This window comes from Cannabis sativa, chromosome 9, assembly GCF_029168945.1.
Source record: "Cannabis sativa cultivar Pink pepper isolate KNU-18-1 chromosome 9, ASM2916894v1, whole genome shotgun sequence".
Taxonomy (NCBI): Eukaryota; Viridiplantae; Streptophyta; class Magnoliopsida; order Rosales; family Cannabaceae; genus Cannabis; species Cannabis sativa.
This window is the reverse complement of record NC_083609.1, coordinates 40,184,266-40,256,354: the sequence shown is the minus strand read 5'-3', so window position 1 is coordinate 40,256,354 and position 72,089 is coordinate 40,184,266. Positions and strand designations below refer to the sequence as shown.

The 72,089-nt window shown below is 35.0% G+C and overlaps 2 protein-coding genes, 1 long non-coding RNA gene and 1 pseudogene across 5 annotated transcripts; 3 read left to right on the top strand and 1 right to left on the bottom strand.

Moving 5' to 3' along the window:
• Positions 1-11,469: 11,469 nt before the first annotated feature.
• Positions 11,470-12,004, bottom strand: LOC133031576 (uncharacterized). The gene is made up of 2 exons (XR_009684682.1): positions 11,887-12,004; positions 11,470-11,779 (listed from the first exon to the last, which is right to left on the bottom strand). It is a non-coding gene; the product is annotated as an uncharacterized LOC133031576 (long non-coding RNA).
• Positions 12,005-19,353: 7,349 nt separating this feature from the next.
• Positions 19,354-20,561, top strand: LOC133031575 (uncharacterized). Its single transcript, XM_061105110.1, has 4 exons — positions 19,354-19,451; positions 19,531-19,603; positions 19,701-19,802; positions 19,914-20,561. The coding sequence occupies exons 1-4, from the start codon at positions 19,357-19,359 to the stop codon at positions 20,013-20,015; spliced, it is 372 nt and encodes a 123-aa protein (XP_060961093.1). The 5' UTR covers positions 19,354-19,356; the 3' UTR covers positions 20,016-20,561.
• A 22,825-nt stretch (positions 20,562-43,386) lies between these two features.
• Positions 43,387-46,686, top strand: LOC115704136 (serine/threonine/tyrosine-protein kinase HT1-like; annotated as a pseudogene).
• A 2,958-nt stretch (positions 46,687-49,644) lies between these two features.
• LOC115704902 (1-acyl-sn-glycerol-3-phosphate acyltransferase 3) lies at positions 49,645-52,715 on the top strand. 3 transcript variants are annotated; one of them, XM_030632114.2, is made up of 11 exons: positions 49,647-49,983; positions 50,183-50,305; positions 50,509-50,548; positions 50,685-50,758; positions 50,889-50,948; positions 51,057-51,134; positions 51,225-51,383; positions 51,487-51,612; positions 51,778-51,870; positions 52,043-52,129; positions 52,203-52,715. In XM_030632114.2, the coding sequence occupies exons 1-11, from the start codon at positions 49,741-49,743 to the stop codon at positions 52,455-52,457; spliced, it is 1,338 nt and encodes a 445-aa protein (XP_030487974.2). In that variant the 5' UTR covers positions 49,647-49,740; the 3' UTR covers positions 52,458-52,715. The 3 variants fall into 3 exon arrangements, with proteins under 3 accessions (XP_030487975.2, XP_030487974.2, XP_030487976.2); XM_030632115.2 differs by lacking the exon at positions 50,889-50,948 and having other exon boundaries at positions 49,645-49,983; XM_030632116.2 differs by lacking the exons at positions 50,509-50,548; positions 50,685-50,758; positions 50,889-50,948 and having other exon boundaries at positions 49,665-49,983.
• The last annotated feature ends 19,374 nt before the right edge of the window (positions 52,716-72,089 follow it).

Genomic DNA, 72,089 nt, shown 5'->3' with positions numbered 1-72,089 from the left:
CTGATACCAAATTGTAACACCCTAACTATCTTAGGCGTATTACGTGATTTTTAAACGTACAGTGCAGCTCGTTGCTAGTCAACGAGGTTTATGGAAAAACGTGATTAATTAAAATTTTGCTTTTTTTCATTAAACTTATAAACCATTTTGCAAAAAGTCTCGGGATCCCGATTTATAAAATATTTACAAATGTTTTTACTGTTCAACTTTTACATCAAAATAAAGTCGTCTAACGGCAGTTACAAAATCTCAGCCCTGCTGTCCCGAGGATCGTACGCTCCAGGCCTAACCGCCCCGACATGTACAATCTCATATGCTCTGGCACATACCCACCAACATGTACTTTGCCTTTACCTACACGTGAACATAAACTGTGAGTCGACTGACTCAGTAAGAAAAGCATAATAATACTCATACATAATACTAACTGCCGTGTCCAACACGATACTGAGTCCCGCTACTGCCATGTCCCACATGGTACTGAGCCACTACTGCCATGTCCAACATGGTACTGAGTCCCGCTACTGCCATGTCCAACATGGTACTGAGCCACTACTGCCATGTCCAACATGGTACTGAGTTCTGAACGTTCATAGGGACGGTACTATTGACACGTAACAACCCTCGATCGGCCGAACCGGCCATACTCCGGCTGCCGGTCATACTCCACTCGTACCGACGTGTTACCGTATCCTCCCCGATCGGCCGAACCGGTCATACTCCGCTGCTGGTCATACTCCAGCCTCGTACCGACGGGATACGTCAATAGCACGGGACCACCAACCCAAAGTGTCACTGACGGTCAAACCGGTCATACTCCGGCTGCTGGTCATACTCCAGCCTGTACCGACGTGACAGGGTTGGATAGCTCGAAGCCAACATACAACTAATGTAATCTAGCAGGCTTCCTACATGCACGCTAAACATGTAATCTACATATGCATACTGTTATACTAATCTTACCTGGATTCCGATTTCAGGTGTGCCGGTCAACCTGACTGGAACTGAAGCTGAACGGCGGATTACTGGCTCCTAAACCATAAAAATCACAACGCTATAAGTGACACGCTAAATCACTTCCCGGGGACTAAAACTTGAAACTAAAAGTTTCCCTATCGATAAAAAGCATGGCAATACCCCTAAAAACCCAAAAACGAGGAAAACTAGGGTGCTGACAAATCCCCAACCGGCAGACCGGTTGCCCAACCGGAATTCCGGTTCTGGGAAATTCTGAACCCCCATCCGGAATTCCGGATGCTCAACCGGAATTCCGGTTCCTCGCAGGCAGCCAACTAAAAATCACATATCTTGACCAATTTAAACCCAATTGGTCCCAAACTTTCCAGACCTGTTCTATATGCCCCAAATAACAATTCCAAGGCATCAAACCTACCCAGAAACCACATACACAAATTTTGCCATTGGAGCTCAAGCTTTGAGTTCCAAACTCAAGCTTGAGCAAACCACCTAAACAAGCAATCAAACTAGCTTAATTCAACATAACTAAGCATAAAATAACCTCTGCAAACTAACAAGAACAACAGCAACAACACAGAACATAATCACAACATTTTCCTTCCAAAATTCATACTTTTTCACATAAAAACTACAAGCTTAACAATCTAACCTACATGCTTTCAACATAGCTTAATTCCTATCAATTTAACATGCTTTGAACCACATAAAATAATCACAAAACACAGCAGCCAACAACATCCAAAATCACATGCATTTACTCATCTTTTATCAAAAACTCCAAGAAAACATAGAAGGATAAGTTCAAGGATCTTACCTACAATTGAATTACACTTAGATGAGAAGAAAATCACAAGAATTGAAGAGAAAAATCTCTGCCCTAGCAGCCAACACAAAGCCGAAATGGAGAGAAGGAAAAGAGAGCTTGAGTTTTTTCTATTTTTCTTAAATTTGACTAAGTGTAAAAATGTTTGAGAAAAAGGAATTTAAATCACATTATTCATTTATTTCAGCCAACAATTAACTCCAAATAAACATTAAATTTTCAAATAAAAACTCACATAAGACAAAACACTAATGGGGCAAAAAGACCATTTTGCCCCTCCACCATAAAATCACTAAAATCATACTAAAGGGGTATTTTTGGGACATTCTAAATTCCCGGCCATTCCCGACATTCCCAATGTCTAAAACCCGTCCCCACAATACTAACATACTAAGTTGTGATTTCTACTGAGCCAAACGCCGCGTTCCAAAATACCGGACACCGGAAATGCGAAACATACAAAAGCTACTGATAACATACTCATGCATATCTGAATTCCATAAATATCAATACTAAATTATTTAAATAGCTATAAATAATTTCATGATTAACATAAATAACTGCTAATTTCCAAATTAACTAAGCGGGCTTTACAGCTTGTAATACTCATATAATTGGTTTTGATTAATCAATTATAATTCTCAAATTAGACTATGTCTATTTGTGAATTTTTCACTAAGTAAGGGAAAAATTGTAAAGAAAGAGTTTTCGAGGCATATTTGTTAATTATGATACATTGTATGGTTCAATTAATAAATATGATAAATGACAATATTATTTAATAATTATTTATAGTTATTAAATAGTTAGAATTGGCATTTAAATGGTTGAATTAGAAAATTGGCGTTTTTGAGAAAATCAGATGCAGAAAAGATAAAACTGCAAAATTGCAAAAAGTGAGGCCCAAATCCACTATGTAGGGCCGGCCACTTTTGTAGGGTTTTTCCGTCTGATATTTTCATTATTTTAATGCCAAATAATTCAAACCTAACCCTAGTGGAACGCTATAAATAGATAGTGAAGGCTTCAGGAAAATTACACACTTTTCTTCTGACACTTCTGATTCAGAAAAAACTGAGCCTTCTCTCTCCCTGTCTTTGGCTGACCCTTCTCTTTCTCCTTCCCTCTTCAATTTCGAAAATCTTAGTGTGAGAGTAGTGCCCACACACAGCAAGTGATACCTCAATCATAGTGAGGAAGATCGTGAAGAAAGACTTTCAGTAAGAAGGAGTTTCAGCATCAAAGATTCAGAGAAAGAGATCCAGGTTCAGATATTGATAATGCTGTGCTACAGAAAGGAATCAAGGGCTAGATATCTGAACGGAAGGAGTCATTATATTCCGCTGCACCCAATGTAAGGTTTTCTAAACTTTATATGTGTTTATTTCATCGTTTTAGAAAGTTCATATTTAGGGTGTTAATAAATATACTTGTGAGTAGATCTAAGATTCTGGTAAAATAAATTTCCAACAACTGGCGTCAGAGCCATGGTAATTGATTTACTTGCAAGAAATTTGGACTTTAAAACGATTGTTTGTTTGTTTTTGGATGGTATCATGTTGTATTGAGTGTTATTTGATGATTGATTGATGTTTGTGAATTTCCGTGAAAAATAATTGCGATTCTGTTTCTGGAATTATTTTTATTGGATATTATGGAAAAAATTAAGCAGTTACTTTTTTACAGAACTCAATTTCGATTTAATTTGAATTAGTTATGATTTTTTGAAGATTCGGAAAAATCGGAGTTGTGGTGAAATTTTCCTGCGATCGCGAAAACTGTCCGTACAGCTCACAATTTTTTCGTTTTTCTTCGTGTTTTCATTCTTTTTCATGGAATTAACTTCCGATTTTTTTGTGTAGTTCTGTATTTATACTATTACTATTCCTAATTCAATTCTAATTATCATTTTGAATTAATTTAATATTTTTTAAATTTAATTCAAGATATTAGTGTAATTTGAATTTAAAATAGTTAGTATCTATCTTTTTTGCTTAATTATCTATCTTATTTTTGAATTTGATTATATCTTATCTTATTTTTAAATTTAAGGTCAGATTTTAAATTTTTAAAATAAATCTTTTTTTAAATAATTTGATCTTATTTAAATTTAAAATAAGATAACTATAATCATGTAATTTTAAATAGATATAAGATATTTTGCTAACTTTTAAATTTTGTTATTTTATTTATTTAAATTACATTTAAAATCTGAAAAAGATATTCATTTATCTTTTATTAATTTTATATTTAATTTTTATTTATAAAATAACATTTAAATTTTAAAAGTAGTTAGCAAATTTTCAAATGATATTTAGGTTGGTTGAAACCTAATTTTTCAAAATTGTAGGTTTAATTTTAATTGTTTTTTTAAATTTCGAAAAATTTTAAAATTTTTTTTACGAAAATAAATTTTTATTTATTTAATTAATTATTTTTCGAAATTATTTAATTTAAAATTAAATAAATCCTACATCTAACTATCCAGCTAACCTTGTTGCAAGAGTATGTGTTTTAGCTTGTGTGTAAGTTTTCAAAACCTATTATTACTTGATTGCAAATAGCCATGGTTACTTTTTGCCAGATCTAATGATCTGATGGCTCCCTTGGTCAAGTTAATAATTTGTAACAGGTATATTTACAATCTTCTTTCATCTGTGTATGACCTAGCAACATGATAGGACCCATCCAAAGTGTGCCTGTGTGAGCCTATGTGTTTAATTTCATTATAGATGCATATAGGTTGTTGTTGCTAATAAAATATCATAGTTCTTGATAGATTTTATTTAGGGCCATTTAGTTTTTGGGCCTATTCAATTAATAACAGTTGTTCATTTTAAGGTTAAATTCCTCTCTTTTGGGCCTTGTGTGAGAGTTGGGAGCCATAGTAGTGGGTACGACATACTGAACCCAGCACCCCCTCACATAAACCACCCCAATTGTGAAGGCCCATTTGCCTGATTTGAATGACTGTACTAGGTTAATTAAACTAGTTTAACTGAATAAAATTCATTAGCAACATAATTAATTTCATTTACTTTAAAATTAATTTAAGAAAATTATAGTTTAAAGAATTCTTTATTCTAAGCTAAACTATATGTATTTTCTTGTATTTAATTAAATATAGAATTATAACCATCTAGATTCTTTCTGGAGCTTAATTTAAATTTTTCATTAAATATTCCTATTTAAGTTGATATTTCGTTATCTACAACTAACCAACTTAAATCTGAATATCTTTTGGATTTGAAATTTTAAAATTAAGTTGAGGAATTTTAGGCATTGGTTATTAAGATTCTTTAGATATTTTTTAAGTTAATATCTTTTCGAATATTAACTTGAAATGGAATATTTTAGATATTTTTTTTAAGTTAATATCTTTTCGAATATTAACTCAAAATGGAATATTTTCAAATTAAGTGGTTACAACTTAATTTTTGATATTTAATTAAATTTAAATTTGAAAATATTTAAGTTCTAGATTTTTTATAATACAACTTAAATTAGATATTTTTTCAAATTTTGTGGAAAAGATACTTAGAGTCAAATAAGATATTTTCTAGATAGTTATTTCTAGACTACTTATTATTTCTAATATTAAATAGGAAAATATTATACATTGTGAAATTAATTATTTAAATAATTAATTTTGGTACAATTTATTTTAAGTATATTTTTCCTAGTATTAAACTAGAGATTAATAATTAAGCCTTCTCTACACTTAATTATTTATTTCTTGAATTTAATACATTTCATTAATTTAAAAATTAAATATCTAAGTTGATTTTCATCATGATACTTAAATATTTCTTTTTCATGACACTTAATTAAATAGAAAATTATTTTTAGTTGAAATTTATTTTTTCAACTCAATTTAAATAATTTTCAAAATATATTTTTTATTTATTTTATTAATCAAATTTCGAAATTACATTTCTTAAATGCGGGAATTTCAAATTTTATTTGAAAAATAGATTAAAGTTGTAAATTATTTATTTTAATTTTGGACCAACTTAAATCAATGATTTTTTCATTTAATGATTAATTTAAAATAAATTGAATTAATGTATATTATTAGAAATTGAATTAATTAGTCAAAGGAAAATCTAGATAGATGATATTTTTGCTTGAAGTATTTTTCTAGTGTATTTAATTAAATAGAAAATTAATATTTAAGTTGATTTTCATCATCATACTTAAATATTTGAAATTTTTCTTATATATTTAATTAAATAGGAAAATTATATTTTTTTGTTGTAAATTAATTTTATAAATTAACTTTGGGCCAACATTAAATTAGAATAATTTTTCCAGGATTAATTTTTTATTAATTAACTGTGTCCTTGAATACTTTAATTTTTCGAAATGCAATATATATTTATAGAAAACTAAATTTGAGTTGTAAATTAATTTAAATTAATTTTGTAACAGCTTAAATTGAATATTTTTCTAAATATTTATTGGAAATTATTACTAAGATGGAAATAATTCATGTTATTTTCATATCCATCTAAGTAAAATTTATAAATATTAAATTAAAATTTATATTTAGAATTTTTCATTCTAAATTGGAAATTTTAATTAAATAAATATATATTTAAAATAAATAGATTAAATAAAGAGAATCAAAGAAAATACAACTCTCTTTAAATAATGAGCTTTATAATTAAGATATTCGATCTCCATTGTGGGTTTTACACTGCGTTTGTTTTAGTGAGTAATCCTCCCTAATGGAGGAACGTTCATTAGCAATTTCGCACCGTTTAGCCTCGCATGATAAGTAGTTTGTAAGTGTTTTGTATGGTATGGATCACCCTAATGGTGGCGACCATACTTGACTTGCAAATTATGAAACAATGGTGGAAGCTCATAAGATAGAATTGCCTTGACTCTCGCCTAAACGGGACAACGCTGAATTCCAATCTTGATCGAATAAAAGGTTGCTAGAATGGTTATTGTTGCCCCTGATTTTGCCCAATATACGTGGATTAACCAGATAAGGACACGTGGATCAAGCAATTCACAATATTTGCTAAGTCTTTATGCCATAAGGTAACGTCCGAGACGTAGCCCCCGGAGAGGGCACATGGAACTCTATATGCTCCTGGAAGCTCATATAACGCTAAGGCATCTCCGCGAGGTGTCAGGCTTCTCCTGAGTAATCAAGTCGCATTAAATGCCGCATGGGAGGAAGCGTGTTGGGACTACTACACGCAATAAAGTCTGACGACACAACCTCCAACCAGCAGCGGCACAGTAATGATCATTTAAGTCTAGCGACGGCTACACTGTGAAGAGTCACGTCAATCAAAAGGCAAAAAGGACATTCCACATAAAAACCCTACAGCACCTAGGGATTTGACCATGCATTACCCATGGTATATTCATTGAAAATACCCAACTTTATGGATACTTACAGATACACTTGTAAGGACAATTCTAGGGATTACCCCACCAAAAACACTATAAATACCCCCTCAAAGCTCATTAAATGGGATCGAGAATCTTGGGCTGCATATGAGCAAGTAGAGTAAATACTCACCAAGAACATTCTCTGTATTTATAAGGGTGAAATTCTCCCAAATACATTCTTTGTATTAAAGACATCCATAAATAACAAAGACTCGTGGACTAAGGCTCATTAACGCCCCAACCACGTAAAAATCCTCCTCTCACTTTCTTACAGCTCAGTAATTTTATAATATTTTATTAGTTGCCGAAAATCTCGGTCAACATTTTGGTGCTTTCATTGAGAGCTGAAGAAAGCCACTGTAAACGAACACTTGACTTCACAAACATGGTGGAGACTAGAAGTACTCGTCAGCCTCGCCCTCTTGAAGACGCTCAAGACCCGAATGAGGAAGATGTAGCCTCAAGAGCAGCAGAGGGGTCCGAGGAAGAGGAAATAATCCCCGATGATGACTACGAGGGAAACCTCGATGAGTATGCCTACGACGAAGGTAGTTACTCGGAACCGGTGCTTCTCAGACAAAAAGCTATCGATCACGAAGCCGAGATCGAAGCTCAGAAAGCCCAAAATCAAAAAATGCAAGAAGTGATGCTGGCCATGCAAAAAGCCATGGAGGCAGCTGGCATTCACGTGCACCCCAAGGCAATGACCGCTGGTCTTGGCAAGGAGCCAGCGACGTCTTCGCCTAGTTCCGAACAGCAGAAATCTAGGGAGCCTAGCCCTATAAGGTACCCTGCTTAAGGGAACCAAACAAAGAACCCTACCTCTATCCCAGGGCGAAAGAAAAAGGCGCAGGATCCGCGAAAGGTCCGCTCAGATTTCCCTAAAGGGAAAGGTCCGCAGAGGGGCAAGCCCCAAAAAGGGAGCTTTGGCCCTCAGGATCGAGAGGACCGAAAAAGCATTTCCGTGCACCAAGAACCCGGGGGTAGAGGGAGAAGAGGACAGAGGTGTCCTCCCGTTGATCTGAGAAATCAAATCAATTGGAACCAAGGTGATCTCCGAGATCACCTTGACCAAAAAAGATACGGACCCGCGGTCTCCACGGGTACGTTAAATGAAGGAATTATGGCGGAACTCGCCATACTTCGAAAAGACATTGCCCGAGTCTCCCAAAGACAGAAAGGAGATGACTCCGACTCCGACAGCGAGGATCGGGAGCCATGTGCTAAGCACATCTTAGAGGCGGAGCTCCCTAAGAACTTCAAGATGCCCGAAATGGCAGCTTATACCGGGAACTCCAATCCTAGCGACCACTTGTCACGGTTCAACCATGTCATGACAGTCATGAGGGTCAGCAATGACGCCAAATGTCTGTGCTTCCCACTTACCCAAAGTGGGTTCGCGGAGGAATGGTTCAAAAAACTAGAACCGGGATCCGTGGGCTGTTGGAACAAACTACAGACCAACTTCCGGAGACAGTTTGTCGCCGCAAGAAAGCTCAATCTGGAGGTCAGTGCCTTGACTAATATCAAGCAACTGCCCACCGAGACCTTGAAGAATTATATAAAGAGGTTCCGAGAGGAAGCCTCGAAAACCAAGAAAGTTGACGACGGACAACAGCTTGCACTTCTCCAAGCAGGCATCCGCACTGGGACTCCTTTCTTGAATGAACTGCAGCAAGAAGGAGCTGCCAGCCTTCAGGACTTCCAGAAGAGAGTCCAAAAATATATCAACCTCGAAGAAGCCCAAATCGTGGCTTACGGAGGATACTATCCCACCGGGATAGCAGGGTATATGCCCGGAGTATCGCCCTCGGGTACTGCCCCGACCGCGACTCCACAAACAAGTGGCATACAATTCTCTGCTACCCCCAGATATAGCCAGGGCCAGGCCTTGGCACCAGCATCATCCCATTTCGGCAACCCGTCCGGAGTGAACGGACAGGCTCCGTCGCATTCTGCCCCGGCTGCTAGCCTGGCAGGCCCTTCCCAGGGCTCGAGGAGTAAAGATCCTCCAAGGGTAGTACCCGGACGGGGGAGAAGCGCCAGAAAAGGGGGGGGTACACCCCCCAGTATACTCAATACACGAAGTTGTCGGACTCCCAAGAGCGTGTGTACTTTGATACTAGGCAAAATACACACTACCGGAGACCACAACCGTTGTACAAAGATAGCTCCCGGAGAGATCCGAGCAAAAGATGCGAGTACCACAACGACATTGGTCATAGCACCAATGAATGTAAGAATCTCAAGGACGAGATTGAAAATCTAATCCGGTTAGGCCACCTCTACGAGTGGATCAAAAATCAGTTGCCCCACCTCAATCCGGGCCAGGAAACTGTGGGAATGCCTCAGGGAACACCGGGGGGTACAGCAGGGGCATTGGCTTCAGCTGCTCCCACGGGCGACGCCCAGCACATCCCCGGTCTGCCGCCCCGGCCTAATGGGAGGCTAGCCATGATCTCCGGAGGTCCCCATATCGGAGGAACTACTCGCAAAGAGCTTAAGCGATACGCAGGGGCCGCGAAACACAGTGAGGTTTGGGAAGTTACTCAACTCCCAGCTCAAAGGCCCCGGTTGATGGACCAACCCATCACGTTCACGGAAGAAGACGCCAAGACAGTGCGCTTCCCTCATCATGACCCATTGGTCATAGAGACCCCCATCGCGAATAAAGTGGTCGCCAGAGTCTTAATTGACAATGGAAGTTCCGTGAACCTACTCTTCAAGGAAGCCTTCACCGCGATAGGTTTCACGGACCGGGACCTCTCACCTAGTGGGTCCCAACTCACAGGGTTTAACGGGACGACACTTATCCCAATGGGAAAAGTAAGGCTCCCAGTCACCTTGTGCCCGGACACCCCCCAGAGCACATTTAAATACTGCACTTTCGTAGTGGTGGACTGTCCGACAGCCTACAACGCGATCCTCGGCCGACCGGCCTTGGTAGACTTTGGCGCAGTCACATCGATTCGGCACCTGTGCCTGAAGTTCCCTACCCGGGAGGCCGGGATCGGAACGGTGAGGGGAAACCAGGGGGAAGCAAGACAATGTTACAATGTCGCAACCCACCTGCCCGTGCTAATGGTCCGGGAGTCAGTTGGGCCAGAAGTGGCTGAAGAGGATGAGTTAGACCCCCGTGTGGGGGCCGAAAGAATTGTGGAACCAATGGAGGACGTCGAGGAAGTATCAGTGTGCAACCTCGACTCCACCAAAGTACTCCGGTTGGGGAAGAACCTAGATCCGGAGGAAAAAGAAAAATTAATAAAAACACTGAAGGGCGCCATCGACATCTTTGCATGGCGCCAAGAAGACATGACAGGCATAAGCCCTCATGTCATCACCCAAGTACTCAACGTCAATCCGGACATGCCCCCCGTCCAGCAAAAGCGACGCCCGCTCGACTCGGTGAAAGCCGAAGCTCTGGAGAAAGAGGTGGACAAACTTTTGACTAACGGCATGATCCGCGACGTATACTATCCGGAGTGGCTGGCCAATCCGGTCCTGGTGCCCAAGCCGAACGGAACTTGGCGAGTTTGTATAGATTTCACCGATCTAAACAAAGCTTGTCCGAAGGACTGCTTCCCGCTGCCCAGGATCGACCAGATGGTAGATGCCACTTCTGGATTCAAACTGCTATCCTTCATGGACGCCTATGCTGGGTACAATTAAATAAAAATGCATACGGCAGACCAGGAGTGCACTAGCTTTAGGACCGATAAGGGGGTATACTGTTACTTAGTCATGCCCTTCGGACTGAAAAACGCCAGAGCAACCTACACTACAAAAAAATGGATATTCAGCTACAAAAAAATGGTAGCAAATAATGCCTATTTAGTAGCTAATATACTTTTTGCAACTAACTTTTTTTGGTGGCTACTTCGTAGCTAATACTCCGTTGCTGAAAGTTTTTTGCTACCAAGGCAATTTGTAGCAAATTTGCTACTAATATTTTTGTAGCAAAAAATATCAAATCTAGTAGCAAAATAATTACTTTGAAAGACTACTAAAACTTTTTTAGTACTACATTTTAGTAGCAAATCACCTTAAAATTGGTAACAAATACAACTTTAGTACTTAAAAATATAATAATTCTGCTACTGAAATTTTGTTGCAAAATAAATTTAAATTGAATTGTATGTGATTTTTCAACCAAATTTATATTTAATATTTAATTTTAATTATTCTAGTAATGCAAATTTCTAATTATATATTTGTAGAATTATTAAAAAAATTATTATTAAAATATCTAAACTCACTTTAATAGAATTAATAACTTATATATACATACAATTAGTAAATTGTTGATAATACAAAATCTCTAACATAATCTAACATAATTTAAAATATATAACATAGACAAATCTAAAAAAATCAAATAAATCTTGGATGTTGGCTTATATCCGACCAATTCTGTTAGTACTTCACCAAACATTTTATTTGCTATACAATAGATTGAGCCCTCTTGTGATGCCATTAGTGTAGACTCCCACAACACTCTTCGTGTGTAATTGACCAGATCAAGGTATTCGGCTGCAATAAGGGCTGTTGGGTTCTGAAGGTGAACACCTAAACCAACAACAACATGAAAAGAAATTACTCAATTAACAGTCTACATAAAGGGACTTGGTTTAACTAGAGGACATGAAAAACATGCTGATATTTGATTGATTTACCACAAGTCAATAAAAGAACCATGCTGAAGCCTTTGCAGTTGAAAGGTGCATCTTCAGATAAGAACCATGCTGATATTTGATTGATTTACCACAAGTCAATAAAAGAACTAAAATCCAAATTTTTGAAAGTGAAACATTATTAATGAAAAGAGAAAAAAGATTAAAAAATCTCCAAGTCAGTGGACTCATAGCGAGTGGCGATAGCAAGCTCGCTATGGATTGTACACCAGCAACAAATCCCTGTGCTTTCCCCTGAAAGAGAAGAATAGAGTAAATTTAGAGAATGGAAGTAAAAGACTTGCATCTCTTCTATAATGAGTGTCAGTTCATGATTTTTCATGCAATTTGGGAACAAACCTGATTGCTTGAGCTCGATGCTTTTGAAATAATTGCGTAAGTCTGCATATTGAGAATTTGACAGCAAAATTATTGAACAATCATATTCATAGTTCACCAACATAAATATAAGAAAAAACAAAAAATCACTTACAGCAGGTTTCACAAGAACATAGATAACTCCAAATGAGGCACTTAAGTAAGGCACCTGCAATATGATAATTACTTTCATTATTCCCAGAACAATTATTTTATCAACGGAAATTTTTTATCAAGTATGTTATAAGGCTGCAAATTTCTAAGGATCTTTTCATGGAAGAATTTAAGTCAAGCATGATTTGTTGAAGAAAATAAACAGTTCCTTTTGACTAGGCCTCTTTATTGATTGGTCTTTTAAATCTCTACTTTTCAAAATAGATCTTGTTTAATATTTTTATCAAGTTGTTCACAGTGCTTACCCAAGTTGCCCAAGCCAAACCATAGAGTAATGCCTGCATGTAAGAAAGCATCATTAGATTATTTCTTTTTTCCTTTTAGTGGAGAAATGAGAATAATTTAATAGGGTGGCTTACATAAGCTATAGAAGAAAGTAAGGCCATGCACAATATTACTTTCTCTCCAACCAATGGATTCATTAGTGGAAGCAGCACCATCTGGGAGGCACATCAAAAACCCAAATCTTTCATTCAAAAAATGCATAATAATTGGACTAAGCATGATCTTGAAAGGTTATATAGATGAGTTTAAATGCTTATGACACATTAATAATTCACCTAAGAGATTAGAAGACCGTTAAAAAAATGATATTGTGAACTTCATACTACTTTCTTAGTCAAGGGTAAGACTATGAGAACTGGTTTTTCAACTTTTGCATAAATTTTTATATGACCATCTTGTGAGAAAAAATATTAAATGCAGTGAGGTGAGAGAAATATCAATCCAAACCATGACATATGTATGAACTTTTGTAGAATAAACAATTTGAGATAATAAGCTCCATAAGGAAACATACCTGAGAAGCAATAGAACCTATACCAACCATCATCAAAATTTCCGAGAACTGATTTTTGTCGAAGCCAAAAGCTGCCTTTAGATAGTACTGTGCAAGTTGAAGTAGTAATAGGATTTTCAATTCATTGAAATAAACAGGGCACAAAATATGTTTCAAAATCATTAGTTATAATAGCATTTGCAAAGGACAAATTACTCTAATCTAATTACTGCAAAGACTAAACTAATGCAAATGCAATTTTAAAAAGGGCAAAGTAAAAATAGTACAAAGTTGGTACAATCCCATGTTTGGCAGGTATCATAAACCCTCATTCAACTCTCATTTTACTTGTTGAACCCATATTCCAATAATGTTGAAGTTCTATCCTTTAAAAATGGAGTAAAGCTCTTTTTAGCTACAAGGGTGGATCAAATTAATGAACTTGTCCTCCAAAAGTGGATCAATTCCTTTCGTTTGGAATAATTAATGTAGATAATGTTTGGTTATCCTTAGTCTTTTATTGTAATTGAAAAAACATACCAGCAGAACACTGCTGATTCCTGACATTCCCAACTCATAGAAGAAAGAAACCAGAGAAATGCTCCTAAGTGTTGGACTGCAATGGAAATATAGCTTGGAATAGTCACAAGTGGCAACTTTCATATGATTTTCATAACCAATTTGTTTCAATATACTATCTGCATATGAAAAGGAGAATGTCACCAAACCATTCACATAGCCATAAACTTAAGCCTTATGCCAACAATACCACTATATCGATAAACGGCGGTAGGTGACAAAAATTAAATCAAAAATTCAGTTTAATTTTTGATCAAAAATTAATTTTTCAGTTTAATTAATGTATTTTTAAATTAAAAATTATACCTATAAATAATTAAACCACAAATGTAGAACATTTTAGTTATAAAATTAACAAACAACTTAAGAATATTAAATTTAATTTATCCAAAAATAAAGGAAAAAAAGACGTATATCCTAGCAAACATTTATTATAAGATTTAAAATAAGATAAAATATTAATTATAAACAAACAATCTGGACAGAGTAATTTAAATTTAAATTTCAAAAAAAGATAAGTATCCCACAAAACAAGGTTAAAAAATAACAAAAATTTCAAAAATTAAAATTTGAATTTGGTTTTTAAATAAATACCTGTATGTATATATATACCATACATTAATTTTTATCGTCATTTTTTTTTCTTTACTCTATTCACATTCACTGTTAACGATTTTTTTTTTCTCTCAAAAACCTTAATTTGCCTCAACAGCCTCAACAAATCTAAAGAGCAATTAAGTGCCATAGTTGTATAAAGGTATGAGCTAAATGATATTTGATATATATCATGATTGACATTATAATCTTGCATTGATTAGATTGTTAATTAAAAAATCCCTTCAGGTGTTTCAATTGGTGAGGTGTTTCAAAGAATTTCAAAAAGGATACAAGGAGTGGGTACACACAAACAGGTTTGAATAAATTTCTATACTATTTCACTAAAACAATATGCATTGAAATCAACTAGGAAATATAGAATTGACATGGATTAATTATCTTCGTTTTCGAATCTGTATAGTTGTTCTTTGTTGGGCTAATGAATTTACAATCTTCTAAATTAGAAATAACATGAACAGAGATAAAAATAAATATTAAAATCTGAATCATATTAAAATCTGAATCATATATTTAAATAAAACATGCCTCAATAAACAATTAACAATCATCATGAACCTTGGAAATTTTTCATCAATCAAGATACTAAAAATATATCTCAATAAAACTCAAAAGGATGATGGAAATATAATATTCTTACAGAGGAGAAGTATTCAGCTTCGTGATTAAGCCTATTAAACCCTCCAAATAATGAGTCGTCTGAATCCAATACAATCTGGATGAAAAAAATAAAAAAGAAGTCAGAGCTACAGATCAACAAGGTTATATAGTTTATATAATTAAAGAGAAAGATCAAAAGATCATGTTAGAGTAAAAGAAAAAGGGAAAAAAATGTATGGTCATATTTGAATAAAAAGGTGATGGATGCAATTGCTGAGTTATCATTGTTCTTTAGAAAACTATGTGCGAGGACATTAAATGTGAAAGACTTAGATGAATTGGAAGAGGGCATTGTACTTACCTTATGTAAATTGGAAAGTATTTTTCCTCCTGCTTTCTTCGATGTGATGATTCATCTTGCGGTGCATTTGCCATTAGAAGCTAAGTTGGGAGGTCCAGTACAAATGCGATGGATGTATTCAATCGAAAGGTATCATAAAGTGTATTTTAGTTAAATTTGTATTATTCGATAATTGTTGAGTACAATATTTTAAAATTATACATTGAAAACATAATAAATTTCAGGGAATTAGGTCATTTAAAGAAATATGTAAAGAACAAAGCTCGACCTGAAGGTTGTATTGCTCAAGGATACATTATTACCGAGGCATTAAATTTTTGTTCCATGTATCTTCGTGGAATAGAGACACGATTTAATCGCCCTGATCGTAATTCTGAAAACCTTGGCGTCAGAAAAGAATCTACCTTGTCTATATTCAACATGCCTACAAGACCATTTGGCAAACAATCATCTTTCACACTAACTCAAGAGGAACGAAACCAAGTTCAATGGTACATTTTGAATAATTGTCCTGAGTTAGACACATACTTAACGTAAGTTAATTTGTTTTTCCTTCCCAAATATTATAATATTTATGTTTTAGCATAAAATTAATATTTCATAGTACTTGTTATGAAAACAGAGAACATAGATTATTCTTACAATCTCAAGGATTTTCCGACATTGACCAAGTACAAAAAAATGAATTTTCAAGATGGTTTGAAAATAAAGTAAGTATAAAATATAAATTAAAATATCTTATAACATAAATTTGTGTTTGCATCATAAAATGACAATATGAAATTTGAAATATTCACAGATAAAAAAAATGAACGAAACAACTTCTGGTCAAGCAGTAGAAGATTTGTATGCAATTGCAGTGCAACCTGATTTGTTGGTTTGTTCATATGATGGTTGTATGGTTAATGGAGTTCGATATCATACAAAAAGTCGAGATGAAAAACGTACAACTCAAAATCATGGTGTTTTGGTTGAAGCAGAATATGAAGGAAAAATGTGTAATTTTTACGGCGTCATTGATGAAATTTGGGAAGTACACTACCTCTATTGGAATACAGTTGTATTGTTCAAATGTTCTTGGTACAATACCAATGGGAATAAAATGTATACTGAGTATCATTTTACTAGTATAAACATTAGCTCAAAATGGTTTGAAGATGAACCATTTGTTCTTGCTAATCAAGTATGTTCAGTCTTTTATTTAGATGATATTAAAAAAAATAAAGATTGGAAAGTAGTGCAGAAAGTGAATCATCGCCACATTTGGGATATACCACCAAAGCCAGATCATGGTGAAGATGATGATGAAGATCCCACTATCATCGGTTCTGAAGCATATCAAGAAGAATTTTCGAATAATATTGATTTAAATTTTGATTCAACAATAAGTAATATCAATCTTATTCGGGATGATATCGAAGATATAGAATGTGATGATGGAGTATTTAGTGATATTCCAATAAATCACAATGATGATACAGAAGAAGAACCGTAACTTGATGATTCTGAAGATATAATATTGAGTGATAAAACTAATTAGGTATAAAGTGCGTCAATTTTTTGTTTTTTTAATTTTTCAATATAAAAATTTGTTACATGCAATACTAATTAATTTGGTATTTTTCAGCTTTACAGTCATGTCAAATAAGAAGTCACGTGATCTACCATTAAGTCGTACAAGGTCATTTGGTCCAAAGAAGACACATAATAATGATTCAACATCTACAAAATCTCCACCTCCTGTGCCTTGTTCTCCAAATGAAGATTCAACAACACCATCTGATGATGAAATTCAAGAATTGTTAGGTACAACCGTTCATACATGCATGACTTAATTAAGATAATATATACATAAATATAGTTATATCACAAATTATATTGTAATTATGGACAGAATCAAAGAAGAACACCCGTGGCCCTACTCGTGGGGATGGAGTTAGACGTTCATCAAAAAATGATACAAGTAAGAAAATAATTTCTTATAGGAAAGGTGAACTTAGAGTGTATGGGCCAAATGCAACTATATTTGGAAACAACTTTGGTGTAAAAGTACGTCATCATGCTCCACTTCAGTATAGTGGTTGGGCCAAAATTCCTCCAGAAGATAAGAAAGCAGTATATGCTCGCATCATGGTATACATATTTATAGTACAATTTTTATGTACATAAAGCTATAATTTTATAATTCATTTAATAATTATCTTTTTTTTAGGACATCTTTGACATAGATTTTAAAAAAGATCCATACCTCGAAACTATTTGCAATCACTATTGTCAAGAGAGATATAGGGGCTACCGTAACAAATGCCACAGTAAATACAAATCTCTTATCGAGGAAGGTAAAAATCCATTAGAAAATCGACCTAAAAAGTTGGTGCTAACAGACGAAGACTGGGAATGGATGTGTAAAAACTGTTTTTCTAATGAAGAATGGAAGGTATCATAATATTTCTTCAATTTGTACACATTTAATACTTTTAAATTCTTAATACTGACATGAAATATGTTATGTAGAAAAAGTCACCGCAGTTCTAAAAATAGAGCAAAAGTTTCTTTTATGCATTCTGGTGGAACAAAATCCTTTATTCAATACTTACATGAAGAGGTAGTATTTTTTTTTCGTATAATAGCATTAAAATATTATTATATTTTAATTTTATTTATTATTTAAATGTATTACAGAAATCAAAACAAAGCATAGGTGATGAAGTACAACAACAAACTATGAAGTGTGGAGAGATCGAAATGTTTCGAAAAACTCATTATACGATTGAGAATGGATGGATCAACGAAATAGCCAAGGAAAAATATGTATGTTAACTTTAAAAGTTAGTAATTTTATTTAATAGTTTTTGTAAAAGTAATAATTCATTATTTTATTGTTATTGTAGAATGAAATGGTTGAGTTGCGACGAGATAAACTTATTCAATTTGAAGATGGCTTGCTACTAGTAGTTGATGAGGCTGCTATATATAGGCAGGTGTTAGGTGAAGGAAAATACGGTTGGTTACGAGGTTTAGGTCCTACACCTGGAAAAAGATCTCGGTGGAATTATCATCCAAACATAAAGAGATTGAAGAAGAACGTTTGGACAAATTAGAGAAAATCATTGAAGATCTAAGGAAGGACCAAGATAATAATGTTGCAAGAATCGTTCAAGAGAATATGAAAATATTCTATGAATCACAACAAGGCAGATTATTAGAGGAACGATCATCAGAGTCACCAATCAGAATTCCATCAATGGTTTTATTAGAACATAAATTTACTCTCACATATTTTTTTTTTCATGTATTTAAAATAAATTATAACAATTTTTTTTTGATTCAGGATAAACAAAATAGTTTTTTCACGCAACTGGAGCCAAGTAAAGAAAAAGATCAACCCTCATCTTCACAAAAACCCACTAAATCGTCCTCAAATTTAGAAGAAGTGCGAGATTCTCCAATTAAATTTGAGATTCCTAAGGACACTCCAAAGGGTGTAAAAGCTGCATTACTAGTTGTTCGATTTATAAAAGCTTCACACACTTTTTCCATGGTCATGGACCCAGAAATTTTGGATAATGATGAATATTTACATATTTCACCTATCGATGTAATTCATCTAGGCACTATGAAACGGATTGGAGCTGCTTGCATAGTATTTTACATTAGGTAAAAAATTTATCTTTAAATTACACTTAATGCACTAAATAATATTTTTTCCTTATTAATCTAATTGTAATATTTAGGATCTTACATGAAAAGTTGGTGAAGGCAAATCGAGCACAATATTTTCGTTTCTTTCATCCAATTTTAGCTTTGGATTCATGTCAAGCACAAAATGCAATGACAATGGCAGATCGCATGGAAGGAACAGAAGCGGGACAATTTTGGTTGCTTTACGTTAATACCGGGTAAGAATTATTTAGTTAACTATTTATGTTATCAATATATTTGACTTACATATAATATCTTACTTTGGTGGTCAACGAGAGACCATTGGATGCTAGCAATTATTGATGTATTGCGTGAAACATGTTATTGGCTTGACTCAATTGGATTACCCCCGCCTAATAAAATTAAATCTCTAATGGCAATGTAAGTTAAATAATATTATGGTTTAGTCTAATTTAATTTTTATTTTTTAAATTATTTTAATATTTCTTTTGTTTATTAGGACTTTTGATTACTACAATGCTTCCACTAATAGGCAGCCAAAAAAGTCTGGCATTACATGGAAATCTATAAAAGTAAGTTGTAAAATAAAATTACATTAATATAACAATATAGTAATTATTCTATAAATTTTAAAATATTTATGTGTTTTTATTTCATAAATATGTGCAGTGTCCTCAACAAATATCGGATTTTGAGTGTGGATATTATGTAATGAGATACATGCGTGAATTTTGCATGAATTCTAGACCTATCAATTGGCTAACCACTCAAGTAAGTTATATATATATATATATATTTGGGGTATATACACTATGATAAAATATTTTTCTATTTTATTATAAATACTACTATATGAACTAATACTTACCTTACTCATTGCAGTGGAATGGGAAAAAAACTTATACAAAACAAGAAATTGATGAAATTCGTTTGGAATGGGCTGACCAATTTTTAGAAGAAATTACAGAAGATGGAGTGCTTTAATTGAGTGATCACAATAAAAGAAACATTGTTATTGTGTTATGCAAACCTTTCAGTTTATTAATTTGTTTTAAGGTAGTAAGTGTTTTTTTTTCCCTAAGATGCTTTTATCTATGTTGGTTTCTTTGAAATTTTTACTGAAGCTTATTAGAGGGTCCATCTAGTATCTTTGTTTCAACAAAATTATATATATCCTATATGACTTATGTAGTTGTTTATTACATTATTTTTCTTTCAATTTTTTGTGGCGTTTATAATTTTTTAAATTTAGTTTATCTTATTCATTTATTATAAATTTAATTATTTCTTTTTACCTTTCTTTAATATTACAACAAAATATAATTTATATACATATTGTTTTTTAAGAAAATATAGATTATTTTTTTTAATTTGGAGCACAAGTACAGATTTAATTATGTTTTTATGTTTACTATTCTTACATATATATTATATTATATTCTACATTTATTAATTAGTAATACATAAAACACTTTAACTAGAAATATTTATTTGCTAGTGTAAAAATATGATATAATTTAGTAGCAATAAATTTATAATTGCAATAAATTCTAATATACACAAAATGCATCAACTTTATATTTTACGCCAATATAAAATTTTAGCTACAAAAAATACTAGTAGCTAAAAGTATTCATATGCCACCAAAATTTTTAGTAACAAGCATATTTAGTGTCATTTTGATTAAAACTCATTTTGCTACTAAAATTTAGTAGCAAATTTTTATTTAGTGCTCAAAATGTTAGCTACCAAAGATAATTGTAGCTAAAAATATAAATTTGCTACTAAAATATTTGGTAGGAAACTCATATAGTATTTTTTTATTAGAACTTGCTACAAAATTATTTTGCTACGAAAATTTAGTAACTAATATTAATTAACTGCTACCAACTACATTTGGTAGCTAAACTTTCGTTGCTAAAAAGTTGGTTTCTTGTAGTGCTATCAAAGAATGGTTAACCGGATGTTTAAAGGCCTCTTGGGGCGAAATATGGAGGTTTATGTAGACGACATGCTCGTGAAATCCAAAGCATGCAACAGCCATGCAAGCGACTTAGAAGAATGCTTTGAAGTGGTCCAGAGATACGGCATGAAGCTCAACCCAAAGAAATGCACCTTTGGGTCAAATCAGGAAAGTTTTTGGGCTTCATCGTCAGTTAAAGAGGGATTGAGGCAAATCCGGAAAAAATCCAGGCTCTCCTGAGCATGCCATCCCCCAAAAAGCATAAAGATGTGCAGAGCCTAGCTGGAAAGGTAGCTGCTTTAAGCCGCTTCATCTCGCGGTCCACGGACAAGTGCATACCCTTCTTCAACGTGTTAAAGAAGTGCCAAAAGTTCGAATGGTCGGACGAGTGCGAGGAGGCATTCAAAAAGCTAAAAGAGCACATGGCCAAGCCTCCTATCTTATCAAAACCTGTTCTCGGAGAAGACCTATTTCTTTATTTGGCTGTCTCTGAACACGCGGTCAGCGCTGCCCTAGTCCGGGAGGAAGAGAAAACTCAACATCCCGTGTATTATGTCAGTAAGCGCATGATAGGACCCGAAACCAGATACCCAGTCATTGAAAAGTTGGTTTTTTGCCTCCTGATGGCGTCAAGGAAATTGAGGCCATACTTCCAAGCACATCCGATCAAGATACTGACCAATCACCTGCTCCGGCAAGTCCTCCAAAAACCTGAAGCATCCGGAAGGCTCCTCAAGTGGGCAATGGAGCTAAGTCAATTCGACTTGCACTACATGCCCCGAATTTCTATAAAAGGACAAGCCTTGGCGGACTTCATTACTGAAGGCAACGAAGCCGAGGCAACCGCGAATATGCTGGTACTGCCAATCCCCACATGGAGAGTATTTGTAGACGGAGCCTCCAATGAAAACGGTTCCGGAGCTGGAGTGGCGATGATATCACCAAATGGACTGGGGCTCCAGGCGGCCCTACGGTTCGACTTCGCAGCTTCAAACAATGAGGCTGAATATGAAGCCCTAATAGCAGGACTGAAATTAGCGAAAGCTGTAGGAGCCAAAAGAGTGGAAGTCTATAGTGATTCCCAATTGGTCGTAAACCAGGTATCCGGAGAATACCAAACACGCGGCGAGCGAATGGCCGCGTACGTAACAATAGTCAGGGAACTACTCCACGAGTTCACGGACTACAAAATAGAAAGAATCCCCCGGGAAAAGAACGCTCACGCGGACTGTCTGGCTAAGTTAGCCTCAGATAGCGAAATCGAAGAGTTGGGGGTAGTACCAGTGGAACGCTTGGCAGAGCCAAGCATCAAAATAAAAGAGACCACTATAACGGTTGGGCAAGAACCCACCTGGATGGTCCCAATCATAAAATACATAACAAAAGGTGAGTTGCCCCAAGAAAGGGCACTGTCTCAAAAGATTCAGTATCAGGCTCATCGTTACGTAATGATGGATCAAATTCTCTACCGAAGAGGACTCAGCATGCCTTATTTAAGGTGTGTATCGGACCCTGAAGCTAGACAAATCATGCTAGAGGTCCACGAAGGGTTCTGTGGAGATCATACGGGAGGACCCAGTCTCTCAAAGAAAATACTGAGACAAGGGTACTTCTGGCCAACAATGAAAAAAGATTGCATGGACTACGTCCAAAAGTGTGATTCGTGTCAAAGGTTCGCGAACATACCGAGAGCTCCTCCAAATGAAATCACCCTGATGACTAGCCCCTGGCCCTTCGCGGTATGGGGAATAGATCTTATTGGGTCCCTGCCAACAGGAAAAGGAGGAGTAAAGTATGCAATAGTAGCAGTAGACTACTTCACCAAATGGACGGAGGCTAAGCCCATGAAGACAATAACTGCTAAAAAAGCACTGGACTTTGTTATCAAAAACATAGTGTGTCGATATGGCTTGCCTCACAAAATAGTCTCTGACAATGGAAAGCAATTCGATTGTGAAGAATTTACTGACTTCTGCAACCAACACGGAGTAGTGAAAAGCTTCTCCGCGGTGGCCAGACCTCAAACAAACAGTCAAGCGGAAGCAGTCAATAAAATCCTGAAGGTCACCTTGAAGAAAAAGTTGCTGGCCTGTAAAAACAACTGGCCTGAAGAGTTGCCTAGAGTGTTATGGGCCTACCGAACGACCCCCAGAACCACGACCGGTGACTCGCCTTTTTCAATGGCATACGGTTGTGAAGCGATGGTCCCGGTAGAAACGTTATTCCCATCCCACAGGAGAACGACTTACGATCCAGCCACGAATCAAGCTTCGCTTCAAGAGGCTTTGTGTAATATCCCGGAAAAAATAAATAATATTTAAATAGTCATATTTTATTAAATATGTAATTATTTTGGTAACGAAGTAAGATTATGATCTTGCTTAGGGTAATTATTGAGAATTTACTCAATGAAATAAATAGCGTAATTTATTAATTACGGAGATTATATTGGGATATGTGAGTACTGAGGATATCAATTTCGAAATAAAATATTTTTTTTGGGCCCGGTAATTGTGGAAATTTAGCGATGTGGTCAGAAATGTCATGACGTTAATGGAAGAATTATTTTGGGAATATTCCGGAATAGGTTAGAAATTTTAGAATGTCGGTTTAATGGAATTAGCAAAATTACAAAAATGCCCTAGGTTATTTTAAAGTTTATTTTTTTTTTCATTGGGGGTAAATTAGTCTTTTTCTTTTAGGTTTTAGTGTTCCTTTTACTTTTGGGCTGGTAAGAAAAAAAAATGAAATGAAATGAAATTGAAATGAAATGAAATGCATGAAACCTTATTTAAAGGGAATAGCTTCCAAGGCAAGAAACTAAGTTTCTTCTTCTTCTCCCTTTCGTGTGAACCAAGACCAGCCAGCAAGAGGATTGAAAGCTCACCATTTCCTTGAATTGAAGCAGCTTGTAGAACCTAAGTCCAACCTAGAAACAATCAAGGTAAGTTCTCAACAATTTTTGGATTGAAAATCCTAGTTTTGAGTTAGTTTTGAAGTAGGGTTTTACTTCTTTGTTACTGTAGGACTTAAACTAGGTTTGGGGTGTGTTTAGGGTAGGTTTTTGAGCATGTTGGGAATGGTTTTAAGTGGTCTCCATGGCTGCTTGAATTGGTTTTGGTTTGTTGAAACCAAAGTTGAGTTTTCTTCACTTTGAAGTGTGATTTTGAGCAAATTGATATATTTCAATGAATTAATTGTTGGGTTATGTCATGTTTACTATATTATACTGTTTTGGAAGGTTTGAGCAGGTTTGGTGGAGGTTTGATTGGTTTTTGGGGTGAAAAACCGTAAATCACCATGGGCTGCCGGGGAAAAAAAGGCAGGCCGTTTTTCTGGGTGTCTGAAAAACGGCCGACCTTTTTTCCCAGGAAAGGGGGATTTTGGATTTTTTCTCCTCAAGTCCGATCTGTTTCGGGTTGTCTTTCAGAGTGGAATTCAGGGTGTTTTAGAGATGGTTAAGCTAGTTTGATCTGGGGGAAAGAAGGGTGTGTTCGGTTGTGAGAATAGTTGATTATCAGAAATTTGATTAAGGTTTTCATTTGAGTTTTAATTGTCATGACATAGGACCGGAATTGCTTAGCTTGTTTCCCACTCAGGTCGGCCCGTACTCTTGATTTCTGAACCAAGGTAAGAAAAGCGGTAAGCACCGTATGTGGTTAAAGATTTATGGTTGAATGGAAGTGGCCTTGATTATTATCAAGACTTTGATTAAATATTTAGTAAGCCTAGGTTATGACCTAGGGTTGAAAACGGTTATTACCGTTACGAGTAATTACTCTTGAAACCGCGGTTAGGTTTCTTACTTATCGTCTGCTTTATCGGGCAACGATAGTGACATATTCAGCTCGTGGTTAACGAGTGGTAAAAGGGGTACTTAATAAAGTACCAAGATTGTGTAATGTGAATGTGTAATATGTAAAGGAATAGTTTATGATATTGTATAATGAGTAAACATATTGGTATGAGATTAAATTGATAATCATTTTCAGTTAACGTTTTGGTTACTTTTCTTGCTGAGTCTCTGTGACTCACGGGTGCTTTATGGTGCAGGTAAAGGAAAGGCAAAAGTTGAGCAACCATGAGTTTGTGGTCGCAGCAGCAATGTACATACCAGCCGCAGTGACACGGCCCAGTAAACAGGATGCTCTATTTTGATTGTATTTTGGAAGTATAAAGTTTATGTTGTAAAATACTTTGAAACCAGTTTGTGAATATTTTGAAAACAGGGGAACCCCGTAGTCCATATTACTTATCTTTTGTTAAACAGTTTAAAAGTTGAATTTTAATTATCAAAAATTTAATTACCCACACTTTTAGTATAATTACATATTATATAAATATCAGTATTTTATTAAATTGCACACACGTGGCGTTCCTGTTGGACAGGGCGTTACAACATGGTATCAGAGCGCCAAGGTTTTTAGATCCTGAAGACATGCTTGATATGTACATTGGCTGCAAGGACCTGATCGACTCATGGTTTAGTAAGCTTTAAGTTAAAAGATAGTTTGTTAATTTTCTGATTACCTGATTATTTGAATTATGTTGATATCGTAATGGTGTGGGTAGAATTATAATATATGGAAATACTTATCAGTATTGCTATTACATGGAATGTGATCGCAGGTGTATAGTTATGCCCCCGAGGCGGACTGGTAGGGGTACCCGTGAGCTAGCTTGGCTCGGGGCTGCCGGTGAGGGTGAGAACCCTCCACCACCACCTAACTGGGAAGAGTTATATGCTGCAATGCAAGAAACTATTCGGCAGCAGGGTGAGCAAATCAGAGAATTAAGAGAGCAGCGAGCTCAGCCTACTCTAAACCTTAATCCTGATCCTCCGACACCTCTGGTAGTGCCACCAGATGTAGGGAATCGTTTGGAACCATTATATGAGCGGTTCAGGAAGCAGAACCTGCCAGTGTTTGAGGGTGGTGCTGATCCACTCAAGGCGGAGCAATGGATGAGTATGATAACATCCATTTTTTATTTTATGCGAGTTGAAGATAATGACCGGGTCAGGTGTGCTACTTATATGCTACGAGATGATGCCCGTATTTGGTGGGAGATTGTATCTCAGGGCCATGATCTGAATAACATGACCTGGGAAACTTTTCGGGCCTTATTTTATGAGAAGTATTATAATGAGTCTATTAAGGCAGCAAAGGCAGAAGAGTTTATACGGTTAACTCAGGGTAGTATGACTGTGACAGAGTATGCTACTAAGTTTGATCGACTGGCAAAGTTTGCCTCAGATGAGGTGGCTACTGAAGCTGCTAGAAAAGCAAAGTTTATTCGGGGGCTGGATGAACACATCGCCCGGGATGTGATTGTTGCTTCTAAACAACCGGGGGTTGCCCGAACTTATGCTCAAATAGTTGAGTTGGCCTTAGTTTCTGAGGGTGCAGAAGCTCAGATACGAAAGAAAAATATTGCCAGAAGAGATTCATGGAAGCAAACAGCAGGTGCTGGTTCGGGTAGGGGTACTGATCCCGGTGACCGCAAGAAAAGACCTAGTGAATCATCAGCAGCAGGCCCAAACAAAACATTCCAGGGTAACCAAGGTTTCCGTCGTGGTGGAAACGAAAACTGGCGGACTTTTCCTGAATGTTCGAGATGTAAAAGGCATCACCTGGGCGAGTGTCAGGCCAGGGCCTGTTTCCACTGTGGAATGGTGGGTCACATGAAGAGAAATTGTCCACAATTGCTACGACTAGAGCAAAAGAAGGATGATACACCCACTCCTGCCCGAGTGTTTGCCACCGACCGAAGCCGAGGCCGATGCCGGTCCTTTTCTTGTGACAGTCGGCTTTCGTTGCTGGTACTTTATTGACTGTGTTAATTGATTCTGGTGCGACGCATTCTTATATTTCAAGTAGAATAATTGAGAAGCTGAATAAACCTAGTGATGTGCTTTCTAGAGGTTTTGGAACCTTGTTGCCTACTGGGGAGTTGGTTATCTCCAGCAGGTGGGTTCGATCCCTTCCAGTATTTGTGGAAGGAAGAGAGTTATCAGTTGATCTGATAGAATTGAACCTGGAGGATTTTGATGTTATTTTGGGAATGGATTGGCTTGCTAAATACAACGCCACCATTGATTGTAAGAGAAAAATGGTAACTTTTCAGCCTGAGGGTGAGGATCCTTTTGTATTTGTGGGTAAGATGCAGGGATCTCGGATTCCCTTAATTTCAGCACTTAAGGCAAGGGATTTGTTGTGTGAGGGGTGCATTGGTTTCTTAGCAAGTGTTGTGGATATTACTAGGGAACCACTAGCGGGACCGGAGCATGTCCCAGTGGTTCGAGAATTTCTGGATGTGTTCCCAGAAGAGTTACCAGGGTTGCCACCAAAACGTGAAATTAATTTTGAGATTGATTTAATACCAGGAGCTGAGCCTGTATCGAAAGCTCCCTACAGGATGGCACCTGCAGAGCTGAAAGAGTTAAAAGTTCAATTACAGGGGATGATGGATTTAAAATTTACTAGACCTAGCACTTCACCTTGGGGTGCACCAGTTTTGTTCGTGAAAAAGAAAGATGGAACTTTACGAATGTGCATAGATTATCGGGAGTTAAACAAGTTGACAGTGAAGAATAAGTATCCTTTGCCAAGAATAGATGATTTATTTGATCAGCTGCAGGGAAAGACTGTCTTTTCCAAGATTGATCTTCGGTCTGGTTATCACCAACTGAGGATTCGGGAGGTGGATATTCCCAAGACAGCTTTCCGGACCCGGTATGGCCATTACGAATTCCTGGTAATGTCCTTCGGATTAACAAATGCCCCAGCAGCATTTATGGACCTGATGAACCGAGTGTTCAAAGACTTTCTGGATGATTTTGTTATTGTCTTTATTGATGACATTCTAATTTATTCAGACTCAGAAGAGACTCACGAAAGACATCTTCGAATGGTATTACAACGTCTCAGGGAACATAAGTTGTATGCCAAGTTTAAGAAATGTGAATTTTGGTTACCTCAGGTGAGTTTCTTGGGCCATGTGGTGAGTAAAGATGGTATTTTAGTGGACCCAGTAAAGATCGAAGCAGTACGTGACTGGCCTCGACCTAAGTCAGCAACCGAAGTTAGAAGTTTCCTGGGATTAGCAGGGTATTATCAAAGATTTGTTGAAGGCTTTGCAAAGATTTCTACGCCTTTAACTGAACTGACCCGAAAGAATTGTAAGTTTGTTTGGACTGACAAGTGTGAATGTAGTTTCCAGGAATTGAAGCAAAGGTTGATTACCGCTCCTGTGTTAACTTTACCAAAAAGTGATGAAAAGTTTGTGATTTATTGTGATGCATCCAAACAAGGGTTAGGTTGTGTTCTTATGCAGTCAGGGAAAGTGATTGCTTATGCATCCAGGCAATTGAAGGAGTATGAACAACGATATCCTACCCATGATATTGAATTAGCAGCGGTTGTCTTTGCACTAAAAGTTTGGCGTCACTATCTGTATGGTGAGAAGTGTGAAATTTATACAGATCACAAAAGCCTCAAGTACTTTTTCACTCAGAAGGATTTAAATATGAGGCAACGACGATGGTTAGAACTGGTCAAAGATTATGACTGCGAGATTCTCTACCACCCTGGTAAAGCAAATGTGGTAGCGGATGCTCTAAGTCGGAAAGGACCAGGGCAAGTTTGTGAACTAAAGGAAATCTCAGCAAAGTTGGCTGAGGATATGACGAGAGCGGGAATTGAATTTGTAATTGGAAAACTTGTTAATATCACCATACAGTCTGATTTATTGGAAAGGATTAGAGTAGCTCAACAAGGAGATCTTGAGCTACGGGGGCATAAGGAGAAGTTAGAGGCCGGATTGGCAAAAGATTGAATATGTATCAAAATGCTTAACCTGTCAACAAATTAAAGCAGAACACCAAAGGCCGGCAGGTTTGCTTCAACCTCTAAAGAATCCTGAATGGAAATGGGAAGACATCACCATGGATTTTGTGGTGGGTTTACACAGAACAGTAGGGTATTATGATTCTATTTGGGTGATAGTGGATCGATATACGAAGTCCGCTCACTTTCTCCCGGTGAGGACAACGTATACAGTGGATCAATATGCTGATTTGTATATCAAGGAGATAGTTCGACTTCATGGTGCCCCAAAGTCGATAGTTTCAGATCGAGATCCAAAATTTACATCCAAATTTTGGGAAAGTTTACAGCAAGCAATGGGTACTAAGTTGAAATTCAGTACAGCTTTTCATCCTCAAACCGATGGTCAATCTGAAAGGACTATCCAGATACTTGAGGATATGTTGAGGGCATGTGTAATGGACTTTGAAGGTTCTTGGAACAAGTACCTACCTCTGATTGAGTTTTCTTATAACAATAGTTATCAGAGTACCATTGGCATGGCTCCGTATGAGATGCTTTATGGAAGGAAATGTCGATCACCTATTCACTGGGATGAGGCTGGTGAACGTAGGTACCTTGGACCTGAAGCTATCCAAAGAACGAGCGACGCTATTGAAAAGATTCGAGCTCGTATGCTTGCTTCCCAAAGTAGACAGAAGAGCTACGCAGATCCAAAGCGTAGAGATGTTGAATTCCAAGTTGGGGATTTTGGTTTTCTTCGGGTATCCCCAATGAAAGGAATTCGAAGGTTCGGGAAGAAAGGAAAGTTGAGTCCTAGATTTATTGGTCCATTTGAGATTCTTGAGAAAGTAGGTCAGGTAGCTTATCGGTTGGCTCTACCTCCTGCTTTATCTGGGGTTCATAACGTGTTTCATGTCTCGATGCTTCGGAAATATGTATCTGATACAACTCATATCTTAAGTTATGAAGACATTGAGCTTCAAACCGACCTGTCATATGAAGAACAACCAGTACAGATCTTAGACAGGAAAGAAAAGGTGCTGCGGAACAAGACTATTCCGCTAGTTAAAGTGCTGTGGCGGAACAACAAAGTTGAAGAAGCAACTTGGGAGTTAGAGTCGCAGATGCGGGAGTTGTATCCCGAGCTTTTCAGGTAAATTTTGAGGACAAAATTCCTATAAGTGGGGGATAGTTGTAATATCCCGGAAAAAATAAATAATATTTAAATAGTCATATTTTATTAAATATGTAATTATTTTGGTAACGAAGTAAGATTATGATCTTGCTTAGGGTAATTATTGAGAATTTACTCAATGAAATAAATAGCGTAATTTATTAATTACGGAGATTATATTGGGATATGTGAGTACTGAGGATATCAATTTCGAAATAAAATATTTTTTTGGGCCCGGTAATTGTGGAAATTTAGCGATGTGGTCAGAAATGTCATGACGTTAATGGAAGAATTATTTTGGGAATATTCCGGAATAGGTTAGAAATTTTAGAATGTCGGTTTAATGGAATTAGGAAAATTACAAAAATGCCCTAGGTTATTTTAAAGTTTATTTTTTTTCATTGGGGGTAAATTAGTCTTTTTCTTTTAGGTTTTAGTGTTCTTTTTACTTTTGGGCTGGTAAGAAAAAAAAAATGAAATGAAATGAAATGCATGAAACCTTATTTAAAGGGAATAGCTTCCAAGGCAAGAAACTAAGTTTCTTCTTCTTCTCCCTTTCGTGTGAACCAAGACCAGCCAGCAAGAGGATTGAAAGCTCACCATTTCCTTGAATTGAAGCAGCTTGTAGAACCTAAGTCCAACCTAGAAACAATCAAGGTAAGTTCTCAACAATTTTTGGATTGAAAATCCTAGTTTTGAGTTAGTTTTGAAGTAGGGTTTTACTTCTTTGTTACTGTAGGACTTAAACTAGGTTTGGGGTGTGTTTAGGGTAGGTTTTTGAGCATGTTGGGAATGGTTTTAAGTGGTCTCCATGGCTGCTTGAATTGGTTTTGGTTTGTTGAAACCAAAGTTGAGTTTTCTTCACTTTGAAGTGTGATTTTGAGCAAATTGATATATTTCAATGAATTAATTGTTGGGTTATGTCATGTTTACTATATTATACTGTTTTGGAAGGTTTGAGCAGGTTTGGTGGAGGTTTGATTGGTTTTTGGGGTGAAAAACCAGAAATCACCATGGCTGCCAGGAAAAAAAGGCAGGCCGTTTTTCTGGGTGTCTGAAAAACGGCCGACCGTTTTTCCCAGGAAAGGGGGATTTTGGATTTTTTCTCCTCAAGTCCGATCTGTTTCGGGGTGTCTTTCAGAGTGGAATTCAGGGTGTTTTAGAGATGGTTAAGCTAGTTTGATCTGGGGGAAAGAAGGGTGTGTTCGGTTGTGAGAATAGTTGATTATCAGAAATTTGATTAAGGTTTTCATTTGAGTTTTAATTGTCATGACATAGGACCGGAATTGCTTAGCTTGTTTCCCACTCAGGTCGGCCCGTACTCTTGATTTCTGAACCAAGGTAAGAAAAGCGGTAAGCACCGTATGTGGTTAAAGATTTATGGTTGAATGGAAGTGGCCTTGATTATTATCAAGACTTTGATTAAATATTTAGTAAGCCTAGGTTATGACCTAGGGTTGGAAACGGTTATTACCGTTACGAGTAATTACTCTTGAAACCGCGGTTAGGTTTCTTACTTATCGTCTGCTTTATCGGGCAACGATAGTGACATATTCAGCTCGTGGTTAACGAGTGGTAAAAGGGGTACTTAATAAAGTACCAAGATTGTGTAATGTGAATGTGTAATATGTAAAGGAATAGTTTATGATATTGTATAATGAGTAAACATATTGGTATGAGATTAAATTGATAATCATTTTCAGTTAACGTTTTGGTTACTTTTCTTGCTGAGTCTCTGTGACTCACGGGTGCTTTATGGTGCAGGTAAAGGAAAGGCAAAAGTTGAGCAACCATGAGTTTGTGGTCGCAGCAGCAATGTACATACCAGCCGCAGTGACACGGCCCAGTAAACAGGATGCTCTATTTTGATTGTATTTTGGAAGTATAAAGTTTATGTTGTAAAATACTTTGAAACCAGTTTGTGAATATTTTGAAAACAGGGGAACCCCGTAGTCCATATTACTTATCTTTTGTTAAACAGTTTAAAAGTTGAATTTTAATTATCAAAAATTTAATTACCCACACTTTTAGTATAATTACATATTATATAAATATCAGTATTTTATTAAATTGCACACACGTGGCGTTCCTGTTGGACAGGGCGTTACACTTTGGATCAAGTCGAAGAACTTCGGGATGAGTCTCAAATATGGATGGCAGCTTATCAAAAGAAGGTGACCAAGTATTTTAACTCTAAGGTTAAAAACAGAAAATTTGCTATTGGGGATATGGTCCTAAGAAGAGTCTTCCCAGCGACCCAGGAACCCGTAGTGGGGGTACTTGGGCCAAATTGGGAAGGACCATATGAAATCGAGGACGAAATAGGCTTAGGCACTTACAAGCTAAAAAGAATGGATGGAACCATTGTGCCAAGAGCCTAGAACGTCGATCACCTCAGAAAATATTACCAATAGCCAAAAATGTAACTTAGACTTTGTTTAAAGAGTTTGTACCGTCTAAATGTATACCTCCTCCACATGTTGAATAAAACTGAGTGCCTTAAAAACAAAGTTTCTATGCCACTCAGGGGGGTACTAGGGTATACCGCACGGACAGACAGAAAACAAACTAAGTAAAATATCCTGACCCAAAGGGCAGGTCAAAAAGAGTGCACAAAAATAAAAAGCATAAGTATAAAAATCCTGATCCAAAGGACAGGTCAAAAAAGAGAAATATGTGCGTCAAAAGAGATCACATATAAATATCCTAGCCCCGAAGGGCAGGTCAAAATATATACAAATGGCCCGGGGACATGCCTTAGAAATTGTCTCCCCTTTAAATAAAAAAACAGCTACATAAATATATTGTCTCAAAGTAGCTGTATATAAACAAATATATATATAAAAAAAATGATAAGAGAAGTGGGTGTAATCCTGGTTGTACTGGGTTAATCTCGAGCGGCCTAGTCAATGCGCGGAGGAAGACGAGGTCCGATGCGTGCCTCCACCATGGCATCAAGCTTCTTCTTCTTCTCCCGAAATTTGGTTATCATCTCTTCAGGTTTGGGGTAGAAGGTAAGCTTGATATTTTGGTCATTGGTAGACCAAGCCATGAAGACTCCATCATCGAAGCGTTTAGGGCACCGGCCGCAGGAAACGGGAGAAAGAAGCTCAGCTCTTTTTGCCTTCTTTGAGGCTTGTTCCTTGAAGTCCCTGAGCTCCTTCAGCTCCGCAGCTAAAGCGGCCCTAGACTCTAAGTTTGCCTGGTGAGTTTCCTCTAAGGATCTCACCTTGGCAACCATCTCGTCCAAGGCTTCCCTGGCCTCCTGGAGCTCCCGCTTGCCCTTTGCAGTGGCCTCACCTTCCGCCCTCAGCTCCTCTTGGTGCTTGGCCTCCAGCCTGTCTCTCCGCATGGCCTCATCCCGGATCATCGCCTCCGCTTGGGCTTCCCTTCGCTTAGCCTCCTCCTCATTGGCTTTGGCAGCAGCCCCCCGTCGCTCAGCAGCCTCCTGGTAAAGCTGCCTCTCCGCAGTAAGGTCCTGAAGAACCTTCCTGACTTCGTTCATGTCCCCAAAATCAGACAGAAAGAAGCCATGATTGATTATGTTCTTGGAGAGGAGGCCAGCTTCAGCAGCAAGCTAAACAACAATACAAGTATAAGAAAGAATCTCCAAGAAGAATAAGGGGAAAAACAAAATCACAAAGCACTTACTACAGAGAGGGAGTGGCTGAGATCCTGGACTTGGAAGATGGAGTTCAAGGAGGCACAAGTAGCGAACCGCTTAGGCGCGCACCGGGTCAGCTGAGAAGCAAACTCGCCAGTCATCTCCGCAGCAAAGGGAGCCAAGGTGGGCCCAAGGAAGCGACGGAACCAGTCCGATAGGGGGTCCAAATTTAGGTCCCACGGATCCTTGTACTCCGAGTTGTTGATGGTGTCTTGCACCTCAACCCGCAGAACCCTCCTAAGGGCTTCCACCTCAGCAAACCCCGGGGAGTATTCATCCATGGCGTAGTTATGCCTAGCTATCCGGAGCTCCTGCCTCGCCTCGTCTCCAGAAACCGGAGTCAGCACAATGTTGGGAGGGGCAGTATGCTCTTCCATGGGAGAGACCCCACCATCAAGACCGTGGGCCGGAGTATCAGCCCTCCGAGGCCGCTTGGGCTCCTCCTGGGCAATCATTTTGCCTTTACGCTTGCGAATCAGAGCAACTTCTTGCTCTTCTTCACCTTCTTCAACTTCCTCAGGAAGAGCCCGGAGCCCTCCTGCACCTTCTTTAACTTCCTCAAAAAAGCCCCATTGCTTTTCTTGACTTTCTCCCAGCAGCACCTCCTCGTCATCCACTAAATCAATAGTGTTTGGAGGAGCGCTGGAAGAAATCTTTAAAGCAGGGGGCATCGGGGAAGAAGTAAAGGCAGGAGGAGCCTCAGGAGTGTGAACCCCAGCAAGTTCAGCCAAAATGGCGTCCATGGAAATACCTGCTACAACAAAAGAAAGCAAGTGTTAGAACATCTGTGGGAAACCACCGACACAAGATATGGCAAATAAGCTAGTCCTACCCTGACTCTCTAATTCGGCCCTAGCAAAGTTCTGAATTTTTATGCTGGCAGCATCATCTCCGAGATAGCTGTTCGAAGGCCGGAACCAGCTGGATGTAATGTAAGCTGAAGGACCTAAGGGAACGGGCTTCGGAGGACCAGAACCCATCCGGGACCGACCTAGGAAATCTCCTAAGTTTGAAAAATAAAATTCCTTCAAATGATCTCCCCACCGGGTCGAGGGCATCCTAAACCTATAAAGACGCTCGTCGAACCCTACGGGCCTAAGACGGGCATACTCGCCAACAGAAGGAACATAATGAACTACCAAAGGAGACTTACCGCCGGCGCCGGAAGTGCTAGCACCAGGAGCCCCAGTATTCGGCTCTTCAACCAAAGGCTGTGGCCTGGGAGCCCTTCTCTCCGTTGAATCCCCAATGTGAAGGGGCTTCCCGGCAATCGCCTGGCTCCTTCTCTCCACCGAGCTCCCCACGCGAAGTGTCTTCCCAGAAGCTGCCTGGGCCTTAGAGTACGCCTTCTCTTGGGCCTTCCGGTAGAGATACTCCTGGTACTTCTTCTCCGCCGTGGCAATGATCTCGTCCCGGAAGGTCTTCTCCGCGACCGGCGCCCTCACGTTGGGACAGATAACCCGGGAAAGGTTAGAGTCCTCCACGGATTGATGCGGAAGGATGAGTTTTGCCTTCCTGCAGTTCTCCGTAGTGACCAGACCCCCGACGTCAAGATCGGCCCAGTCGTAAGAGGCAAAGGCCTGGGCTCTCCGAAGAAAGGCCTGAGTAGGTGCAGTCCGTTCATAGGGAGGAATCCTCACCCACTCAGTAAGGAGCTCCGGGTGGTCCACTACCCGGAATTCAGAGGAGAAGAAAAAACGATGGCGATACTCCTTAACGTGAGTTTGCCTATTATACGGGACCACCCCTTCGTTAGCAGGGTGGGCCCGGAACCCATAAAAATCGTCCTTAAGTTTGTCCCCCTTCTTGGGGACGAAAATAAGTTCATAAAAATACAAAATTTCCGCCGGGCGAGGAGATCCCCATCCCCGGGCGGAATAAAAAATAAATAAGCCTGAAAGTAGGCGGTATGCTTGGGGAATAAGTTGGTATGGCGCAAGGCCGACAAAAACTAAAAAATTAACAAAATAATCCTGAAGAGGAAGCATGGCCCCAGCCATCAGATGCGTTTGGCTCCAGGCCCCAAAGCCGCCGTAGTTGTGGTTGGGCGTCTCCGCGTCGCGAGGTGGCCGATGGTAGGTGCCTGAGGTGAAAGGCTTGATTCCAGCAACCTCCACAATGTTCTCCAACTGGTGGGGACAGGTCAGGGTGGAGTAAAGCTCGGCCGCTTCCCATCCGGTCGCCCGGGACTTATACCCCTCTTGGGCAACGGGTCCCAGGGAGACCTCCTCAAGGGTAGCCATGCGCTTACCACTTTTCTTCGAGGACTTTGAGCCAGAAGCAGACATTTTTCTATTATGTAAAAAGAGTAAGAATCCAGCAGTTAGGCCCCATACCAAACCCTAAATTAAGAAAAAGGGAATGGGGGTCCCCTAACCGCTGGAAAGAGGCCCCCTCCGGACACGTGTCATACAGGAAACCCTGGAAGGATTCCCTGGACAAGAATCGGGTGCAAAAAAACTCACAGAAGATGGCTTTACGCGTTAAAGAAAACAGCAAGAAAAAAGTCTGTCCTATGCCCTAAGCAACCATTATACGAAGAACGTATGGCCTTATACAAAAAAAAACATATAGAATAACAACAGAGGCGTGACAATAGCAATCCTATCACTAGAGCAGTAAACTCAAACAGACTATATGAAGGATTTAAACACTTGCATACCCAGAAACTTTGAATGAAAACCCAGAAAAGAACAAACAGATAAGTAATAGCATGCCATTCAATAAAGTAAAGGGTGCAAAGAACTTACGATGAAGTGTTGAAACTGGGGGTCCTGCTGAGAGTCGAGTAAAGACAAGAAGGACTGGTAGCAATGAGCGAAGAAGAACTGGGAAAATCGGAAAGTGTTTAAAGGCCTTGTTCTAGTTCTGAGAATTTTCTCTCTAGGAAATTCGAGCAAAGTTGGCAAGAAATGGGAAGTAACCGAAATAAAGAAAAGGTGGTGGCTTTTATAGGCAAAAATGCATGAGGAACAGGCGTCATCACCTACCAATCGAACGATGGGGGAAGCGCACGATTCAAATGCTCAAAGATCAACGAACCAGATTGATTTACAATAAAGGCGGTGGAAACGTCTGAGTATCCGTCTGACACCATTAATGCACCGTATCAATCAATGGGCGTGAAACGAATCGACCCCTGCAAAAAGTGAATCGCTGCATTAAAAGCCATCATTAAATACGCCCTCACGCGCTCAAAGCTCGTGCCAGGAAACCGAGGAGTCAACCGGAGGCACTTGAGCAAGCCTTGTTTCATTTTTCAAAAGAACAAGGCTTGGGGGGTAAATGTTGCCCCTGATTTTGCCCAATATATGTGGATCAACCAGATAAGGACACGTGGATCAAGCAATTCACAATATTTGCTAAGTCTTTATGCCATAAGGTAACGTCCGGGACGTAGCCCCCGGAGAGGGCACATGGAACTCTATATGCTCCTGGAAGCTCATATAACGCTAAGGCATCTCCGCGAGGTGTCAGGCTTCTCCTGAGTAATCAAGTCGCATAAAATGCCACATGGGAGGAAGCGTGTTGGGACTGCTACACGCAATAAAGTCTGACGGCACAACCTCCAACCAGCAGCGGCACAGTAATGATCATCTAAGTCTAGCGACGGCTACACTGTGAAGAGTCACGTCAATCAAAAGGCAAAAAGGACATTCCACATAAAAACCCTACAGCACCTAGGGATTTGACCATGCATTACCCATGGTATATTCATTGGGAATACCCAACTTTATGGATACTTACAGATACACTTGTAAGGACAATTCTAGGGATTACCCCACCAAAAACACTATAAATACCCCCTCAAAGCTCATTAAATGGGATCGAGAATCTTGGGCTGCATATGAGCAAGTAGAGTAAATACTCACCAAGAACATTCTCTGTATTTATAAGGGTGAAATTCTCCCAAATACATTCTTTGTATTAAAGACATCCATAAATAACAAAGACTCGTGGACTAAGGCTCATTAACGCCTGAACAACGTAAAAATCCTCCTCTCACTTTCTTACAGCTCAGTAATTTTATAATATTTTATTAGTTGCCGAAAATCTCAGTCAATAGTTATCATTTTAGATGAGCTGACAACTCTATTCAATGGATGATGCTTTGACTCTCGCCTAAACGGGACACTGTATCAGTTTGTTGAAAAACCTTAGAAATTATTTAGGATTGTAAGTTTTAGTATTTTCACTTGTTATTCCTACTTGCTATATGCTTATAATTTCTGAATTGTGTATGAATTTATATTGAACCATGTTATTTTCTGTTATTAAGTTGTAGTTTAATTTCGAATCTTCATTGTTGGTCTAACTTGGCTTGTTTATCTAATGAGATAAATCCCTAGTGGATTTTCACCATTAGACATACATAATAGTGTTAGATCTCGAAAGATAAATATTGTATATGCGACATCTAGCTGTTCATCAATTGATGACACCTTAGACTAGTATTTTTACGATTTGAAACAAGAAGATTGTATAAATAAGATTACTTTGACTTTCGCTAATCGAAGCATTGTTGGATTCTTATTTTAAACGAAATTATCCTAATTCCTCTTAGCTTATTCATTTCGAATTAGCTCAATAACATATCATTGGATAAATGGTCTATAAATCATTTCATGTCATTCTATATTTTCTCTTAAGAAATTGAATGACGCATATGATTATAATCCCGAAATTCTATTCCGAATTGATATAAATCCTCAATCTTAGAAATCTCCTACTTGTATGGGCAAATCAGACTTAGAATTAAATTAGTAGTGGTGGTCCAAGATAGAATTACTCATTATATTTGGTATAAATTTAAGTCTTTGACTTTAATTTTAGATTCCAAATAGAAATTGTAAAGACCGCTTAGTTTAATTTGGAAATTAGCAGTTAATCACGTTTAATTATGAAAATTATTTATAGCTATTTAAATAATTATTATACTGTTATTATTGAATTCAGAGATGCATTTTTATGTCATGGAGTAGTTTTCATAATTTTGCATTCTGGTGCCCGGTATTTTGGAACTCGGTGTTTGGCTCAGTAAAATCACAACTTAGTATGTTAGTAGTTTGGGTCGGTTTATTAGACATTGGGAATGTCGGGAATGGCCGGGAATTTAGAATTTTCCAAAAATACCCCTTTAGTGTTAATTATGCTATTTTAGTGTGGAGGGGCAAAATGGTCTTTTTGCCCCAATGATATTTTGTCCTTTAGTGGACTTAGTAAATGAATTATATATGTTTATTTATGTTATTATTGGCTGAAATGATGTTGTTATATGTTTATTGGCTTTTTATTTCATTTTACAAAAAACATTACAAAGTTAGAAAAAATTTCAAAACTCTTTTTCTCTCAAAGTCCTCTCTCTATTTCGGCCCTAGGAGCAGCTGGGTTCTTGCTCCTCTTTCTTTGTGGATTAAAGGTTTATGTGTGTTTAATCCAAGCTAAGTTAGCTCCTCATCTTTTCCTCTTTAAGTTTGATGAATTTTGATGAAAATGGTGTATTGCATGCATGATTAAATGGATGTTGTTGCTGCTGTATTTTGTTTATATTTTCAGAGATTTAAGCATGTTAAATTGAGGATATTTGAGCTATTATTAATGCATGATAGTTAGGTTGCTTGAGTTATGAATTTTCTATGCAAAAGCTTGAGTTTTCAACATGAAATTGTGAGTTTTGTTGCTGTGTTTGTTGTGGTCGAATTCTTGTGTTTTCAGAAGCTTTTATATGCATGATTAAGTAGGTTTAATCTGAATTGAATGCATGTTAGTTGATTTAACCAAGTTTGAGTTTGGAACTCAAAGCTTGGGCTTTAATGGTGATTTTCATTTCTGTACTTTCTGGGTGGATTTGATGCTTTAGAAATGTTCTAGGGGTTATATAGAACAGGTCTGGAAGTTTTTGTTTGGTTTGGAGTTGATTTGAGCATTGTGTGAATTTTTGAAGTTCTGCCTGCAAGGAACCGGAATTCCGGTTGTGCATCTGGAATTCCGGATGGGGTTCTGAAATTTCCAGGAACCGAAATTCCGGTTGGGCAACCGGTCTACCGGTTGGGGAAAATTCAGGAACCCTGGTTTTCCTCGATCAAATGTTCTTAATCCTGTTATGATTAGGCTCAATCTTGAAAGGCTATTCGTGTACTTTGATTTGTTAGTTAAGCCTACTTTTAGGTCAGGGTGATACGTACATTTTGGGAACACGGTAGTGTAATTGAGTGGGAGCGCTAGCATAAACATAGAATCTATAGCTTCTATCTGGCGAATAGTAAGCAAAGGATGATCTCCTTCGAACTTGACCAAACGAACATAAATGGTGGAGTACTCATTTCACATAAGCTGAAATATCATTTATACGGGGTCAAGTGTTTTAAGGAATAAATACATTGTAGGGTGTAACGGTAATCTAATCCCTTTACAGTGTAGATCATTCATATAGAGGATCATTGATCAAATTAGGATTATAACAATGGATAACTAATGATGTGTCTATATGGTGGAACATATAGAGCATTCTATATAACTGAGAGTGCAATTCTAAGTTCTATGCGTGGATTCAACGAAGAATTAATAAGTTAGTAAATTTTAGTAATAAATTCTTGATCTACTTATTGGAAGCTCGGTTATGTAGACCCATGGTCCCCGCACTAGTTGAGATAATATTGCTTGTAAGACACATATAATTGGTTTTGATTAATCAATTATAATTCTCAAATTAGACTATGTCTATTTGTGAATTTTTCACTAAGTAAGGGCGAAATTGTAAAGAAAGAGTTTTAGGGGCATATTTGTTAATTATGATACTTTGTATGGTTCAATTAATAAATATGATAAATGACAATATTATTTAATAATTATTTATAGTTATTAAATAGTTAGAATTGGCATTTAAATGGTTGAATTAGAAAATTGGCGTTTTTGAGAAAATCAGATGCAGAAAAGATAAAACTGCAAAATTGCAAAAAGTGAGGCCCAAATCCACTATGCAGGGCCGGCCACTTTTGTAGGGTTTCTCCCTCTGATATTTTCATTATTTTAATGCCAAATAATTCAAACCTAACCCTAGTGGAATGCTATAAATAGATAGTGAAGGCTTCAGGAAAATTACACACTTTTCTTCTGACACTTCTGATTCAGAAAAAACTGAGCCTTCTCTCTCCCTGTCTTTGGCCGAACCCACTCTCTCTCTCTTCTTCCTTGAATTTCGAAATCCTTAGTGTATGAGTAGTGCCCACACACAGCAAGTGATACCTCAACCATAGTGAGGAAGATCGTGAAGAAAGACTTTCAGCAAGAAGGAGTTTTAGCATCAAAGATTCAGAGAAAGAGATCCAGGTTCAGATATTGATAATGCTCTGCAACAGAAAGGAATCAAGGGTTAGATATCTGAACGGAAGGAGTCATTATATTCTGCTGCACCCAATGTAAGGTTTCCTAAACTTTATATGTGTTTATTTCATCGTTTTAGAAAGTTCATATTTAGGGTGTTAATAAACATACTTGTGAGTAGATCTAAGATCCTGGTAAAATAAATTTCCAACAACAATTGCAAAGGCTACCTTAAACAATTGGTTGTTTGCATCGTACGCAACAGCAACTAACAGTGTTCCTCCATACTTCGTCTTCAAGAATGTTCCGTCGATACTAATCACAGGACGACAGAACTTAAATCCCTTCCTACAAGCATCGAGTGACCAGAAACAGTACTTGAACCGGTTATCCTCGCTGACAATGTCAGTAATAGTGCCTGGATTCTTCTGTTTCAGCATGTAGAAGTAACCATATAATTTCGTATAAGATTCTGCTGGAGTACCCCTCTTGTACATAACTGCCTTCTCTCTGCATCTCCAAGCTTTTTCATAACTCATCTTGAGGCCATATTCATCAAACATATCCCTCTGTATGTCTTTTTCCTTGTAGTTAGATCCATCTGATGTGTACTTGTTCTTAATAATGTGACCAATGACCCACGGTGCTGCTTGACGGTGATCAGAATGTCTAGAATCCAAGTTACATGTGTGTTCGTTGTGAAACACAGTAACCTCAAACATGTCACAAAGTGCCTTCTTCTTCCCCCTTAATCTCCATTTACAATTTTCATCCTTACAAGTAACGTAAAACACATTAGTGCCAGACTTACTTACCATCCACTCAAAATTATTTTTCAGTGCATACCTTCCCACTACATTCTTCAATTCTTCCTTGTTTTTGTACAACTTGCCAAGATATATCTCCCCTGAAGGCGTACCACTAAGAGATGTTGTATACACATTATTTTCCTCTATGTCTTCCCTTGTCCACACAAGAGGTTTGAATTTAGTAGAAACTTCAAATTCAGATACAGGAGCACTATCAGAAGGACCTGGCTGACTGCTACTAGTTCCTGGTGTTTGGCGATTCTCACTACGGGGGGGTCTTCTTTGTCGCTCTACTTGGTTGCTTGGAGTTAGTTCCATCCTCAGGGGAGGTACATCAGCAGCCACATCATCATCCACACCCAAATCAACCACAGGATCATTGTTGTAAAAGGGAGCATAGAACTCATCTGAATGATGAAATTCGATACCCACTCTCTCATCATCTACATTAGTGCCAACTTGCTTGTCCAAACCAACCCCCAGATCAGTTTCTGGGACAAAGGTCCCAACAACACTTCTAGGGGTTACATTTCGGGGAGTCTGCTCCAAATTCACATTCTTCTTCACCTTAGTCACAAATAGTGGCAACAAGTTGTCCACACTCATTTTTGCCTTCATGCTCAAGAACACTCGTAGTTGACTATCTTTCACTAAAACTTTAGGTGGAAACTTAGTGCCTTTCATGTACATGTAAAGAACTTCTAACTTCAATTCATACACCAAGGGGTCCACCTCCAACTCCTCATGCAAAACTTCACGCAACTTTTTCAGTGTACAGTCAATGTCCAATATCAATGTCATACTTTTTGAGGAATCAAATACCCAGTTAAAACCCTCCAAAGTCCAAAGGCCATCATACAGTACAGGCACAAATACAGATGAATCTGTCCCAAAGAAATACAAACAAATAAACAGAAAAAATCATCATACAATATCGCACATACATCGCAGAAGGTACTACGGAAGTCGCACAATGTCGCCTAATACAACTATAATATGCTGGAGTATCATGTCGCACAATAATCGCACACAAATCGCATAAGGTCGCAGATTAAAACATACATGTTAAAATCGCATAATGCTGCACAACTGTCGCACACAAATCGCATAACATCATAATCGCACACTGATCACATAACTATCACAAATGTCGCATACAATTATAATATGCTGGAGTATCATGTCGCACAATAATCGCACACAAATCGCATAAGGTCGCGGATTTAAACATACATGACAAAATCGCATAATGATGCACAAATGTCGCACACAAATCGCATAACATCATAATCGCACACTAATCTCATAGCTATCGTACAATGTCGCCAAAATTAATCATGTCACCCCTAACCTCAGGTTCCTCATGAAATCGCACAAAATCGCACAAAGTCGCATAAAATCGCAAAAAAACGTAAAAACCCAGAAAAACACAGACTGTTCGGAACAAACTCTACATCCATTTCAAGGACACAAAAGCCACAAATTACAACTAACAACGTTCATATCCATACAATACAACAAAAAACAACACTATTTACTAAGAAAAATACTTACCCATTGCTTTGTTGAGTGTGGTGGACTTTGAGGGTGAGAATGTTGAAGGTGGCAGTCGACCAAGACGTGGAGATGGTGGAGGTGGCAGGCAGCGGCAGTCGGCGGCAGTCAGAGCAAATGAGAAAGAGAGACAAAGTGAAAGAGAGAGTGTGCGAGAAGAGAGAGAGTGCGAGAAGAGAGAGAGAATGTGATCAAACTAGAGGGAAAGAGAGAGAAAGGAGAGGCTGATTTTTTTGGGTTTGAGGAGAGGGCATTTTGGGGTTACCATTAAAAGATTAGCATAGTTACCAAATTCTTAGGATGATGGTATAATTTAACACCATTAGACATTTTAAGCATAAAATGTCAAATTTCCCTTTTACATTATGTCTCATTGTGTGGCATTTCTAAAAAAAAAAAAAAGGTTAGCATGAAAAAAGACATTACTTCATTAGTAGCATGAAAGGTCTATATATGTATTTTGGCTTTCTATATTCATATTATTGATTATCAACAGAATATATTAGTAATAAATCTGAACAAACTTCTTAAGATTCTAATTTTTTTGGTTTCTTATTTATACATGATTATTAGGGAGGATATTTCTCTGAGAAATAAAGGTGTTCTACCAAAATCAGATTAATGGATATGAGTTCTTTATTATGGAACAAGAGAACTCAAAATGTATTATTTTTGTTCTTCATTTTTACTCTATATTTTTTTTACATTGAATAATGCACTTTATATACATATACTGATGTGAATGCAATGTTTTTTTTTTATATCTTTATATAAATAAATATGTATATATATGTAGAGTTTACTATTTTGAAGGATATGTCACATGTGTTACAATTACGAATTAAGTTTCTACTACTAATTTCTCATCTAAAAAGCAATTGGTTTCTTGATAAGATTTGCAAGGTAACTAAAATGGCGGAGCTTATAACGACAGCCATAATTTCATTTTTTGGAGAAGAAGACTCAAGAAATTAAATACAGAGATAATAAAAGAAGTTTATGAGTGATTATAATATATTTTTCTTACTCTCTTTCTTATTTTTGAGATCAAACATATATGTCTGTATCAATATTTTTGAAAGATAGACATGATTTTGCTTTAGTTTCTCTTTAAGATTCTTTTTTATTATTTTTATATTAAATTATTTTTGGAGACACTAATAAATCCATCCAAGACCCAAAATTATTTCATTGTTTGTTTTTAAATAATATAAAATGAGTGTTAAATTATTGTCTTGGTTTTTGGTGGAAGTTGGAATTTTTTTTGGGTTGAGATTTGGAAAGTAAAAAGTTTGTTTTTTTCCCTTTTCTTTTTGTTTTAAATAATATAAAATGGGTGTTTAATTGTTGTGTTGTTTGGTAAAATGTGGATTTTTTTTGGATTGAGATTTAAAAAGTAGGTTTTTCGTTGATTTAGATTGGTTAAGGAGAGTTGGTTTCATATTTATTTTCGCTAAAAGTTTGATTTATTGTTTTTTTTTTCAAATTCTATTTTCAGAAGCATTGAATGAGATAATGGATTTGATTCTCTCAAAGATGCTGGAATTAGAGGTATTTATTTGTATTTACTTTATCACGCTTATTCGTTGTTTTCCCTTTTATTTTTAATTGATTGTAATTTTTTTTTTTTTATCTTGATGCATTTTCATATTCTTAATCTTTAAAGTTGATTTTCATAGTTTTAATTGTTAGTATTTTCATTCTTTTTTTGTTCTGTTTTTTATTTTTAGTATTCTCAGTATTTTCAATATTTTAAGATTTTCTATACAAATAGCTAAAAAAAATAAAGAAGCCTATCTCCTCTTTCAAATTATCTTTATGAGAAATAGTAGTCTTAATATTGAATACTATTAAGTTCTCATATCAAAATTTTTAAATATGCACTCTGCTAGACGTTATTTTTTTCTCTTCTTTTGTTTAATTTTGTGTTATAGGCTAATTTAATTGACAAATTTTTCTAAAAAAAATTAGCTATTTTGTTATATAAATTGAGTGCTCTTTTTGTTTATAAATTATATTGCTGAATTTGTTATTTATATTGAAATTTTGATGATGTGACATAAAACAGTTATTAGCAGTATGTAGAAAGCCTCTGATTTATTGTGTCATAACTGAATACTTATCAGAAGGTTTATTGAGGGCATATCTACAAACTCGAGAGCAAAACTCTTTCTATGGATAGACTCATTCAAATTGCATTGGATATAGCTCGAGACTATAGTATATTCACTCGCAGGGTATCATCCATAGAGATCTCAAGCCCAAAAACATCTTTATTGATGGAGACTCTCACATGAAAATAACTGATTTCGGTATAGCCTGCAAGGAAGCATATTGTGATGCTTTAATTGATGATCCTGGGATATATAGATGGATGGCGCTAGAGATAATAAAGCACAAATCATATGGGCAAAAAGTTGATGTTTACAGATTCGGTCTCATGTTTTGGGAATCGGTGACAGGGACAATACCCTATAAAGAAATGAACCCCATTTCAAGCAGCTTTTGTTGTGGTGAGCAAGGTAGGTAGTCTTTTAAATGTTTGTTTGGTAATGTGAAAAATTTATTAGTAATAATGAAAATGTGTGTTTTGTTGTGTTTTAGAATTTGAGGCCTCTGATCCCTGGAAATTGTTCACCTGCAATGAAAGCCTTAATTGAGCAATGTTGTTTGCAACCAAAAAAGAGGCATGAGTTTTGGAAAATAGTGGAAGTACTAGAGCAATAATTTGAGGCTTTATTTGCCCATGATGGAACATTGAAACTTGTCCCAAACCAGAATTTCCATGACCACAAAAGGGTCTTCTTCACTGGATTCCGAAACTTGGTTTTGCTTAATCTCCTAATACTGCTTATACTTCTACTTCTACTTCTACTCTTCTACTAGATATTCCACTACTACTACTGCTACATTACGTGTGTCTAAACTAAAATTCATTTGAATATATCATTTCATTGTCAAATATTATGACTTGGGCTTTTTTAGTCTGACCAAGTCAATTTTAATTAAGGAAAAAAAGAGCATTTTTTTCATTGTGTTAATTCCCTCCTCTCCCTCCATTGTCACATTTAAGTGAGATTTGTGAATGAAGAATAGGTTGGCATTGATATTGCTTTTCAATTGCCTTTTATTTTTAGTTCAAACATTGATTTTTACATACACAATTATACTGTACACATGTAGAGAGAGGTGGTTTAGAATATTATGATGATATGAAGAAAAATATTTTGTTATATGGATAAAAAATGATCACATGTTGGCCTATATGTTGTGTTATTGTTTGTTCTCTTCTTTTCTTTATATTTCTAATTTTAAAATTTTTACTTTATTTATAATATATATATGTATATCAAAATATTATATTTTACATTATATTACTTAATCAGAAAATTTACAAAATTAGGGTCAAATTCGTATAAGGCGCGACTTAGTTACCTAGTATATATATAAAAGAATGTATAAGAGAGGCTAGTGGCATTACACATGAGCTATCTTTTCTATTTTTTATTTTTCCATTTTCTTATTTATTAAAGATTTTTATTAATTTATTTAAATAAATTATCAAATCATTCATTAATAGAATATTAATATAATTTCTTTTCAGATAACTCACATCCTAAATAACTACTTATAAATAAAAAAAAATATCATCAAATCATTGATAAATATGATTAATATAGTGACCTTTCATTTTTGAGAGCTCACATCCTAAATAACTACCTATAAATAAAAACATATCATCAAATCATTCATAAATATAATTAATATAAGTAGCTTTTCATTTTTATAACTCACACCCTAAATAGTTCTCTACAAATAATAATAACAATATCTTTTATGTATTTCATATAATTTTCTTTTAACAATATTATTTTTCTTCTTATTCATCGTTCTCTATTATATACATTATAGATTAACATAGCTTTTAAAGAAAAAATTAGAATAGAATAGGCTCTAAGATTTTGGATGCTTTGATCATTTACTTGATATTGTTTGTCTCATATGCTCAAAAGTGGTAATTAAAGATCATTCAAAGACGATTGTGGAAATAAAATGGTGAGTTCATAGATGATTAATATATATATTTATAAATACGTATTATCAATTAAACATACTAATGAAAATAAGATTATTTTTATTTGTATTATGTATGTATATATATAGCAGTGTAATATTTAATAGTTTCTCATTTTTCTTTTTTCATAATATTTGTATAACATCATGGTCTTACTACATACTTTTTTTCTCACTATATATTAACATGATTCATTAATATTTAGAGAATATTATCCAACTCTCAATAGTATAAATGATGTAAAATAATGATAATAATACCTAAAGAATGGAGGAAACATCAACCAAAACATACAAAATATTATTTTTATTATTTATTTAAAATATAATTTGTGGAAATAAATACTAAGAGTTTTATATTTATAGTAAATAAAATTTTTTGACACTTTTTATTGATTTTGTGATCATGATACTCATCTTAATTGTAAGAAAATTAATTAAAACAATAATAATTCTTCTCCAAAAGGATTATTAAAAGAAAAATAATCCTCTCAAGAGTGAAAAAATAATGATAATATATTAAAGAGATATGATGGTACTTTATTTTCCGAACATCTTATTTTTCTTAATTTATGATAATTTCAATTTTTAATTTTATATATATTAATATATATCTATATTTCTATTTTTTATATGACTATAAATTTATATAATCCTAATGTGAGGAACTATATGAGTCTCTTTCTATTTTCTTTTGTTTTTTTAAATTTTTTCTATTATTTAATTTTTTTTGTTAATTTTTGTTATTATTTAGTAATAAGGTAACTTTTAAAATAAAACTCCAACTATAATAATATAGCATTTAATAATTTGTTACCCATTTACTTTAGTATATTTAATAATATGTTAACTATTCACTTTCTTATAATAATACTTAATAATTTTAATATTTCAATAATTGCACCATACTCTTAATATAAATGTAATTGTTAGGAATTATTCTTAATATTGATAATTTCTTTACATATTTATTTCACCAAAAATTATTGACCTTTAAACTTATATTTGTATATACAATGATAGTTTTAACTACTTTAATAATTAAAAAATCTTTTTCACTATTTTTGAGAATAGAATGTATATCCTTAAAGCATAAAATTATTTAAGTACAAATAATTTTAAAATTTTAAAATTTATATTAGGAGCGTGTAATTTTACGTTAAATCTTATATATATTTTAATTGACCTAATTTACTATTACACAAATCTATATCTATATTTATTAAGAAAACATTTTACAATACATAAATATGAATGTAAATTAATTTTACTTAATACTATTATATTATGATAAAAAAAAAATAATAGTAATAGTAATTACTATTATATTATTTTTTTTTTAAATTTAACAATTAGTGAGAATGTTTATTTTTTTCAAAATAATCCATGATTTAGTTTTTTTTTGTATAATTACTTTACAGTATTACATGCATTGATAAAATATAAATACATATAAATGAAAGCAATAACAAATTATTGTATTCTACTTTTTAAAAATAAAATCTATTTGTTTTTTTTTTTTTGAAAGTTTCATGGTTTCTTCCAAAAAAAAAATGTGATCTGTATAAAATTGAAGACTATTATATTAATGTAATATTATTGTTGTCTTGATTTTTTTCACTAATTACATGGGAAATAAAAAAATTATAGTATGTATAGGATCTCATTTTTGTTTTTATTTAACAAATAAAAAAATATAAAAAGATGGAAAAAAATTATTTTGATGTGATTTAATACATATGTGCATTATGTTGTTATTAAAAAAATTATAATTATATATAATTATTTTAAATATATAATTTTTAATTATTTTAAAGCGCGCGAAGCGAGGTTTTGTTTACTAGTTATAGATAAGGAAAACTTACAAAAATATTAGAATTTGAGTTAAGTTTTACAAAAATACTGTTACACGGAAATTTTTTCAAAAATACTATGTTTTTATAAAACAACGTTAGAACACAAAACAGAATAACTAAAAACAACAGTAGAACAATAGTAAAAACTAAATACAGTACACAGTATAAAACTTACACAGTATTTTTGAAAAAAAATTCCACCCCACGGTATAAAAGTAAAAAAATTAGAAATTGGTGTAATTATCCCTATAAATAAAACATAAAAATGATATTTTTTGAAAAATTCCCTCTTTTTTTACCTATATATTTCCTCACACTTGCCACGTCATTTCTATATAAAAAATAAAAAAAAAGCATAGACACGTTCGTAAGCCTAATCATTTTTATTTTTTTATGTTTTTAACAAGAAAACAGCTAAAACGGGGGTGGCTTTCCTCTGTAATGGTGCTCAATTGCTCATGCCATGCAATGGTATGGTAATGAGAGTTCCAAGCGCATTTCTCTCTCCCTCCCTACAATTCTTATTCAAACTCTCTCTCTCTCTCTCTCTCTCTCTCTCTCTCTATACATATCTCTCGGCCACAGTTTCTGTCGTTCTCGCTCTGGATCAGAGGCTCGCTTAGAGATGGCGGTCCCAGCTTCACTAGTTATCCTTCCCATTGGAATCCTTTTCCTATTCTCAGGCTTAATTGTTAATATCTTTCAGGTATATTCCCAAAAACTTGGTGGGTTTTCCTCTCTCACTATAAATGTCTTTACTTTTTTTCTCCACATTGGGCAATGAATAAAAGTTATTATACCTTGGTTAGTATTAGAAATATAATAATGCTAATTAACGAAATCTGCATATTTCTTCAAAAATATATATATATTTATAATAATATTTATTTCTTTATTGTTTTTAGGCATTTTTTTTCGTTCTTGTTCGTCCCCTATCAAAGAACATGTATAGGAGAATTAATAAAGTAATTGCTGAATTATTATGGTTGGAACTCATTTGGCTCATTGATTGGTGGGCAGCTATTGAGGTACGTAGACAACTCTTTTTGAATAAAATGTTCAATTTAACGCTTATCTCTCTCTCTTCATATTCTATGGTTTGAAAATATGTACATTAACCAATTAGCCAATTGATTATCATGTCAAGAAAAAAAAAATAGCCAATTGATTATGGTTAGATTTCCAACTTGGTATATAAATATGTATCTACTTTTTTTTGTTATGATCTAAGGTTGAGGTGCATACAGATGCAGAAACATTTCGATTATTGGGTGAGTAGATAGATTATCATTCATTGACTTTTTCAGTCAATTAATAGTTAGAGTTTAATCTCTTCAAAACAGTTGTAAATTGCTATGTTTTATAGTTTAGGTTTCTCACAAAAGATGGCACATTCCCACTTCCCAGGTAAGGAACATGCACTTGTCATTAGCAACCACAGAAGTGACATCGATTGGCTGGTTGGATGGGTCTTAGCTCAGGTGCATACCGTTTATAATATATGATACATTATAACTCATTAATTAAATAAAAATAAAAAAAGAAATTGGGTTAGATCTAAATCTTATCTCTTATCTTCAATTAATTGTTGTATTGACTTACTTTTAACAGCGTTCTGGTTGCCTTGGTAGCTCATTAGCTATCATAAAAAATGAAGCTAAATTCTTGCCAGTACGTCATCAATTAAACACCATTCTGTAAAATTCTTATGTACTCTTTTGGGCTTGTTCTTGATAAGTCACTAAGCCAGTGAATTCATAAATGGAAGTAACTCTGCAGATCATAGGTTGGTCAATGTGGTTTTGTGATTATGTCTTCTTGGAGAGAAATTGGGCAAAAGATGAAAGCATCTTGAAGGTATCTCCTTACATTAGTTTCTAAAGTTTTTTTTTATTTGTTTTTATTTGGTCTTTTGTCTTGCTTCATCTCACAGTTTCTATGCTACAGTCAGGTTTTCAGAGGCTAGAGGATTTTCCCATGCCCTTTTGGTTGGCTCTCTTTGTTGAGGGAACTCGGTTTACCCAGCAAAAGTTAGCAGTGGCTCAACATTATGCTACTGCAAGAGGCTTGCCTGTTCCTAAGAATGTACTAATTCCGCGTACAAAGGTGAATTGTATTGAAATTCTTAATAACACAACAAGTATTGATTCCAAGTGTCTACCATCTTTTGTTTTGCTTACTACTTTAATATTTTTGTGCATTTTCACAGGGTTTTGTTTCAGCAGTTAGTCATATGCGTTCATTTGTTCCAGCAATTTATGATTGCACAGTAGCCATTCCAACCAATCAGTCTCCTCCTACATTGTTGAGAATGTTTGGGGGGAAACCTTCAGTGGTAAGCCAATAAAACTAGATAGTAACTACAGTATTGCATTTAACTGGTCGAAATGCAGCAAGGTTCCTTCTCTAGTTTTCTATATCTACATCACAGAGTATTTCTTATCTATTTGGTTAGACTACGAAATTAATCATGTTTATTATAAGTTTTCCATTCACACAGGTAAAAGTACAAATTAGGAGACATTTAATGCATGAAATCCCAGAAACAGAAGATGGTATGGCACAATGGTGTAGAGATGTATTTGTTACAAAGGTAAAAACTTTTCTTCACGGGAAATCTCTCTTTTTCCAACTAGGCTATTTTTTGACCTTTTATAACTATTCCTAGTTGAATCCCTTCATATATGCTTTGTTATTTCTATGCACTAAATTTTAATTGGCCAGTAGATGTGAGACTCTTGACTGTGATGTTTTCTCCTCCTCAGGATGCTTTGCTGGAGAAGTATTTCACTAAAGGAAAATTCACTGATCTTGAGCATCAAAAGATTAATCGACCCAAAAAATCTCTAATAGTAAGATAAAAGCTTCATTATGCTATAAACTAGACCTTTTCTTTTGGAGTCTAATCTAAGGTGTTTGAGTCAGGTTGTCACTTGTTGGTCATGTCTAGTAGTATACGGCATTGTGAAGCTCATTCAATGGTCTTCTCTACTGTCATCATGGCAAGGCATTACATATTTTGGAGCTTTCTTGGTTCTTGTTACCTTCACTATGCAAATCCTCATCCAATCATCTGAGTCAGAGCGATCCACACCCGTTGGGTTACCCTCACAAGATCCAATGAGGCAAGCCTTTATTCAGAACTATGCAGAGAACCAGATATTTGACAACACTTCATAGTGTGTCAATGTTAAACTAGAATTCAATACTGATATCAAGTATCAAATTTTTACTTGTGGAGATTGATTGTGTCTAATAAATAGCAGTAGTCTTTATGTATTTATTGTACATTTGTGGGTAAAGCATGTCCAAATCATACAAGACATTCCATCAATAATAAAGGGACACTACAACAATAATAGCATATAGGCATGTTCACGAATGGCACGATCCAAAGTAGTGCCAACCACAGAGTTTATTTTGGCTCGACACACTTAATGTGGTACCTTTTATTTATTTTTATTTTTTTTTAATTTTGGTGGATATTGGCGCGACACTAGGACCAATAGGCGCGAAAATGTTGTGCCAATGATCTTTTGAAAAGTTGTCGTTAGTTCGGGCGGAAAATTTCCCTCCAAAGCAGGTTGGCATGACCATGTCGGGCTCAGAACTCTGACATGGCGTGCCATTAAATTTTTATTTTGATAGGCACGACTATTAGTTGCACACTTAGTCGGGCCAAAATTGTCCTTTTTTTTAAAAAAAAAAAAGCAGACTTGGGTATTGGCCCATTCAACCCTTCATTTCTTTCATTTCATTTTCCCTTTCTTCTCTCTATTTCAAAAAAAAAGAAAACCTCCTTTCTTAGCCAAAAAAAAGTCCAACCCTTTCTCAAATTGCTCACACCATCGGAGAGAAGAGGGTGTTGATCAGAGCTGGCTGCAACAGAACAACATTTCATGTGGTGCCTCTGATTTGGTCTCCTTTGGAATTCAAAACACCTTCGTTAAATTCTCTAAGGTCCGTTTTATCCCTCTTTCTTCTTCTTCATCACTATTTGTTTTATCTTCTTCATTCTAAAGTTGGTCTTTTTTTTGGTGGGATTTTGTAGACTGCTCAGATTTTATATGTAAATATGTATGTATATATGTAGGGGTGTGCATAAATCGATTCAATCCAATGAGAACCGACCGATCCAATTACAACCAGCCGCCAAACACTGGATATCCAATTGTGATCGAATCGGATTTGATGTTATTTTAAATATCCAATTGGATCGGATCGAATGGTGGATGAGGTGTCAAAAAATCCAATACATCTAACATCCAATCAAACTAATTAGTATTTTCATTTAGTTTTAATGGGCAATTAGATTTTTTATTCTTTTTTCCTTGGATTGGATGGATCCAATCCAATACATACTGGACCTAAAATATTGGATTGATCCAATCCGATCTAAAAAATATTAAGTCTAAAATATTGAATAAATTCAAATTAAACCAATAAATATAAATTAAATACATCCAATAGATAGAACCGATCCAATCCAACATCTAATGGATGTTGGATCGATTCGATGACTAAAATTAATTAGATTGGATCGGATGGTAAAATCTAACATCCAATATATAACTGAATCGAATCTGGATTGATCTAAAAACATTGAATCATGTAGTCCAACGAAACACCCTATATGTATTTAGAGATTTATATATATATATATATGTATAAATATTTATAAATTCCAAACGTAAAGAAAATTAGGTTATGTTTATTTTGTGTTATTTTTTATTTTTTTTGGCTTTGTTTGTAATGGGAATTCGGCATACACTCAAAAATTAAAAAAAAAATTGTAATATGTGTTTAGAAGTAACTGTTGGTGTTTAAAAATAAATAATAAAGAAACTGTATTATTAGAGTTTTTAGGTTTTATTTTTGATTTTGTGGATATAGCTTGTTCTAAGCTGTTCTTAGAACTTTAGTCTTTTAAGCCTGCGAAGGCATAGTTAAAAGGATGTAACAGTAGTATGCATTATAACTCACTGAAGGAAACAGGAAAACATGAAAAAAAGAAGTGTAAATTATAGTATAACTACATATACATAAATATATGTGTATGATGTTATATGTAAATAATGAAATACTTCTTCATGCGTATTATCCATTAATTGGTATTGCCCATTGATGAGTAATAAACAAATTTAAGTATAAATAATAATTTTCAAAATATTAAACTATTTGATTTTGGTCCGATAGCGAATAATAAAAGAGTAATTTGAATTTCCATGCTTAATTTAACTACTTAATTAAAGAAAATATCAAAAAATACCTCTTCGTACACTATACCAAAAATATGTCTATATGAAAAAATATTTAAGTCAAATTTAACTTTTTTTATCACTTTTTTGTCTAAAAACTGTTTATTTTATTAATTTTTTTTTTTCAGTTGATGGACCAATATGAGCCCATATAATGTAAAAATAAGAATTTTTTCTAATTAAATAGAAAAATTAATTATAAAAACTCAAAATTTTATAATATTATCCATTCATAAGTAATACTCATTAAAAGTACACCCATATAATAATATATAACTTTTTATATACTTTTGGGTAATATATTTAAATTTATGATGAAATTGTATTTTTTTTACACTTTGGTTATATACAGCATTAGTTTAATTATTTTTTCAATTGAATTCAGAGTTGTTTGTTTCATATGTTTTTTTTTAAATCTAGGTAGTAAATTCATGAGATTCACATGAAAAAATTGGTACAAATTTTTATTTATTCCTCACTTTATTTTTTAAATGAATTCCTTGTTAAGATTTATTTAAATTCTTTTTTTTTTTTTGTGAGTGAAAGATTTATTTAAATTCTTCATTCAGTAAATTGAGATGGAAATAATTTTATTATTATATTTGTAGGTTAAATTTGAGATTTTTGAAGCGTGATTTATCTCTCTCCCTCCAAACCGAACCACACTATGCTGTTGTTGGTATGTGAAGTAGTTTTTCATCTATAGATTTGTTTTTCAAAAAATATTTTATATGATTTTATGTTTTTGAATTCTTACAATGTATATACACATACAAGTTCATTTGAACTTGTTTCTTTGAGCATGTAAATCAAAATATTATATCTACTATGTGTGTTTATATATATATATGTTTACAAAATATGTTTGTCTATTTTTTCTATCAAATTCCTTTCAATAATCATATAAATGGTAAAAAGTTTCATAATTTTGAATAATTTTTTTAAAAAAAATTAAGTTAAAAACTAATTCATAATAATTATAAATAATGAATAAGTTTAATAATTAAAATAATTAAGTAGGTAAATAATAATTTTTTCATAATAGTCATTATAACATATTTAAAATGAAGAAATGAATGATACGTTAATTAATCAATCCAAAAAGTTTCATAATTTTTAATAATTTTAAAAAAAAATTAAGTAAAAGATCAATTCATAACAATTCATCATAATAAGTGAGCATAAATTTTTTAAAATTAAAAATTAAAAAAAATTAAGTCGAAAACTAAGTCATAATAATTAAAAGTAATGAATAAATTTAATAATTAAAATAATTAAGTAAGTAAATAATAAATTTATCATAATAACCATTATAACATATTAAAAATGGAAAAATAAATGATATGTTAATTAATCAATTTAAAAAGTTTCATAAATTTGAATAATTTTTAAAAATTATTAATAATAATTCATCATAATAAGTGAGCATAAATTTTTTAAAATTAAAAATTTGAATATCAGTTAAACAAATTTCATAATCTTTTCATTTAAAATTTTTCTTAGATAGCGATTGATAAAAGTTGGATAACAAAAAATTGTTGTGATGATGCTTATTGGGAAGGTGTTCAAGCTTTTATCAAATTTACATCGAAACATGTAGACTATAGTGGAAAAATTTTATGTCCATGTGTTAAATGTTAAAATACGAGAAGACATGATTTAGGGACATATTTATGGCAAGGGCTTTAAAAGTAGTTATCAAAAATGGGCTTGGCACGGGGAATCAGATGGACCTATTGTCAATGATATTTATGAGGACAATGAAGGTGATGATGAGATGGTTGATGTCATAAACGATTTCTTTTTCCCAGTTGTTGATGAGACAACAACAACAACGGATGAAAATCGAAGTGGTCAATATTATGGCGAAATGTTTAAGGAGATTGATGTTGAGTTGTACCCCAGTTGTGATTGGATGTCGCCCCTTAATTTTATAGCAAAATTAATGCATTTAAAAGTGAAAGGGAGAATTCCAAACAATATATTTGATAAATTATTGAAATTGTTGAAGTTTGCCTTCCCAAAAGAAAACAACATACCTACATCACACTATGAGACCAAGCAAAAGCTAAGTAAATTAGACTTGGGATATGAATCAATTCATATGTGTATACATGATTGTTGCTTATTTTATAATGAGAATGCATCTAAAGAATTTTTTCCGGTGTGTGGGACAAGTAGATGGATCAATGAAGCAACTAATAGAAAGAAGATACTGCAAAAGGTGATGCATTACTTTCTGTTAACTCCACGTTTGAAAAGATTGTATAGTTCAAGACATGCTGCAAAGGAGATGGTATGGCATCATACTGGGAGAGTTAGAGAAGATGGTGTCATGCGTCATCCTGTAGATGCGATAGCGTGGAAAAACTTTGACAATAGGCATCCCAATGTCGTGAGAGACCCTAGAAATGTTCGCTTAGGATTGGCTGATGATGGATTTAATCCATTTGGAAACATGAGTCAATCGTATAGCATGTGGCCTATAGTGTTGGCAAACTATAATCTCCTACCATGTTTGTGTATGAAGGACAACAATTTCATGTTGACTACCCTTATTCCTGGAGCTAGATCACCGGAAAAGGACATGGATGTATTTCTAAGGCCATTGGTGGATGATTTGAAGGAATTGTAGGTGAATGGGGTAGATACAAGAGATGCTACTACCAATTCAATGCTTAAGATGCGTGCGACTATGTTGTGAACTGTGAATAATTTTCCTGCTTGTAGTAGTTTATCTGGGTGCAGTGGTCAAGGTTACAAGGTTTGCCCTACTTGTAACGAAGACACTTGTTCCATGAGAGTGCTCGGTAAGACCTCTTATGTTGGCCATAGACGATTTTTACCGTCTAATCATGAATGAGATATGATCGCACATTTGATGGAACAATTGAGAAGAGACATCCTCCTAAGATTTACTTGTGAGGATATATTAAAACAAGTAAATGCACTACCAAGTAAAGTTCGTGGAATATACATGTCTTTTGGTGGTGTGAAACGGAAAAGAGGTGGGAATACAAGTAATTGGAGGATAAAAAGCATATTTTATGAACTTGAATATTGGATTTTAAATGATTTGAAACAGAACATAGATGTCACGTATGTTGAATTAACTGGTTAATTGCAGCCAAAATACCTAATGTTAAAAGAAGGCTAATTATGATTTTTTTTTCTTAAATTTTTATATGTACCAAATCATTTTTATATGTACCAAATCATGTCTTCTGAACTTTTAGGTCATTAAAATTCTCCCTAAAATTATTGAAATTGTTAGATTCAAGGACTTTTATCTAATTCCATTCAATTTTATTAACAAACGTTTAACATATTGATTATCCAGGTATCATATCATGTCCCTTGAACTTCTATCCATGTCAAGCACCCATTAAGTAAAATTAAATCGAAATCTTTGAAAAGTTCATGGACATGATTTGTTACATGTCCCTATTAGAATTCTTTAACACTCATAAATTATGCAATAACAAGATTCACTTCCATAGATAAACATCTTACATATTATTATAAGCCCATCAAAATAAATTTATAGAATATATTTGTTGATTCAAAGAGAATAACTCAGATAGCGGAAGCGTACGTTAATCCATAGATAGTGATGATCTTAATCCATCTTGTAGAGATAATCTTTGTGGTGATTTTGGGTAATGCTCTTCTAAGAAAACAAGACTTAACCTTTTCTAATTTTCTCTCTTGAAGGGGGAAGATGGGAATAGAAATTGCTCTTGTTTCTTGGGGACCACTACCAATTTATATAACCTAATAGGTTATTAATTTTAGTATTTATAATTTAGCCCCTTAATAAAATAGAAATATCTCTTAAGGTATCTACTCATTTAGCCTGTTGACCTTGAAAAGTGATCAATTGACAGTGGGGTCATGCAGATCTGATGCTTGCCAAGTGTGTGCACAAATAAGAATAAAAAGCAATATACAACTGGATTTATTATAGAGGTTTGACCCTCTTGTGATAGCGGGTAATGACCTACTCCCCTTTTAGTTGTATTATACAGAGGGAATTACTATCCAGATTGCTATAGGTGGGATCTGCTATAGTACCCTTATGATTACAATGTATGAATTGATGTCTGGCAGAAGTCAAGTCTTGGACAGCCTAGGGTGTTGTACAGCCTAGGCTTGGGCGTATGAGAGAGTGAAGGGGGGGGGGGGATAAAGAGAGAGTCTAACACTTATAGAGTTTGAGACTTCTAGCTTCGAGGGAGCTTAGACAACTTAGGTTTTCAACTATAGGTTAAGGCCTTTATATAGGAGGCCTAAACCTTAGGTTTACAATTCAAATCTCTTGAAAATAGCTCAGGTGATGACTTGGCCTTTCTTTTAGTGAGCTGTACTTCCACGTAGCACATGTTTCGTCCACGTAAGCATGCCACATCATGAGGACAAAAATTGAGATAATATAGCCCATGACACTTTAATACCCAATGATCCATAATTATTAAAATGATCACTTTATTTGGGTCAAACTTTATATAATGATACACAAAAATACATATGAGCCCACATTAGAGATTTTAATCCAACATTCTCCCCCTTAGGTAACGAAGCCTTCAAAGATGTAACACTTAAATATCATTTATTGTGGCAAAAATACCAACAGTTAGCTAATCGTAATATTTTGGTATGATAATTTTTTATGATGACAAAAATTTTTTAGCTGAAAAATATTCAAAATATTAAAATATTTTATATTCACCATCTAATAATTTTTATAAATTAATAAAAACGTCTTTTAATTTATAAAAAAAATTAAAATTATGGAATAATGTAAAATAAATCATCTGCACTAATACACAAATTAAAGAAATATTTTATGTAATAAAAATAATATTTTAGATTTAAAAAAGGTTAAAATAAAACTAAATAACTAAAAAACTATTCGAAGAGAAAATAATAATTAATAATTTTTTTTCATGTAATAAAATATATTTGCGTACTATTTTTATTTTAAAACATTATTGTTTAATTTTAGGATTAATCTAGGCTATTTTATGTTTTTTTTTTTACTTTTAATGACAAATATGTTAAAATATATTTTTATTAACTTTTTCAAAATTATTTGGGTATTGAATAAGAAACATTTTAATTTGAGTGTTTGAAAGTATTTTTTCCACTAAAAAAATAGGTATTCAATTGTTATGATTGCCCAACTCGTGTTATTTATGCAAAAAGAAAGAAAATAAGTTTGGTATTTAAGTCTTACATTCTTTAAACGTTGATTATTTTACCGCAATTTATCCATAATTAATTTTTGTTAACGCAGATTTTCGTTAACTAAATAAATAGTCTTTTTTGCTATAAATACACTACATAATTTAATGAAAATAAAGAACACTAGATATTTTATGTGATTTAGTAGTTAAAATCTACATACTCCACGAATCCTTATTATTAGGGGTATTTTTTGGAGTTCTGAATACAAATTTCAATATTTGAAATAATAGAATTTCTCTTTATTTTTTGTCATCCCTTTTTTCATAGATTCTGCCCCTATTTATAGGAATATAGGTTGACAGTTAATTTTATTGGGATTGAATCATTTATAACTTCGGATGAAACATGGACATTCTCCATGTTTCATTTATTTAAACATGGGATAATATTTAATAATTGCCCAATCGCTCCTTGTTTTAATCCTTTAGACGATTATGCAGACTAGGAAGATTCCGTCTCGCCAAATATGAGATCTCTTTTTTATCCATCTTCATAGGAAAAAAACACTTAGTGTAGAAGTAATTCATCTTGCCACACCCCTTTATTTGTATTGATGCTGTGAGATGACTACTTTGTTGTGTAAAACATGAGCCGATTGAGTTTTGGCGGTTCAGAACGTCGAGGCACATCATTGAGCATTTAATGCTCTAACCGCTCTTATTTTGCAATGTTTCCATCCGTTGGATCACATCTCTTTTGATCGAATGGTGACCACTTTTTGGGTATAAAATTGAAACTGAAAGCTTATTTTGCCATTTTTTTTTCTGCAAAACTTGCAATTGCTTCCTTTTTAAAATTTGCATGCCTCGTCGTCCTTCACTTTCTTCCTGCGTGTTACATCAAATCATGTCTATTGTTCCAAAAACCATCAGGACCCAGCCTTTCAATCTTCAAGATTTCAACCGCGAAGTTCTAATTTCTTCAGTAATCTAAGTCAAGACAGTGAGTAATATAATTTCTCCATTTATTAATTTTTCTTCTCTATATTTGTAATTTCTTTTCCTTGATTGATGTTTCCTTATTTGCATTATTTTATTATTTTAGGTATATTTGATTTTGTTTGTCTGAATAATTCTAACGCTTGGAAAAATTTTAAGTTGTTCGTGTTGGATATATTTTACCAGGATCTAGATTTACTAACAAGTATGTTTCATTAACATCCTAATATGAATTCTAAAACAATGAAATAAACACATATAAAGTTTAGTAAACCTTACATTGGGTGTAGCGGAATATAATGACTCCTTCCGTTCAGATCTCTAGCCCTTGATTCCTTTCTGTAGCAGAGCATCACCAAGATCTGAACCTGGATCTCTCTCTCTCCTTCCTTTGATGTTGATTCTGTTGGGTTTTATGCCCTAAATAAAACTCATTTCACAGAATCAGATTTACTTATTAATAAAGATCAGAAATAACATTTTATGTTGCGTGGTTCACATGATTTATTTCATGATTATAGGTATATAATGTATGAATTCTTTTTAAGTCCAGAACATATGAGTTGGTTAAAGATTATAGTGTTGTCAGCACAGTGGAATATAATCTTTATTGTATGTTCAAAAGTTGATTCCCTGATTTGTCAGAACACTTGATTTAGACTGACATGGTATAATCAGCGATAGGTATTCTTACACCTTGGAAAAGTGTTATGTCCTTTCCAGGACATTGGCAAAGTTTACCAGTATCGGATGTATGGAGTATACATTGGAATGGACCGATATTGAACTTTGAATTACATTTTGAAACTTACCGTAAATATCTATTCAATTCAATATCATAAGTTGATCCTAGATCACATGATCGAAATCCTGATATGATTAGGCTCAATTTCAAGAGTGTTACTCGTGTTCTTTGATTTGTTAGTTAAGCCCAGTTTTGTATCAGGGTAATACGTACATTTTTGGAACACGGTAATACAATTGAGTGGGGGAGCGCTAACATAAATATGGAATCTATAGCTTCTATTTGGCAAATAGAAGTAAAGGATGATTTCCTTCGAGCTTAACCAAACGAAGATAAATGGTGGGGATCTCATTTCACTTAGGTGAAATATCATTTATACAGGGTTAAGTGTTTTAAGGATAAAATACATTGTAGGGTGTTACGGTAATTTAATCCTGTACAGTGTAAATCATCTATATAGAGTATCATTGATCACATTAGGGTTATAAAAAGGGATAACTAATGACGTGTCTATATCGTGGAACATATAGAGCGTTTCTATATGACTGAGAGTGCAATTCCAAGTTCTAAGTGTGGATTCAATGAGGAATTAATAAGTTAGGGAATTTATTTGGTAAATTCGGTTCGACTTATTGGAAGCTCGGTTATATAGACCCATGGTCCCCATACTAGTTGATGCCATACTGCTTGTAAGACTCAGTTAATTGATTTTAATTAATCTATTATAATTCTAAAAGTTAGACTATGTCTACTTTATGAATTCTCACAGTTTAAGGATGAAATCGTAAATAAAAGGGTTTCTAGGTTTAATTATTAATTAAGAGACTTTGTATGTCTAATTAATAATTTTAAATGACAATATTATTTAATAATCTATTTTAGTTATTAAATAATTAGTTTTGGCATTTAAATGATTAGAATTGGAAAAATGGCATTTTTGGAGAAATAGAAATAAAATTGAGGAAACTGCAAAATCCAAGTGAGGCCCATTTCCCTCTATGGCCGAGCACTCCCTTTGTGTTTCCCAATTATTATTTTTATTTTTTAATTGTCATGTAATTGCTAATCAAAGCCTAGCTATAATAGGAAAGTGGTGGATCACACTAAATAAGGTAGTTAATCAATTACACAGTAAAAGAGGAAACTGTTTTATTTGGAAAGTTGTGCTCTCCCTTCTCCCTATATAAAGCAACCTTTGTGTCTCTTCTCTTGCATGCTATCAGCCACGAAATTGAGAGAGAAAAGAGAGAGAATTTTCGAAATCCTTGTGAGATGAGTAGTGCCCACACACATCAAGTGGTATCTCAATCATAGTATGGAAGACTATGGAATTTCTGCATCAAAGAAGGAGAAAAGAAGATCCAGGTTCAGATCTTGGTGATGCTCTGCTACAGAAAGGAATCAAGGGCTAGAGATCTGAACGGAAGGAGTCATATTATTCCGCTGCACCCACTGTAAGGTTTTCTAACTTTATATGTGTTTATTTTCATTGTTTTAGAATTCATATTAGGTTGTTAATCCAACATACTTGTTAGTAAATCTAGATCCTGGTAAAATAATTTCCAACAACTGGCACCAGAGCCATGGTAATGATTTACTTTCATGTAATATGAATTAAAACGATGATTGCATGTTTCTGTGTTGATTTGGATGGCTTCATGTTGGTTTATGTGTTGTTTGATGAATGTTGATGTTGTACAGTTTCGTTTTCCATGAAAAATATTTTTTCAATTTTTGAAAATATTTTATTTGGATTCCTTGTGAAAAATTAAGCAATTTTGTTTTTTACGGAACTTGATTCCGATAAAAATTGAAAAAGATATGAATTTTTGAAAATCGTGATTCAAGGCTGTCAAGGGTGGTGCTCATGCGCACCAGACCCTCGGATCAGCCTTCCCATCCGCGCGCGTAAGTCTGGGTGTGCACCCTGCATCCGCCCCATGATGACCCTGCAAACGCCGACGTTCCTCGGCGCCTTGGTCCCTGTCTGCGCGCGTAGGAGGCTGCGTGCAGCCTTCCTGGGCTGCACGTGCAGCCTTCCTGGGCTGCACGTGCAGCCTTCCTGGGCTGCACGTGCAGCCTTCCTGGGCTGCACGTGCAGCCTCTTGGGCAGTTTCCCAAAAATTGCGATTTTTTGTGATTTTTCCCCAAAAATCCAATTTTTTCATGGGATTGTTTCCCAAAATTCATTTTTCCAATTTTAAATATTTCTAAATTGAAATGTTTCCAATTTTAAATATTTTCAATTTGGAATTTTTCCAATTTTAAATATTTCTATTTTGGATTGTTTCCAATTTTTAAATATTTCCTATTATGGTCAGATTTAAAAATTTGTTAACTTCTTTAATATTTATTTATTATTTAATTATAAGATTAGATATTTTGATATTTAAGATATTTTAAATTAAAAGATATCTTTGTCTTTTATTTAAAAATATTATATTAAAATTATCTTATATGACAAATTAAATAATTAATAAATTTGAAATTAACATAGATATTTTTATAGATATACTTACCATAATGTTTTCAAATTCAAAATTTGTTATTTTGTTAAATATTTAATTATTTATAAATTATAAGTATAAAAATGATATTTTTTTTCTATATATATCATTTTTTCCTTATTAGAAATTTATAAATCATATTTTAAATATTTAAATAACATAGATATTTTTGTAGAGATTTGAATATTGCTTAATTTGAGATATTTTGACATATAATTATGGTAATTATTATCTAACCAAATCTATTTTAAAATTGGTTTATTTTATTAAATTATAAGATCTGAAAGTGATATTGAAGATTCTTTCCTTTCAAATCATTGATCTTATTAGATATTTAATTTGATTCAAATAAACCTAGATATTTTAAAATTAGTTTCCTTTATTTGGTTAGTTTAAGAATAATAATTGAATTATATTAATATCTTGATTCACATCTGTTACATGGACAATGTTTGTTTATTTATATTGTTTATTCAAAACTTTTTAACAAACCTATTATTTATCTGATCTAAATTGCTATGATTAACTTGTTGACAGATCATGATCCAATGATCTGATTTTAATCATAGTCCAATTGACGATAGATCTTATAAATAATTTGTAACAGGTAAATTTTGTACTTCTTTCATCTGTGTAAACCTAGTAACATGATAGGGTCCATCCAAATCATTTGACCTGTGTGAGCCTATATGTTTGCTTTTGGGCTTAGATACATATAGGGAGCCCATTTAAGTTTTTACTAAGTAAATGGACTAGGTTGCTAAAATAAATTTTGACATAAGGAAATTTATTTAGGCCCAATTAGATTTGGGCTTATTCAATGAATAACAATTGTTTATTTTAAGGTTAAATTCCTCTCTTTTGGGCCTTGTGTGAGAGTTGGGGGCCATAGAAGTGGGTACGACATACTGAACCCAGCTCCCCCTCACATGAACTACCCCAATTGTGAAGGCCCATTTGCCTTATTTAAATAATTGTATTAGGTTAATTATATTAGTCTAACCTAATTAAAATTGAATTAGCAACATAATTAACTTTTAAAATATATGAAATTTATTTTTCATGTAATATTTTAAAGTTAATTTTAGAAAAACACTTAGTTAATGATATATTCTAGACAGTTATTTCTAGTACTAGTTATTATTTCTAATATTAAATAGGAAAATATCATAGATTGTGAAATTAATTGTTTCCTAATTAATTTTGGTACAATCTAAGTTTAGAATATTTTCCTAGTATTAAACTAGAATTAATAATTAAGTTTCCTCTTTACTTAATTATTTGTTTCTTGAATTTAATACATATAATTAAATTGAAAATTCAATATCTAAGTTGATCTTCATCATGATACTTTAATATTGTTATTTTCATGTTATTTAATTAAAGTTGAAAATTATTTTAAGTTTGGAATCTTATTTCAGAATAACTTAAGTTTGAATAATTTTCAAAATATATTTTATTTTATTTTATTAATCATTTCCCAAAATTTCGAAATTGCATCACCTTGATGCAGAAATTTCGAATTTTATTTGAAAAATAGATTAAAGTTGAAAATTATTTATTTAATTTTGGACCAACTTAAATCAGTGACTTTTTCATTTGATGGTTAATTAAAATAAATGAACTAAAATATATAATAATTAGAAATTGAATTAATTAGTCTATGAAAAGTCTAGATAGATATTATCTGTTTTGCTTGAAGTATTTTTCTAGTGTATTTAATTAAATAGAAAATTAATATTTAAGTTGATTTTTAATCATGATACTTAAATATTTGAAATTTTTCTTAGATATTTAATTAAATAGGAGAATTATAATTTTTGTTGAAAATTAATTTTTATTAATTTTGGGCCAACATAAAATTAAGGTAATTTTCCAGGATTTATTTTTATGTTATTTTAAAGCATTTTCGAAATGCAATATATATTTATAGAAAATTAAATTTGAGTTGTAAATTAATTTAAATTAATTTTGAAACAACTTAAATTGAATAATTTTCTAAATATTTATGGAAATTATTACTAAGATGGAAATAATTCACGTTATTTATCCATCTAAGTATAATTTATAAATATTATATTAAAATTTATATTTAGAATTGTTCGAAATTTTAATTAAATAAATATATATTTAAAATAAATGGATTAAAATAAATATTAGAAGAAAATATAACCCTTCATTAAATAATGAGCTTTATTATTAGGATATTCGATCTCCATTGTTGGTTTTACATAGCTATTGTTTTAGTGAGTAATCCTCCCTAATGGAGGAACGTTCATTAGCAAGTTAGCACCGTTTAATCTCGAAAGATAAGTAATCTTGTAAGTTTTTTATATAGTTTATGACCACCCTAATGGTGGCGACTGTATAAGACTTGCAAGAATATGAAACAATGGTGGAAGCTCATAAGATAGAATAGCCTTGACTCTCGCCTAAACGGGACAACGCGGATTCACATCTTGATCGAATAAAAGGTTGCTAGAATGTTGATCATTTTAGATGAGCTGACAACTCTGTTCAATGAATGGTAGCTTTGACTCTCGCCTAAACGGGACACTGATATCAGTTTGTTGAAAACCTTGGAAATTATTTAGGATTGTATGTTTTAGTATTTTCACTTGTCATTCCTACTTGCTATATGCTTGATAATTTCTCAATTGTGTATGAATTTGTATTGAACCATGTTATTTTCTGTTATTAAATTTTAGTTTAATTTCGAATCTTCATTGTTGGTCTAACTTGATTTATTTTTCTAATGAGATAAATCCCTAATGGATTTTCACCATTAGACTAACTTAATAGTGTTAGATCTCGAAAGATAAATATTGTATATGCAACATCTAGCTATTCATCAATTGATGACACCCTAGACTAGTATTTTACAATATGAAACAAGAAGATTGTATAAATAAGATTACTTTGACTCTCGCTAATCGGAGCATCGTTGGATTCTTATTTAAAACGAAATTATCCTAATTCCTCTTAGCTTATTCATTTCGAATCAGCTTAATGACATATCATTGGATGAATGGTCTATAAATCATATAAAGTCTTATTTTCTCTTAAGAAATTAGATGACGCATATGATTATATTCCCGGAATTCTATCCCTAAATGATATAAATCCTCAATCTTAGATATCTCCAACTTGTATAGACAAATCATAGAGTTAGATTAGTAGTGGTGGTCCAAGAAAGAGTTACTAATTATACAGTTATACTTTCACAAGTGTTTCATAACCATTTTCTATCAATGGATTCAAACTGTATGAGTTTAGTATTCTGTGACCAGAATCCACTTGCACTATTCTAAGAACTCTTTGATGTTGTTGTAACTTAAGTCATTAAAAGATACAACCACATATTTTATAAATCTATGGCATTTGTATCTTGTTCATAGTGGTTTTCACAAGATCATTCTCTGCAAAGAGTTAATATGCCTATATCCACTGAAAGTAATTTCATCTCATTCTCAGATGGATGTACATTCAGGGGTGGATATGAGTTTTCGTTGTATTCTTAAAACGATCACTCTAGATTTTACCTTATGCAAAAGAAATTTGAAATGTTTGAAAAATTTCATGAATTTCTAGCAATGGTGAAGGTAAGTGGTTAAAGATCTTGCGAAATGATAGGGGTGGAGAAAAAGTTAGTAGATATCCAGTTCAAAGATCATTAATTTGATTTTGAATTATATCCAAACTTACCTCCCCAAAAATTTGAGTTGCATATTGATGATTAGTTACTAGTCGTTGCCTAAATCCTTCTATGGAAATAAAATTTCAGAATGAAATGGTTGTATACTTAATGTAAATCATTACTAGATTCATGGATGACCTAATCGAAATCTTAAGAAAAGCTAGAACTGCTAACCCTGGTTTGCATGTTTGTTAGCTATTCTAAGTGATTAGGGGTGGAGCATCCCATAGTCATTAGATAAGAAAGTGTTTGTTTAAACAAATACTGCTTTTCTAAGAAAATGACTAAGTCTGAAAATAAAGTAGCAAATAAAAAAGATATTTTTTCTTGATTCCAAAAGTGTTCTATCATCTTATTTTACAAGATGATCCCACTGCCTCTGTTGTCTTAACACAACTGAAGAGGTCTATACCATTTAGTTTTCTTTGACATAGTTCACGGTACCTTGTTGTAGTGGGAGAGTGTAAAGCCTGCTTAGTTAATTTGGAAATTAGCAGTTGTTTATGATTAATTATGAAATTATTTATAGCTATTTAAATAATTTATTACTGTTATTTATGGAATTCAGAAAATGCATGGTTATGTTATTCAGTAGTTTTCATATTTGCATTTCCGGTGCCCGGTATTTTGGAACTCGGCGTTTGGCTCAGTAGAAATCACAACTTAGTATGTTATTAGTTTGGGACGGGTTTTTAGACATTGGGAATGTCGGGAATGGCCGGGAATTTAGAATTTCCCAAAAATACCCCTTTAGTATGATTTATGTGGTTTTAAGGTGGAGGGGCAAAATGGTCTTTTTGCCCCATTAGTATTTTGTCTTTTGTGATTTTATGAAATGAAAAATAAATACTTATTTAATTGTTATTTGGCTGAAATGGATTTAATATATGCTATATGATTTATATTCCTTTTTCACAAAATTCTACACTTAGTCAAATTAGAAGAAAATTTCCAAAAATTACACTCAAAGCTCTCTCTCTTTTCCTCTCTCTCTCTCGGCTGTGCATGTGGGTGCAAAGGGGTGGATTTTTGCTTTGATTTTCTAGTGGATTCTCATCCAAAGCTAAGCATTCTTCAAGCTAGGTTAGCTTCTTTTTTTTCTCTTGAATTTTGTTGAAATTTTGATGAAAATATGATGATTCTTGCATGATTTTTAGTTGTCTTTATTCTTTCTTTGTGATTTTGTTGTTAATTTATGTGGTTTAAAGCATGTTAATTGAAGTTAAATGAGCTGTTTTGAAAGCATGTTAGATAGGTTGTGCAAAGCTTTAAGTTTTCTATGTAAAAATATGTGATTTTTGAGAGAAAAGGTTATATTTTGTTGCTGTGATGTTGAGGATGTTTGCTTGAGTTTCCAGAGGTTATTCTGAGCTTGATTATGTAGAATTAAGTTGGTTTGATTGCTTGTTAGGTGGATTTGCTCAAGTTTGAGTTTAGAACTCAAAGCTTGAGCTCCAATGGTGATTTTTGTTTCTGTGTTTTCTGGGTTGTTTTGAGGCCTTAGAAATGTTCTAGGGAAGGTATAGAACAGGTCTGGAAAGTTTGATTCAATTTGGGGTTGAATTGGTCGAGTTATGAAAATTTGATGTTGCTGCCTGCGAGGAACCGGAATTCCGGTTGTGCATCCGGAATTCCGGATGAGGGTCCTGAATTTCCCAGAACCGGAATTCCAGTTGGGCAACCGGTCTACCGGTTGGGGAATTTTCAGAACCCGTGTTTTTCCTCGTTTTTATGTTTTAAGGGGTATTGCCATGCTTTTTATCGATAGGGAAACTTTTAGTTCCTAGTTTAAGTCCCAGGGAAGTGATTTAGCGTGTCACTTATAGCGTTGTGATTTTTATGGTTTAGGAGCCGATGTCACCGCCACTCGGCCCTACGGTTCCAAATCGGGTTGACCAAGACACCTGAATTCGGAATCCAGGTAAGATTAGTATAACAGTATGCATATGTCGATTACATGTTTAGCGTGCATGTAGGAAGCCTGTTAGATTACATAGTTATGTATATTGGCTTCGAACCATCCAACCCTGTCACGTCGGTACAGGCTGGAGTATTACCAGCAGCCGGAGTATGACCGGTTCGACCGATCAGGAGGATATAGTAACACGTCGGTACAGGCTGGAGTATGACCAGCAGCCGGAGTATGACCGGTTCGACCGATCAGGAGGATATAGTAACACGTCGGTACAGGCTGGAGTATGAGCAGTCGCCGGAGTATGACCGGTTCGACCGATCAAGTTGTTACGTGTCAATAGTACCGTCCCTATGAACGTTCAAAACTCAGTACCATGTTGGACATGGCAGTAGTGGCTCAGTACCATATTGGACATGGCAGTAGCGGGACTCAGTATCGTGTTGGACACGGCAGTTAGAACTATGTATGAGTATTATTATGCTTTTCTTACTGAGTCTGTCGACTCACAGTTTACGTTTATGTGAAGGTAAAGGCAAGGCTAAAGCTGATGGACCTTGAGCGAGCTTGTGAAGATTGTACATGTCGGGGCGGTTAGGCCTGGAGCGTACGATCCTCGGGACAGCAAGGCTGATTTTTGTAACTGGTCGTTAGACGACCTTTATTTTATGTAACAGTTAAACAGTTAAAACTTTTTGTAAATAATTTTATAATCGGGATCCCGAGTCTTTTGTAATATTGTTTTATAAGTTTAATTAAAAAAAACAAAATTTTAATTAATCACGTTTTTCCATAAACCTCGTTGATTAGCAACGAGCTGCACAGTACGTTTAAAAATCAGGTAATACGCCTAAGTTAGTTAGGGTGTAAAAATTTGGTATCAGAACCGCCAGGTTGTCTTCCGAAGATCGTCACGACATGTACAATCATCATCAGCAGTTAGCTCGTTTCACGGTTCAGTAAGCCTTTATTGCTTTAGTAGTTTATTTTATTCAGTTATGAAAAAGAAAAGCCTGTTAGGAAGCATGTTAGTATCCTGATAGTAGAATAGGCGCATGTTTCGTTTTTAATTTCCAAATTAAGCGGCATTAGTAAGCTCTCCTTGAATACGACCTGATATGCCAACTCTTGGTTTCGCAGGCGGTTCTAGCTAGATGGACGCCAGGCGGACTACCAGGAGTCAGGGCAACTCCGTAGGGTCGAATCGAGGACAGGGAGCTCAGTTTCCCCCACCTGTTAGGGGCCGAGGTAGAGGTCCCCGAGGCAGGGCTCGTGGTCGGGGTGATGAGAACCCACCACAGGCGGCCCAGGCTCCCCCAGCCGACCAGGGAGCCCAGAACTGGGAGTTACGGTTTGCGGAGATGCAAGCCCGGATAGAAGAACAAGACCTCAAGATTCAGAGGTTGAGACAGCAGGGTGCTCCTGCAGTTCCAGTGCCCGTAGTTCCAGTGGCACCTGCCCCTGCTGCCCAGGCCGAGATAGTGGTGGCGGCCCATAGATTGGAACCTCTGTATGAGCGGTTCCGGAAGCAAGCACCTCCGGTTTTCTTGGGAGGTCCGGACGTGATGAAAGCCGAGCAATGGCTGACGGTGATCACCAAGATTCTGAATTTCATGGGTGTCACCGGTAACGACAGAGTGGTGTGCGCCACGTTTCAGTTCCAGGAGGACGCGTTGGTCTGGTGGGACATGGTGTCTCAGATCCATGACGTCACCACCATGACCTGGGAAAGGTTCCAGGAACTCTTCAACGCAAAGTATTACAATGAGGCGGTCAGAAGCGCCAAGAGGAAAGAGTTCGCTCACCTGACCCAGCGTGAGAACATGAGCGTCACTGAGTATACTACTCAGTTTGATCGGTTGGCGAGGTTAGCCTCGGGAATTGTGCCGACCGACTTCAGCAAGAAGGAGAAGTATCTGGACGGGTTGAATGCCAGGATTAGGCAAGACTGGATGATCACCACCGACGACAGCACCACCTATGCTCAGATGGTGGAGAAGGCACTGCGAGCTGAGGGCGCAGTGGGGTGTATGTCAGAATCAGCCAGTACTCCCGTTAGTGGCGAGGCTCCTACCCCTCCTGCATCAGGCTATAGCAGGGGGAGTAGTGGTTCGGCCGTTGATCAGAGGAAGAGAGCACCCACTGCTTCCGGTGGCTCGAGTCAGAACAAGAGGTTCCGGGGGAACCAGAACAGAGGGAGTCGTCCTGGTGGTACTGAGACCCGATTCTCCTATCCCGAGTGTCCTAGCTGCAAGAGGCACCATCGGGGTGAGTGCAAAGGTCAGGGATGCTTTCATTGTGGCATGCCCGGACACTTCAAGAGGGACTGTCCCCAGCTCCGACCAGAGGCACCGCGAGCTCCAGCGATACCCACTCTAGCCAGGGTGTTCGCTATCACGCAGGCTGATGCAGATGCCAGCCCATCAGTTGTCACAGGTCAGCTTTCTATTAACAAATCGCTATATTCAGTGCTTTTTGATTATGGGGCTACACATTCTTATGTGGCGG

What these genes read in the sequence shown, in the direction of transcription:
- LOC133031575 (XM_061105110.1), top strand. Translation starts at nt 19,357, where the DNA reads ATGCTAGCAATTATTGATGTATTGCGTGAAACATGTTATTGGCTTGAC. An exon ending in TTACATGGAAATCTATAAAA is followed by an intron (nt 19,604 to 19,700) that starts GTAAGTTGTAAA and finishes AAATATGTGCAG; the next exon opens with TGTCCTCAACAAATATCGGA. An exon ending in TCAATTGGCTAACCACTCAA is followed by an intron (nt 19,803 to 19,913) that starts GTAAGTTATATA and finishes TACTCATTGCAG; the next exon opens with TGGAATGGGAAAAAAACTTA.
- LOC115704902 (XM_030632114.2), top strand. Translation starts at nt 49,741, where the DNA reads ATGCAATGGTATGGTAATGAGAGTTCCAAGCGCATTTCTCTCTCCCTC. An exon ending in ATGAAGCTAAATTCTTGCCA is followed by an intron (nt 50,949 to 51,056) that starts GTACGTCATCAA and finishes GTAACTCTGCAG; the next exon opens with ATCATAGGTTGGTCAATGTG. An exon ending in AAGATGAAAGCATCTTGAAG is followed by an intron (nt 51,135 to 51,224) that starts GTATCTCCTTAC and finishes TCTATGCTACAG; the next exon opens with TCAGGTTTTCAGAGGCTAGA.